Source organism: Periplaneta americana, chromosome 6, assembly GCF_040183065.1.
Source record: "Periplaneta americana isolate PAMFEO1 chromosome 6, P.americana_PAMFEO1_priV1, whole genome shotgun sequence".
Lineage (NCBI taxonomy): Eukaryota > Metazoa > Arthropoda > Insecta > Blattodea > Blattidae > Periplaneta > Periplaneta americana.
In genome coordinates, this window is record NC_091122.1 from 6855371 (window position 1) to 6927459 (window position 72089).

General features: G+C 34.3%; 3 protein-coding genes across 3 annotated transcripts; all 3 read left to right on the forward strand.

Moving 5' to 3' along the window:
• The first annotated feature begins 258 nt into the window (after positions 1-258).
• LOC138700934 (dehydrogenase/reductase SDR family member 11-like) lies at positions 259-13861 on the forward strand. Its single transcript, XM_069827374.1, has 7 exons — positions 259-418; positions 3678-3823; positions 5180-5348; positions 6923-7052; positions 8081-8213; positions 10564-10707; positions 13594-13861. The coding sequence occupies exons 2-7, from the start codon at positions 3692-3694 to the stop codon at positions 13633-13635; spliced, it is 750 nt and encodes a 249-aa protein (XP_069683475.1). The 5' UTR covers positions 259-418; positions 3678-3691; the 3' UTR covers positions 13636-13861.
• Positions 13862-20359: 6498 nt separating this feature from the next.
• Positions 20360-37577, forward strand: LOC138700938 (dehydrogenase/reductase SDR family member 11-like). The gene is made up of 7 exons (XM_069827380.1): positions 20360-20421; positions 25695-25851; positions 29222-29390; positions 32423-32552; positions 34193-34325; positions 35005-35148; positions 36922-37577. The coding sequence occupies exons 2-7, from the start codon at positions 25720-25722 to the stop codon at positions 36961-36963; spliced, it is 750 nt and encodes a 249-aa protein (XP_069683481.1). The 5' UTR covers positions 20360-20421; positions 25695-25719; the 3' UTR covers positions 36964-37577.
• A 9800-nt stretch (positions 37578-47377) lies between these two features.
• LOC138702174 (glucose dehydrogenase [FAD, quinone]-like) lies at positions 47378-64957 on the forward strand. Its single transcript, XM_069829780.1, has 4 exons — positions 47378-47557; positions 52976-53146; positions 56104-56366; positions 62748-64957. Exons 2-4 carry the CDS (start codon positions 52977-52979, stop codon positions 64085-64087), a joined length of 1773 nt encoding a protein of 590 aa, XP_069685881.1. The 5' UTR covers positions 47378-47557; position 52976; the 3' UTR covers positions 64088-64957.
• The last annotated feature ends 7132 nt before the right edge of the window (positions 64958-72089 follow it).

Genomic DNA, 72089 nt, shown 5'->3' on the forward strand with positions numbered 1-72089 from the left:
CTTATGTGAGGGCGGCAATGAACCTCCGGGTTCCTTGTATGTAAGTATACACTCCAGGGACACATTTACGGCACACCGGTTGGATGGGCTGCATTAATCAGAGCTCAAGTGCTCACTGTGAACAGCTTTGTTTGCACCACTGTGTTGTAATCGTGTTACATAAGAAGGCTCTTTGCTGTATCGTGCGCCCATCCTGCAGAGATAGGGTGAAGGTCAGAGATAGTGTCAACATAACAGCTCAGATTAGTCATTACTCACTGGTTGACGCGCGAGCAACCAGTTCAGCTCGTCATTTTTTCCTTATATTCAATTATATCTGCTAATCTGGTTCCGTAACTCACATTTATCTGCATAAATATAAAGGGAAAACATCGGGAGCATCTTTCAGAGTTGTTACAGCTGTTGAACTGTCTGAACCGTAAGTAGAAGTGATAACTACTGTATGGATTGTCGTCGAAGTAACTGGAGCCTGTCTAGACCAGGGCTGGACAACTGGATCAAACACGAGCAGTGAGCGCTATAGACTAGTGTTGGCTCTGTCACGTGATCAGAGGTTGATTCATAAATTTCACAGTACAGCACTTTGAGATTGAACATGACGAGAAAAAAAAACTTGTTGATGTGAAAGGGCTCCAAAAATCTCGAAAATCAACCAAATTATTGTTTAATATATTTTCTTAAGAGGACGCATGTGGTTTTTAAAACTTCTACAATTTTCACCCAATATTAATTTTTTTTTAACTACATAAACTACCTTACAATAATATCATTAGACCTCGGACTTTTAGGTCCTAAAAATCTTAAATTAGGTACCTAAAATAGGTTCTATCACAAATCAAAATAGGTTCTTACTTACTTACTTACAAATGGCTTTTAAGGAACCCGGAGGTTCATTGCTGCCTTCACATAAGCCCGCCATCGGTCCCTATCCTGTGCAAGATTAATCCAGTCTCTATCATCATATCCCACCTCCCTCAAATCCATTTTAATATTATCCTCCCATCTACGTCTCGGCCTCCCTAAAGGTCTTTTTCCCTCCGGTCTCCCAACTAACACTCTATATGCATTTCTGGATTCGCCCATACGTGCTACATGCCCTGCCCATCTCAAACGTCTAGATTTAATGTTCCTAATTATGTCAGGTGAAGAATACAATGCGTGCAGTTCTGTGTTGTGTAACTTTCTCCATTCTCCTGTAACTTCATCTCTCTTAGCCCCAAATATTTTCCTAAGCACCTTATTCTCAAACACCCTTAACCTATGTTCCTCTCTCAGAGTGAGAGTCCAAGTTTCACAGCCATACAGAACAACCGGTACTATAACTGTTTTATAAATTCTAACTTTCAGATTTTTTGACAGCAGACTGGATGATAAGAGCTTCTCAACCGAATAATAACAGGCATTTCCCATATTTATTCTGCGTTTAATTTCTTCCCGAGTGTCATTTATGTTTGTTACTGTTGCTCCAAGATATTTGAATTTTTCCACCTCTTCGAAGGATAAATCTCCTATTTTTTAAATTACAAAAATAGGTGAACAAAAAATGGCATTATTTCATTTCCCATTACAAATTAGGCGAAACATTTAACATTATTTCATTGTACATGTCCATAATTAGAGCCAGAGTAAACAACTAACACCTTTTCTACGTTTTCCATTGAGAAACTGCATCGCTTCTCAGATAACACCATCTTATATGCTGAAAATGAGCGTTCCACATCAACTGATGACATCAGAGCGTATTTAAATGTTGGTATTATATGCAAGGGGACAGCACATTCATGTTCAGGTGTTTTGCCAGCCAAGATATCAGCAACTGTGCGGAGAACTGTCAGTCCTGGGTCTTTTTGAAGCACTGATTTGAATTTTTCATAAACTTTTTCACCAACACAACCAGGAACCAAGTTGATTTTTTCTGTCACCTCTTCTATCAATCCCAGTTGCGTGTAGACCGGTTCGCCTGAAGACTCTAGAGCATTAATAATGGGGACCAGAAATACATAATGTGATTTGATGAATGCAATATCCCGGGCAATTGTTGGGTCCTGCAGAAGTTTTTTAGCTGAAGTAATGCTCACTGCATCCTCCCCCAGTTTCAAAACAAAGTTCTTAATGTCCTCCAAATGCTTGCTGTAATATTCCACGGCCTGTAACCATGTTCCCCATCGGGTAAGAATAGGTTCTGGTGGAAGTGGCACATTGGGAAGTTGCTCTCGAAATAATTGAATCCTCGTAGGTGCTTTAATAAAAATCTTTTTAATTGTGGATATTCAAGCCGTATCGTCTCAGCTACGCGATTCATGGCATGGGCAAGACAAGTAATACGGAGCAAGGCAGGGTAAAATACTTCAAGTAATTTAACGGCAGCAATCATGTACGGGGCTGCATCAGTGTAGATTACTAGCTGCGATTGTTGTCAAGGCACGACTGGCATACAGAATTACACAGCGTTTCCATATTACCAACTGTAGAAATTGGAAAATGTAAAATTAGGTAAAAATAGTTTCTAACGTGAAATTAGGTATTTTTAGGTTGTATAGGACCACCATTTTCGAACATATATTTCCATAATTCGTATATATAAAACTTTTCTTTTGTATATATCATGAGGAACAAATTAGATTTTTACCTAAAATCCGAGGTCTAATTATCATCTTTACAAAATGTGGTGTCATTAGAGCTAATGGTCTTCAAATTATATTTTTAAATTATATTTTATATTAACGCAACTATAAAGACCCCTTGCGTGAAAGTTTTCAAAATTTTTAGTTCGTATTTGCTCAAAAGCCAGAAAATAATCATAGAAATAAAAAAAAATATACTTACCATCTGTGTTTCAGTCTAAATAGTCTCTCACAATAATAGTTTGAGATGGAAATATGTGATTTGTGGCATTCAAAAAAACCCTTGTGGCACGGTAAGTGTCTCTCGACAAAATTAATGTTCAATTGTCCCCAAAATTTTAATTTTGACGTTACAAAAACCATTTGTAGATTTTTTTATAATTTTTAACTGGCTTTTAAGGAACCTGGAGGTTCATTGCCGCCCTCACATAAGCCCGCCATTGGTCCCTATCCTGAGCAAGATTAATCCATTCTCTATCATCATATCCCACCTCCCTCAAATCAATTTTAATATTATCTTCCCACCTACGTCTCGGCCTCCCCAAAGGCCTTTTTCCCTCCGGCCTCCTAACACTCTATATGCATTTCTGGATTCTCCCATACGTGCTACATGTCCTGCCCATCTCAAACGACTGGATTTTGTACCATTTGTAGAATAGCCTGATTAAATAAGACAATACCAAACATATGGCTTTACTTCTCATAGAAGTTTTGTTTTTCCATTTTCAGCGCTACATATTTTAATTGTTGTTTTTGGGGTCAACGTCTCAACTCTCATTCTAAAGGAACTCTAGAGTCTAGACATTACAGATAATGACGGATTTATTATTTCATCGGTCCAATTTATTTTGAGTACATAATGTACCTAGCTGTATTAATTTTATGTGCTATATTTCCGCTCGTGTGATGTCAGCGCAAACTCTAGGGAGAAAGTAGAATCTCACGCTCAAGCTAGTTTGAAGGTCACTGAAATCAGTTGTGCTATGTCAAAGGTACCGACGTAAAGTGTCCATACTTGTAATTATCTATACGCTGGTCTCTCTTTCATTTCAGCTGTTTTATTCAACATGGAACGCTGGTCGGGACGCGTCGCCATGGTAACCGGAGCCAGCGCCGGCATCGGGGCCACCATTGCAGTTGATCTGGTCAAGAAAGGACTCAGAGTAGTTGCGGTCGCCAGAAGAGTGGAGAGGATAAAGGTATGTTCAAATAATGTTAAAACAGAAGGCGAACTCGTCAAAGTAAGACCTCTCTAATTCGTCATCACTTCATAAATTCATTACGCAGGCCTAGAAGTATTATTCCTCTGTACTTAGTTAAGAGTACGTATTCATTTGTCTTTCCTTCCTGCCACTTATAATGCTTGTTATGTGTAACATTCAAACATCTGTACCTTCACAACCACAGAAAAGTGAAGAATTGTTTATGTCAGCCGTGGCGAGAACGTGACTCGCGAGACATTGTGGCTTGCAGTGATAGCTGTGCATTTCGCTTACTTCTAACCTCCGCCAACCCCCACCCTCTCACTCACTGGAGTCAAACTCCGTTCCATTTGTATTTGTCTCTGACCTGCGAGTGGCGTATGTCTCTCTCGAAACCATGTACGAAAGTTCCAAGTAGGATGGGAGGACGCATTTTTTTTTTTTTTTTTGCTGTTAATATGATGAGAATATTAAATGTATGATTTGTTCACAAGTATTACGAGGAAAACGGTTGTATAACATAATACGGCAATATACTACATGTTACTGATGAAACATTAAAAGGTTAAGTGTTGTTGTTATCATATCATCATCATCATCATCATCATCATCATCATCATCATCATCATCATCATCATCATCATCTCCTCTGTACGTCGACCCTTTTTCAGCAGATGTACGAATAATGCGGTTAGCTCTTCAATTTGAACTCACTGATTTACTATGTGATGTCAAATGAAAGCTAGATGTAAGGACTTGACAAATGTTGAACTTTCAAATCTTTGCCAAAAAATAAATATCCGAAGCTTCGTTCTTTCGCTTCCTCTGTTGAAGCCATGTTCGCTACAACTTACGTTTGTGAAAAATTACTTTCAACAATGAAAACGGTAAAACCCAAATTTAGATCACGACTGACAGACAAATACCTTCGTGATCAACTACGACTGGCAGTAAGTGATATAATTCCTGATTTTGAAACTCTGTCGCAGAGACATTCTGAAGACAGTTAATTTTAGGTTGTGATATTGTTCATTTATTGTTCATTTCTTTCTTCGTTACACGTACTAAACATTAGTTTGTAGCCTTGTACTGTATAAAATTATATTTAAGTGCTTGACGTAAGGAAAATGAAAATCCGTTAATAAGTCAGACAGTTGCTTCACTTCCCCTTCGGGTGTCCGCCTCCCTCCATAGGTGCTATGCACGTTGCAGGTTACACAGTGGCTCGGCGCACGATTACATTTTCGCCACCGCTGGTTTATTTGAACAGAACAGTCCACACTATCACCCCCTAAAGTATTTACTATTCCTCGTGAAGCATTCTGTATGAGTAATGAACTTCTCTTTGTTCAGGATCTCGAGAGTCAAGTGAAGTCAGCGCCTGGCAAGCTGTATTGTCTCAAATGTGACGTCAGCAACGAAGAGGACATCAAGGCAGCTTTCAAGTGGGTCAGAGACAACCTAGGAGGCGTCGATGTGCTCGTCAACAATGCGGGAGGGGGCAGCGCCAACAGTCTGAGGGGTGAGCAGGAGACTTCATTATGTATATAGTTGGCGCCAGCGTTTTTGGCGTGTATCCTAGATATATAGTGCCCTGTTTGTGAGCATGTTGATAATGCAGGTCAGAATGGTACCACTTCCTATACACGTCACATCAGCTATATGCCAAACACAGTTGTCAGACTGACTGCGGCAAATGTAAAACACTTGCAGTTAACGTTCCCGTTACTTATTTCACACGCCAAAAACGGTGACGCGGTGTAACTCAATGACGAAGATATGCAAAAGCAGTGAGTAGAGACTCAAATTTGGATGTGGAGAAAGAAAAACAGAGTACATCTTACTCGATGATTTCTCATTCTGCCAAAATTATTATAGGAAGAATTTGGTTTTAACGACGCTTTAAATTTTACCAATTATTGAGTGTTGAAATGCAACGACGACGAGAAAATGGTCGACGAATTTTGTCTCGAACCCTATATCAGACGACGGTTTATTTTTCGTGACATACATCTACGACATGAGACCCGTAGCATTACTTCCCTCCCAAAGGAAGACACATTTAAGATTTAATGGATCTTTAAAATCCATCAGCTTCTGTCGGGTTCGAACACGTGTAAATCCACACCTGTGGAGTAACAATTAGCGCGTCTGGCCGCGAATCCAGGTGGTCCGGGTTCGAATTCCGGTCGGAGCAAGTAACCTGGTTGAGGTTTTTTCCGGGTTTTCCCTCAACCCAATTTGAGCAAGTAACTATCGGTGCTGGACCCCGAACTCATTTCATCGGCATTATCACCTTCATCTCATTCAGACGCTAAGATGTTGATACAGCATTGTAAAATAACCTTCTTTAAAAAAACACGTGTACCTCAGATCAAACGGACAACATGCTAATAGTCGGATGATGATGATGATGATGATGATGATAGTGATGATTAATAGTGTCCCTCAGCATCTATGACTACTTGTGCCCTTACAAGAATTTCTTTAAAACACACTTAAATAACAGTATATCGATGGCCAAGATGTTATACCTCGTATTTACGAAAATGATAATTTAGATTAACTATATTATTATTATTATTATTATTATTATTATTATTATTATTATTATTATTATTATTATTATTAGAATAAGGTGCTTAGGAAAATATTTGGGGCTAAGAGGGATGAAGTTACAGGAGAATGGAGAAAGTTACACAACACAGAACTGCACGCATTGTATTCTTCACCTGACATAATTAGGAACATTAACTCCAGACGTTTGAGATGGGCAGGACATGTAGCTCGTATGGGCGAATCCAGAAATGCATGTAGAGTGTTAGTTGTAAGGCCGGAGGGAAAAAGACTTTTGGGGAGGCCGAGACGTAGATGGGAGGATAATATTAAAGTGGATTTGAGGGAGGTGGGATATAATGGTAGAGAGTGGATTAATCTGGCACAGACTAGGGACCGATGGCGGGCTTATGTGAGGGTGGCAATGAATCTTCGGGTTCCTTAAAAGCTGTAAGTAAGTATTATTATTATTATTTTTTTTTTGTGTAGAAATCTTAAGAATTGCATTAATTTAAAAACATCCAATTAATTCTGTTTCAGAGGGACCAGTTGAGAGTTGGCGGACTATCCTGGATCTGAATGTCCTGGGTTTGAGTATCTGCACGAAAGAAGCCATACAATGCATGAAATCTCGAGGAGTTGACGATGGACACATCATCCACATTGGCAGGTTAGTACAGTTGTTGATGTTACTTTTTAAAATTTGTCATTTTACGACACTCTGTCAACTGCTACGGTTGTTAGTGTTAACTCACAAGTTTAATAAAAACTAAAATGTTGTCACATTTCCCATAGCTTTTAGAGACGAACAATATAGAAAATATTTTGTGCGAGATCGTGCGTATTTGCTTGTTTTCCGCACAGAACCAATACGCGGTAAGTGTGAAATACCACATTCAGTATTCCCAACGTAACATACATAACAATTTCCCTCTTCTTACCGCTTAAGCGTCATATTTATTTTACCGCTTTAGGCTTTTAACATATTATTTTTAGAGACGTTCAATATAGTAATAATTATAAATTGGAAACTTACCACTGCAATTTCACCTAAATTTCACTGTTAATTATTGTTTTTAAATATTTGCAAAAAATTAAGTTAACTCTACAACTCCACTAAAGTTACTGCATTTGTAATGCAAGTAACATTAAGGAAGCCGTGAAAAAATCAACAAGATTCCAGACTCATCATAGATTGGGGGAAAAAAAGACAGACGTACATCACGGCCTGCTGCAGTATAGTAAACACAGAAAACATTTTATAGGAACAATGTTGAAGATAGTTATATTTGTTTTTCAAAGTTGCCGTCATTGAACAGAAACCAAATGGAGATTTCATTGCAACTAATTAGAAATTCGTCTTTCAGGTATGTAATAACTGATCTTCGCACAAAATAATGTACGGTACACGAGCGGTATGTTTGTTTTCATGTTCTCGGAAATTAAAAAAGCTCAACTACGTTTCGCTTTTTCAATCTTTTCCTCGAACATGAAAACGTCAACATACCGCTCTTGTAACGTATATTACTATTCTCGTTCAGGAGGAATTAAAGGAATCTTAGCGATTACTATAACCCTATAGCTGGAACAGAAGTGAATTGCAGAGGGAGACATGTTGCTGATCATTTACTTCATAATTATATGAAGTGCAAGGTGGACCTATATCTTTTCTTGTTACACTCATTTCTTCTCTTTCAGTCTCCTGGGACACGTCATCCCTCCAGCTGATCACCCATTCCTCATGTACTCCGCATCCAAACACGCTGTGAAAGCTCTCACCGAGGGGCTTCGAAGGGAACTAGTCAACCAGAAGTCCAAGATTCGAGTCTCCGTAAGTTACGATACAGAAGACGGCACAATATTTCACTGATTAGCAAATTACAATCACTCAAGAATGATTACCAAATTTTGTCATAATCCATTAACTGATCTAACAGTAGGGTGACCAGACGTCCTCTTTTGTCCGGACATGTCCTCCATTTTAGGCCTTTGTCCGGGGTTCGGGCGAATTTAAAAAGAAATCAAGAAATGTCGTCCTTTTCGTAATTTGTTTGTCTGATATTTTGAAATTATCTGATTTGACGCCTTTCTCAAGCAATTTGCCTGGAGGTGGCAGCAGCAACGACGGAATATACTCTTTGCCAACGATCATAACTCTCCTTGCTCCTATTTCTCATTGTCGTTGCTTTCATACATGTTGCTAACTGTAAAATCATTTTATATTATTAAGTTTTGTCATAAGTAGAGCTATGCTGTAATAAAATATAATTATATTGACATAACTTTAAGTATAATATAGGCTTAAGCCTAAATGTAAATAGATATTATCTGTCCTCTTTAATACTTAATAGAATTGGTTATTTCGAAAACGTAACTTGTACTTTTCTGCGCAAAATACTTCAGTAGCATTTATGACATTAAGCCAACTAAAAGTCCATTTCTTATCCATTTCTATAGATGAAATATGACTTATTTTATGATTTTTAACAACAATATGTTATAGGAAAGAATAGAGAGCACTCTGATTAAAAAAGTAACTTGCCGAACATATCACATGTCGAAATAATGGATTCAATTATAGTTCCCTTGACTTTGATATGTAGCTAACTGTAAAATCATTATTATTACGTTTCTCATAATTATTTTCTAATAAAATAGATATTAATATACTTTTAAGTAGTATGATATGTCTAAATCTATACTGTAAATATTTTGTAGTAAAATATATATTGACGGAATTTAAGCTATATGTATACTAAGCCTAAATATAAATACACATTTTCTGTCCTCTTTTTCCGAACAATGTCCTCCTTTTTCAAGCTTTGTGTCCTCTTTTCTATCGATGTGAATCTGGTCACCCTATCTGAAAGTAATTTCAACGTAAATAACTTGGTAACTTGACTGAACAAAAATTTACTACCGAGGGAGCCTAATTATGAAATTGATCACAAAATCATTAGGAATTTTTTGTATACGATTTAACTTACTTACTGGCTTTTCAGGAACCCGGAGGTTCATTGCCGCCCTCACATAAGCCCGCCATCGGTCCCTATCCTGTGCAAGATTAATCCAGTCTCTATCATCATATCCCACCTCCCTCAAATCCATTTTAATATTATCCTCCCATCTACGTATCGGCCTTCCCAAAGGTCTTTTTCCCTCCGGCCTCCCAACTAACACTCTATATGCATTACTGGATTCGCCCATACGTGCTACATGCCCTGCCCATCTTAAACGTCTGGATTTAATGTTCCTAATTATGTTAGGTGAAGAATACAATGCGTGCAGTTCTGCGTTGTTTAACTTTCTCCATTCTCCTGTAACTTCATCCCTCTTAGCTCCATATATTTTCCTAAGAACCTTATTCTCAAACACCCTTAATCTCTGTTCCTCTCTCAAAGTGAGAGTGCAAGTTTCACAACCATAAAGAACAACCGGCAATATAACTGTTTTATAAATTCTAACTTTCAGATTTTTTGACATCAGAGTGGATGATAAAAGTTTATCAACCGAATAATAACAGGCATTTCCCATATTTATTCTGTGTTTAATTTCCTCCCGAGTATCATTTATATTTGTTACTGTTACTCCAAGATATTTGAATTTTTCCACCTCTTCAAATCATTATTATTTTCTCATAATTATTTTCTAATAAATTAGATATAAATATACTTTTAAGTAGTATGATATAAGCCTAAATCTATACTGTAAATATTTTGTAATAAAATAGATATTGACGGAATTTAAACTACATGTATAATAAGCCTAAATATAAATACATGGTTCCTGTCCTCTTTTTCAAACGGAGTATCACTAGTTAATTGTTGAATAGCTGTTATGAAGAATGCCCCAATAAGAATGCCGGATTTAATAATGTGAATAAATGCTACAAAAACAGATAAACAGAGCAGATTGCATTGCTCAGTGGTTAGAGCACTTGGTGCGTGGAACCAAGGACCCAGGTTCGATCCCCGGCACCGGAGCGAATTTTTCTCTTATAATAATTATTGTTACCATATCAGATATATTCTATAGGACCAAAAATTAATCTTCACGTACATTGCTATGGTAACTTTCGCATTGTGGTTGCAATGCAGCGGCTTAAAACATTCTAAGATACTACTGCGCAAATAGCTGCCGTGAATAATAAATAGCGCTGTAGTCACGCTTACCTGTTGCAGTGCATCAGCCCGGGTATTGTGAAGACCGAGTTCCTGCAGGCGGCAGGCAAGAGCGACGAGTTGTACGACCGAGTTCCTAGCCTTCTCAGCCAAGACATCGCTGACGCCGTAGTTTATGCACTGGGCGCCCCACCTCATGTACAGGTGCGTGTCCTGGAACAAGAGAAAGTAGAATCCAGTAATATGTATCTTAATTATAGCGAGCATAAACTAAAGTCTATCCTAATTCCTTTCATATATCAATATATTATTATTATTGTTATTATTATTATTATTATTATTATTATTATTATTATTATTATTATTATTTTAGTATTATAATTAGTAGTATTTATTTATTTATTTATCTAGCTGCAGTCATTGAACACAAAATGCTCTAAACCTAGTCCAATATATATATATATATATATATATATATATATATATATATATATATATATATATATATATATATACAGGGTGTAACAACTTTAATGTTTAGAATTTCTGGAACATGTTCCCTGACACGTTCTACGTCGATTAAACCTAACATACCTATATCCAAAGTTCTATAGGTTTGGAGTATTTGTACACCCAAAGTTAAATTTTTGAGTTTAATTTTATCTCTGAATACTGAAAGAAGTAACACCAATTTCTGAAAGTGACATGTCTATGTCATTATTTTTATTATTACCATATTACACTTTAATATCAACTACTTGTGAGTATGAAAGAAGCAGTGCAAAGTTGAAAAAAAAATGTCCTTAAGATTCCAAACACTGTACTTCATGAAATTTGCCAATAGGCACGTGAAAATACCTGTGCACTAGGAATCCTACGATTTGGGAACCGTGCTTGATATGCCAAAACAGCTGCTGTTGCATTGCCATCACACAGGCCATACACATAAACTATGTCGGCGTATTCCTGATGTGTGTACACAAAAGCCATGTTTTAATGGTCAAAACTCAATAAAAAGACTAGTTACAATACGGTTTATTTTTCTCACAACTGTTATTTTAAACTGTTGTCTGTTTCGTTTCCTTAGCAACCTAAACAATTTTAATTTAATTTCTCTTAAAAGTAAAATTTCCTTCATTCACTGCTTTTCAAATGTTTCTTATGTATCTCTACTTAGTAATGCCATAAAATAGGCCTTGTATAAACGGTATAATGCTTGGAGCTGCAAGAAGCTCTATTTTTTCCAGCTCTGTTATCTCTGTAACCTCTCAATTTCGGACATAGGTATGTTAGGTTTAATCAACGTAGAATGTGTCAGGGAACATGTTCCAGAAATTCTAAACATTAAAGTTGTTACATCCTGTATATATATACAGGGTGTTTCAAAAATAGAGGGCATAATTTCAGGTATGTATTCCTCACACGTAGACAATACAAAAAGTTCATTACAACATGTGTCCGAAAATCCTTGCTTTCCGAGTTATGGCCCTCAAAACAGTGATATCCACCGGAACGTTTTTCTTCCCGCAGATAGGTGCCGTGACAGAAGATATTAACAGAGGACACTCTAACAGTTGATTCCGAGGCGAAGAGTACACTGAGTGTTGTGTTTGGCGTTGTACTTGCGACATGTACTGAAATCAGGAGCTGGCAGAAGTGCACTTCATGTACGGTAAGACGGACGGCAATGCTGCGCTGGCTCGTCGTTTGTACCAGGATAGGTGCCCTAATCGATGGACAGGTAGAGGTGGCCCAATTTCTTGGCCTCCACGCTCACCTGATTTCAACCCTATTGATTTCTACTTGTGGGGCCATTTAAAATCATTATTGTATTCGTCTCCGGTACCTGACATGGAATCCCTTCGGAATCGAATTGTGGCAGGTTGTGAGGAAATATGCAATACTCCTGGAATTTGGGATCGTGTCCGCAGGGCCATGAGACATCGATGTGAGGCCTGTATTCAATCAGGAGGTGGACATTTTAGCAGAAGGTGGACATTTTGAACATCTGTTGGAAAGACAACTACCTGCGGGAAGAAAAACGTTCCGGTGAATATTACTGTTTTGAAGGCCATAACTCGGAAACCAAGCATTTCCGGACACCTGTTGTAATGAACTTTTCGTACTGTCTACATATGGGGAATACATACCTGAAATTATGCCCTCTATTTTTGAAACACCCTGTATATATATATATATATATATATATATATATATATATATATATATATATATATTAAAATTAATACATTCTCATAATCAGTATTAAAAAATCAATGTTAACAAAGGACTTATGTATCAATCAACCAGAGACAATTGTTTTAAATTCACCCTTATTACGGCAGTGAGACATGCATATTAAAAGCTCATATTATTAGAATCACAGCATGTGAGATGAGATTCATGAGGCGGACTGCAGGATACACTGAATTCGACCACAAGGGGAACGAGGATATCATGGAGGAACTCAAGGCTGAACCAGAGATGGAATACATTTGGCGATGTCAAGAAAACTGGAAAAATCACGTCCACAGAATGAGCAGCAACAGATTTCCAAAGACGATTTTCTAAATTATCGACCAAGAGGGATCCATTGGCAGACCTCAAAAGAGATGGACAGAAAACAAGGCCGTAACAGGTCACTCGGCCTGATACCTGTCAGGACTATGACGATTATGATTATTACTATTATTATTATTACTATTATTATTATTATTATTATTATTATTATTATTATTATTATTATTATCATCATCAATAACTTCAAGGTTTAGGCCGATGGCCTGTTCTGCCTCCAGAATTTTATCCATCAAACTGGTCTCTCCAACGTCTCTTTGGTCTTCCCACTCGTCTTCTTCGTGTAGGTCTATAACACCATGTTCTGAAAGGTATCCTGTCGTTGGACATTCTTGTTATATGGTCGTACCAATTATTTCTATATTTTTCAATTATAGTTATTACACTCTCGATATTCAGTTCTCGACGTATATCTTCGTTTCTCTTATGGTCCTGATTATTATTATTATTATTATTATTATTATTATTATTATTATTATTACACAATAATAATTGATTTCTTATATCTTTCAGATTCACGACATCATCATCAAACCAGTGGGAGAGCTCCTGTAACTCACCATTTCAAAAGAGACGAAATCTTCTGCAGAGATTATTTCGAGTTTGTTACAATGCGGAAATAACGGCGCCTTCTAAGACAGAAAATAATGGAGCATGTTACTAAGTCTCTAATTGTGTCCATGAATGTCTACGTCGCCTAGAGCAACGAAGTTATTCATAACTGATACTGTATAGAATTCTTGTTAAGTTGTAAATAAATACTTGAAAATCAATATTTAAATATTATTATTATTATTATTATTATTATTGTTATTATTATTATTACTATTATTAATCCTGAAGGAAATGCTTCTACGAAGTTATTTAGCGTCGATGATACTGGTGATAGCGAGATGGTATTTGGCGAGATGAGGCCGAGGATTCGCCATAGATTACCTGGCATTCACCTTACGGTTGGGGAAAACCTCGAAAAAAACCCCAACCAGGTAATCAGCCCAAGCAGGGATCGAACCCGCGCCCGAGCGCAACTTCAGACCGGCAGGCAAGCGCCTTAAACGACTGAGCCACGCCGGTGGCCTGATTATTTTGAAACTGTGAAGAATTTGATTAGTGAATTAAATAAAACGTATATCAAACATGCAATATTAAGTAATGAACATTTTAAAACATGAGTTTATATTTTACTACTATACTGCTAGTATGTTTTATTGTTACAGTAAATGTTGTACGGTTTCAAAAAAAAAAAAATTGTGACTTCATATGAAATAAAATGTCATGTATTTTCATATTGTATGGTCAAAAATTACCTTGAATTTGAAGAAGGATATAGAGAATTCAATTTAATAGGAAAACACATACGTGGTACAAAGTTACCCCAATTAGCTGTGTAACTTTGTACAACCATTAAATGTCGAAATTCACTTATTTAAAATATGTTTTTTTATGTTTATTATGTCTGAACCTATAAAATAAACAATTTACCTTTAGACATCAACTTCAAAAGACACTATTTGAGGTAAATATAAAAGTACTAGTGGTTTGTGCAGCAAACGCTGCAAACTAAGTCCATTAGACGTTCAAATAAAAATTGTTCAGATTTGTTTTCAATAAAGGATACCAGACATTTTGAAAGTTATTTTCTTCCATAACAATGAAACATACTCCCTCTGAATGGCTTTTTTTATACCCTTGAACCTATCCACCTTCAGGTTTTGAGTTTCAACGCGAAAACGCAAGTAACAATGTCAGAACGATCAGTGGGTTTTCCATGTGGAAGTAAAGCAATAGCTAATTCAAGTCATTGTGGATTGTACGCGAAAGTTAAAAAATGTCAGGTTTGCTATGCTTTCGAACAATAGACATAGCATCTTGGTATAGCTGCTGCATGTAGAGCTTGAAATGTAGAGGGTAAAACCATTTTATTCTGCTAAGAGATCTTGCTGAAATGATCGGGAGACTACAAAATCTTGTAGGTCTCTTATTTTATCAGTAAGTAATACCTTTTGGTCTTTCCTTAGGAACTGTAATTTTTGCGCTCTCTCGAGCCAATACTGAAGAGAATGACGCATATAAATATCTACACCACACCGCCATTAAGTATATGAAAAAGACCCAATCCCACTTGATTAATATCCATAAAAATATTTAATTTTTAATAACAATATTAATATCTTACGTAAGTTTTGAAGTTATATAGCCGCCATTCAGTAAATTATAGAAATGAAGATCTAATTTCATATATTCTCTACATCTATTTATATAACCCCAAACGTTTCATTTTCATATCATCAATATAGCATTAATACGTATAATTAATGGAAAATAGTCACATCATGGCATTAATTATAATAATATTTAATTTCTAATGGTGGTAATGTCATCAAGTTTTGTAGATTTGAATATCCAATACACAGCTGTACTCATAAAATTACACACCGCACAATCAGACCTGTAAATTAATTTTAGTAAGCTTTGAAGTTTTTAATAACTAATTGAAATTAAGCTTTAAATATGTCAGCAATCCTGCAGGTCATGGCCTTCGTGTAATAACCCATTGTTTATTGTAGGCTAGTGTGTGTTTTGTTTTATTCTAAAATTATGCATTAGTTCTCAAAACTGACGAAAGATTGATTTTGGAAAATATGAAAATTATGTAGGAAAACTAACGCTTCACTGAAAGCTCTATTTTTCTGAAAAACTCTGGATTCCAGGCTTCAAAATATATATATATATATATATATATATATATATATATATATATATATATATATATATAATAGAAGTGGTACAAAGTTACCCCAAATGACTGCACGTAAATACCCTGAAGGACAGCTACAGTTGGTCATTAAATCCCTTGGAACTGGCGGTGGTTTGCAACCTCAAAAACGTTCACAATTGAATAAAGACAGCTCTGAGGAAAACGTCTGATCCCACAGTGACCACTGCTCCGCTATCATTCCTGCAATGCACTGCTTTATATACGCTGCTGGGATCCTGTTATCTTATACATTGTGCCACATGTCCTTCCCTTACTTATCGCTGTTTATCACAATTACCTGCACAATCTATTTAAGAGCCTCTTGAAGATTTCTGCTGACAGGATAAATTCTCAAAGTTGTGACAAGCATAATTTCTTGTTACACAAGTTTAAAACATGCTGAAGTGAAAAATTGCGCCATCCGTCTGCAATGAGTGTGACACCTCAAGTTTAAAAGAGAATTAAAGTGGATAATGATTGTTTTGAAAGAGAAATAAGTAAATAAAAAATTAATAAGTAGATAAATAATTAGTAAATAGAGAAAGAAATAAGTAAATAAATACATAAATAAACAAATAAATATACAGAAAATAAGTAAACAGATAAATAACTAAATATATAAATAACTGAATAAATGAAGAAATAAATAAGTAAATAAATAAAATAAATAAGTATCGGTAAGTAAATAAATACACAAACATATAAATACCTAAAGAAATAATATAACAAATAAATAAGTGGATAAATAAAACATAAATAAATAAATAAATAAATAATAAATACATAAATAAATAAATATACAAAAATAATAAATAAACAGATAAATAAGTAAATACATAAATAATTGAATAAATGAACAAAAAACAAGTAAATAAATAAAATAAATAAGTATCGGTAAGTAAATAAATAAATACACAAACAAATAAATACCTAAACAAATAAATTAACAAATAAATAAATAAGTGAGTAATTAAAACATAAATAAATAACTAAATAAATACATAAATAAACAAATAAATATACAAAAAATAAATAAAAAGATAAATAAGTAAATACATAAATAATTGAATAAATGAACAAATAAATAAGTAAATAAATCAAATAGATAAATAAGTAAATAAATAAGTACCACTAAGTAAATAAATAAATACACAAACAAATAAATTAACATATAAATAAGTTAATAAATAAAAAATAAATAAATAACTGAATAAATGAATAAATAAATACATAAATAAATATATATACAAAAAATAATAAATAAACAGATAAATAAGTATATACATAAATAATTGAATAAATGAACAAATAAATAAATAAAATAAATAAATAAGTAAATAAGTACCGCTAAGTAAATAAACAAATATACAAACAAATAAATTAACAAATAAATAAATGAATAAATAAAAAAATGAATAAATGAATAAATAAATAAATACATAAATAAACTAATAAATATACAAAAAATAATAAATAAACAAATGAATATGTAAATACATAAATAACTGAATAAATGAACAAATAAATAAAATAAATAAATAAGTAAATAAATAAGTACCGCTAAGTAAATAAATAAATATACAAACAAATAAATACCTAAACAAAGAAATTAACAAATAAATAAGTGAATAATTAAAAAATAAATAAACAAGTAAATAAATAATAAATAAATAAACAAGTAAATAAATGAATAAATAATAAACAAATCCACATTACAACCATTATTGTCAGCGCATTTCGAACTGACGAATCAAGATCGAGCAATGGACTGTATTTGCCACGCGTGCTTACCCCATTCCTGGACCATTCTCCTCAACTAAAGTCAGCTGGCACAGCCAGGATAACCAGTGCCTTAGTTCACAGTTTTCAGTTCAGTGACTCGTGCGTGGTTTGTACGTGACCTGACCAACTATAATTTTTATCTGATACTTCCATTTAGCCAACCTCCCCCCCCCCCCATTTCTTTAAATTTATTTTTCCTATTGTGTGAATTCATTTCACTTCTAAGTTTGGTCAATGTAGAGTATCCACCGGCCACTGAACGAATATTGCACACTTTTGTCACTGCGAATGTGGCGCTATAAAGCAATTTTCAATACTTTTATCACAACCACATCACATTTAAAATCTTACTGTACCATATATAGAGAATTATAACTACATTAACACATTTAGGCCTAGTATATCACGAAACATGTAAATTTTACTATTATGAAAGTCGCCATTGATTCTTCTTCAAATTAGTACGATGCACTTCCACGATACGATTGGCAGAGCCGGCAATATATGAAAAAAAAAAATGATACTAAGTATGAGGAATGTTACTACAGGTGTGTAATATTGTGTAACAGGTTAGGTTAGGTTTCATTAGGTGTGTAGTATTGAGAAAGGTTATGTAAGGTTTGATTAGGTGTGTATATTAATACTATGTTGGCAACACTGAAACCCACTGTAACATTAAAGAAATATGGCGGTATTCTTCGTTCACGCACGACGATTTTCGTATAGGCTATACGCATTTTAAATCTAACGCATTTTGGAAGTATTTTATCAAGTTCCTGTAGTGGCCGGAATATAAGTAACATTCACCTTAAGTTTGCCTGTCCTTTTCTTTTCCACCTAAACTGGTAAATATAAACTTATTTTTAAATGCAGAATTATTTTCAATGTGTCCTGAATTTCCGTCCCTTGCAGTTGGCAATCCTAGTGACACATCGTCTCCAATCCCTAACGCCGTCTAGCAGGATAAGGGCGCGACGCCAACCCCAAAGTATTCTACCAAAAAGTTTGTTTAATCCCTTCTACCAGCCCTTAAATTTAACAGACGCACTTCTGCGACAATCTGTATATCATGACCAGTTGATTTTGAAACATACGTTAATACCACCGATTTTTGTATTCCATATTTGTTGTTTGCGTTTTTATGTTAAACAATTTATGGATAATTTGAAACTAACAGTAGATGGACACATCCTGTAATTTTTTTGCATCTACCATCCCTTAAATTTAATAGTTTCACTTCTGGGACAATCTGTGTATCATGACCAGTTGATTTTGAAACATACGTTAATACTCCCGATTTTTATATTCCATATCCTTTGTTTGCGGTTTTATGTTAAACAATTTATGGATAATTTGAAACTAACAGTAGATGGACACATGCTGTAATTTTTTTGCATTTACCATCCCTTAAATTTAATAGTTTCACTTCTGGGACAATCTGTGTATCATGACCAGTTGATTTTGAAACACACGTTAATACCCCCGATTTTTATATTCCATATTCTTTGTTTGCGGTTTTATGTTAAATAATTTATGGATAATTTGAAACTAACAGTAGATTGACACATGTTGTAATTTTTTTGCATCTACCATCCCTTAAATTTAATAGTTGCACTTCTGGGACAATTTGTATATCATGACCAGTTAATTTTGAAACATACGTTAATACCCGCGACTTTTATATTCCATATTCGGTGTTTGCGGTTTTATGTTAAACAATTTATGGATAATTTGAAACTAACAGTAGATGGACACAAGCCGTAATTTTTTTTTTTTGCATCTATCATCCCTTAAATTTAACAGACGCACTTCTGCGACAATCTGTATATCATGACCAGTTGATTTTGAAACATACGTTAATAGCCCCGATTTTTATACTGTATTTCATATTCGTTGTTTGCGTTTTTATGTTAAACAATTTATGGATAATTTGAAACTGACAGTAGATGGACACATCCTGTAATTTTTTTGCATCTATCATCCCTTAAATTTAATAGTTTCACTTCTGGGACAATCTGTGTATCATGACCAGTTGATTTTGAAACACACGTTAATACCCGCGATTTTTATATTCCATATTCTTTGTTTGCGGTTTTATGTTAAACAATTTATGGATAATTTGAAACTAACAGTAGATTGACACATGCTGTAATTTTTTTGCATCTAACATGCCTTAAATTTAATAGTTGCATTTCTGGGACAATCTGAGTATCATGACCAGTTGATTTTGAAACATACGTTAATAGCCCCGATTTTTATGTTCAATATTCGGTGTTAGCGTTTTTATGTTAAACAATTTATGGATAATTTGAAGCTAACAGTAAATGGACACATGCTGTAATTTTTTAGCATTAAAGAAGAGGATTATAATATGTAATTAAATAATATATTACAAGGTACAACAACCGTGATATGTTGTTCACTAGAGTGCAGCTAGGTACGCCTCAACAGTTGTGTCACAAACCGATATGGTTAAGCAATACAATTCTCAAGTGCTCTTCATGAAGAGCTTTGTTGTATCGCTCTTGTAATCTCTTAAGTGTTACTGATATTATAGCTCTTTGTTGTATCTCATGCCAGTTCTGCAGAGATTGATGGAAGGCCAGAGATAGTGTAAAGATATCAGATCACAAAGACATCAGATTTAACGGCTAGTCACCATTTGACGTCACTTCCATATATCCACAACAATAACCAATCACAGTTCAATAACTGCAGATTTTTATCTGCAAGAGTATAAAATGAAAATCTCCGATGCGTTCTTCATAGCAGCAACAGCTATTCCAGAACTTCAGTCGTAGGTAAGAATGGCAATTGTATACACACTTAATAGTCAAAATCACTAGAGTTCGATATCCTGCACACGAAGTAAGATTTATAGTAGAGCCATATTGTAATGACACTGATTTCATGACAGAAATTTTGTTTGTTCTATCTACTGGAGTTTGTGACGACGGAAAAGAATTGATTTCGCGACTTTTACCAAAAGCATTTCTTGATAGCGAAAAAATGATTTTAATAACTCTAGCTGTCTGTCTGTCCGTCCGCCTGTATACAGTATTTTTTTCAGAACTAGGCTGCTACTGGATGGAGTTTGATCATACAATAATAATAAAAGTAATAATACATTATGACCATTATTATTATTTATTATCATTGTTATTATTACTATAATAATAATTATTACTACAAACACTATAATTATTACCAATATAATTAATATTATCATTATTTTCGAAAACATCATTATTAATATTATCATTATCATTGTCATTAGTATCATTACTGTTATAATTCAATAGAATTTTTCGTCACTATCATCGTTGCAATTATTATTATTATTATTACTATTATTATTATAAGTATTATATTATTATAGTCATTATCATAATTATTACTACATCACGATAATTATTAACAATATCATTAATATTATCAATATATTCAATACTACCTTTATTATCATTATCATTATCACTATTATAAATATTGTAATCATTATTATTATCTTAAATATTTTATTATCATTATCATTATTACTATTATTATTATATTATCATAATAATTATCATAATTATTACTATAATTATTAACAATATCATTAATATTATCAATATTTTCAATACAACCTTACTTACTTACTTACAAATGGCTTTTAAGGAACCCGAAGGTTCATTGCCGCCCTCACATAAGCCCGCCATCGGTCCCTATCCTGTGCAAGATTAAGCCAGTCTCTATCATCATACCCCACCTCCCTCAAATCCATTTTAATATTATCCTCCCATCTACGTCTCGGCCTCCCTAAAGGTCTTTTTCCCTCCGGTCTCCCAACTAAAACTCTATATGCATTTCTGGATTCGCCCATACGTGCTACATGCCCTGCCCATCTCAAACGTCTGGATTTCAAGTTCCTAATTATGTCAGGTGAAGAATACAATGCGTGCAGTTCTGTGTTGTGTAACTTTCTCCATTCTCCTGTAACTTCATCCCGCTTAGCCCCAAATATTTTCCTAAGAACCTTATTCTCAAACACCCTTAACCTATGTTCCTCTCTCAGAGTGAGAGTCCAAGTTTCACAGCCATATAGAAGAACCGGTAATATAACTGTTTTATAAATTCTAACTTTCAGATTTTTGGACAGCACACTGGATGATAAGAGCTTCTCAACCGAATAATAACAGGCATTTCCCATATTTATTCTGCGTTTAATTTCCTCCCGAGTGTCATTTATATTTCTTACTGTTACTCCAAGATATTTGAATTTTTCCACCTCTTCGAAGGATAAATCTCCAATATTTATATTTCCATTTCGTACAATATTTGTTGGGCGAAGGGCTAACAACCCATCACCGTAAAAAAACAGCTTGTTACGAATTTCTACAGTAAGTTTCAATACAACCATTATTAAAATTATCATTATCACTGTTATTATAAATATTGTAATCATTATTATTATTATTATTATTATTATTATTATTATCTTAAACATTTTATCATCATTATTATTATTACTATTATCATTATATTATTATAACCATTATGTATATGTGTTGTAAATTTTATTATGTATTGTAAATTTTATTGTGTATTGCTTATCATTTTAACTGTGTATTGTTAATATTGTATATACCACTGCCACCGGGTGCTTGCCCACTTGCAGTGTAAATAAATACATACATACATACATTATCATAATTATTATTACAATTACTATAATTATTAACAATATCATTAATATTATCACTATATTCAATACTACCATTATTAATATTATCATTAGCATTATTACTGTTATTATAAATATTGTAATCATTATTATTATTATCTTAAGCATTTTTATTATCATTATTATTACTATTATTATATTAGTATAACCATTATCATCATTATGACTACAATTACTATAATTATTAACAATATCATTAATATTATCAATATTTTCAATAGTACCATTATTACTGTTAATATTATTATTATTATTATTATTATTATTATTATTATTATTATTATTATTATTATTTTCGATGGTTATCAACATTATGATCATTATAATTATTGTCTTAATCATTTTATTATCTTTGTTATCGTTAACATTATTATCATTATTTTCATCAGTATCATTATCAGTATTATAATGATCCTTATTATCATCATTTCACCGGTCGAAAAAATAAACACAGAAACAAACGAGCATGTGGTTGAGATTTCGTCATTGTTTCATTGAAAGCAGTTCTCTGTAGCGAAATAACGGCAAGCTATGAAGGTACAGATTTGAGAAACTATTTCAAAATGGCGAACAAATTAACGCAGAGTCATTAAAGAATAGTATTTCTCAAGTTATAAAATTTTTCCATGGAAAATAATTATTTTTCAACGACCTCTTACGACTTCTTGGTCAATTTGTAAGTCTAGGCGGTAGATCTGATTATGTATGGACAATCATACAATTCAGACTTAAGTCTTTGCGAGTATGAGGCCCTTTAGAAGCACACAGAATTTGTTTTAATGCTTCATAAAACTTTAAATCATATTCTGTTGTCATTTTACTTCCTTTTTGTGCTAGTCTAAAGAAAAATATTTCGACGTTAAATGAAATTTCGAAGCTTTCAAAAAACAACGCATTTTCTTAAAAGATGGAAGTTTATTTAATAAGAATATTCAATACGCCCGTTAAATAACAATATTCCTTTATACTAGTAAGAGAATATTTCTTGTATACATGATATCTTATAATATGTAATTTGTCATGAAGTCGAATCTTTCAGCTTCTTTGTAATCGCCGAATGACTTGCAAAACTTTATCTTTAAAATGCATAAAAACTTAACATCTAATAAATTGATATCTGATAAACGTTCTGATAAGGAATGAGGAAAACAACTGCTTATTATGCATTTTGAAACGTATTACATAATAGTTTAAAGGGACAGAAATGTGGATTATCTCCAGACCTTGATAGCACTGAATAGATTAGCTATACGAAGCATCTTGAAACACTACAGCTATTCGCCAATGCTTGTGAACTGAATAAAATGCAACATACGTTTTGACTTTTGTCTGTAAACCTACTACCATAGCAACGAGAACTAAACATTTTATAGACGAGCACATCGCAAAGCTTTAAGAAAACAAATGACATTTGATTTTGTGTAGACGTATGCAGAGAGTATTAAAAAAATAAGCTTGGGATTTCAGACTGTTTTCAGGGACTCATAGGGAAACAAAAGACAGACAGTACCTACGTACAGAAGAAGTTAATCTTTATATTTTATTGAAATAAAAGAAGAGCGTTTTATAATGTAATAGCGGTGTATATGTTAACGAGATTTTTTATTTTACTCTTATGGCCGGTTTTTCCAAGTATTGTTAGAAAATTTAACGACTGTTAAGCTCTAAACAGTTTGTTAATTAATAAAATTGCATGTTTTCAACACCGGTTCGGTTTAACAGGTTGTTAACAGTTTGTTAATTTTAAATGTAGGATTTCGGGCAGTTAACTCGTTTAACAGTTAGTTAAATATGGCCGATGTCTCCACAGCTGTTCGAACAGAAGTTGCGAAATTAATATTTTGTGTCTCTCTGTAGGGAATGTTTAGCATATGACTGGTAATATAACATTTAAAAAATACTTTGGACTGTTTAAATACATCAGTGTTATTTTATTTCTTTCGTATTTCGTATCCATAATAGCAATGAGGAAATATAACCTTACTTTGTAATTATTATTCAGCACGTCACCTACAACTTTCATTTGTCAACTGCTTGTTTATGGAGCATAACCTACTATAACAGGTTGTCATTTTATGCAAGTTTCATGACTCACTCTATAATATAGAATTTAAAGATTAATTTTAGCCAATCAAAAATTGTCTTACATGTGTAGAATCATTACCAACTGCTGTTGAGTAGTTAAAATAGTGCTAACAGACGTTATAGCTTAGATCATATATACCCAGATAGGTCGGTCTTATTGGCTTTGAGGTTAACAACTTTTGCCAGGTTTACTACGCTGCCATCTAGTTGTTACATAAGAAGTCACGTCATAATTCCCATTTAAATTGCATTAGCGGCTGTACTGCCATCCCGTGTTCGTTTACGGCGGACGGGTGGCGATCCTGGCGGTTATTCTCTTCAAAGTGCTGCCGATTTTAACATAACGATGAGTTATCTGTTACATATATATGATCTAGGGTTATAGTTAAGTGTTGGTTATCTCAAACAAAATTATGTTGAACAAATGGAAAATACATTAACAAAGCGTTAAAAATAAACAGACTGTTAATTTAACATTCGTTAAGCAAAATTAAACATTACTTGGACAAACTGGCCATTAACTTTTCGAAATAATTCTCAACATCCAGGCCGCAACAATAGCAATTATTGACCACAGCCTTCTTTAATGTCGATATCGTTATGATGAATGTAAATTCCATACGTATTTTAATGGCCGTCTATGTACATTGACGTTGAGTACAAATTCAAGGTAATTTTTATGTCCCAGCAGATTTTTGTATTTTCAGGGGGGCTTTGGAAAATAAAATAAATTCAGAACGTACGAGTATTATATAGGCCTACACTGTTTTTATTTCTACAATCATAACAGTGTTCAGCATGTTTGTCTAGGCTTTGTGTGATTTATTTAATGACAGATCAAAGTTATTTTGCAAACTATCATATCATATACGCATGGACGCATCAAGGACGTGGGAAGCAGGGCTTCCATTGACTATGATAGCAAATATTGTCCAGCGAAACCTAGAAACTGTAAAATACTGAAAAAGGAGTTTTAAAAAACATGGGGAAGAAGGTTTAAAACGTGATAGAAGACAGGTCAGCCAAAGAAAACTACTCCATTTCCTAATTAAGTTCAATTTTTATTTTATTTTAATTTAAAATTATTTTATTATGTTCATGCGACGGTAATCTGGTATATGGAAAGTTGAAAGTAACGTTTCAATTCTTACCGTCATTGTTATGTTATTTTTTGTTGGTAATTATATCATTTTAAAATTGTATAACGTTTAAATGTATCTACGTTACAATAATAATTACAAATATGTAACTTTTGTGTCTCAGATTCAGCTATTTTGTCTTATTCAACATGGAACGTTGGTCGGGACGCGTCGCCATGGTAACTGGAGCCAGCGCTGGTATCGGGGCAGCCATTGCTGTTGATCTGGTTCAGAAAGGACTTAAAGTCGTTGCGGTGGCCAGAAGAGTGGATAAAATTAAGGTACGCTCATCTACAGCTCAAAGTGGACCACAAGAAAGTTTTCACATTCAATCATTACTCCGAAAGTACGGTATCATCTCTCACAAGCAAACATTCTGATGGGGAGCAGATAAAAAAGTTATTTTCTTTCACCATGTCAGTAAAATCAAAAAAAGTACTTATACAAATTTTGGCCACTCGACCGCAATTACGAGGGCCGTAAAAAAATATGTTCGCCATGGGCCGTTAACAGAAAGAAAACACAATTTCATTGGAAAAAAATTTATTGAAACAGACACAGCAATTGTTAAGCTATTTTTTTAACATATTCCCCCCTAGAACTGAAACATTTTTTATATCATGGAATCGACAGAGAGGTGCAGACGGCTGTCAAACCCTGGTTCCGAACCCAGGCAGCTGACTTCTACGATACAAAGATACAAAAATTGATCCCATGGTATGACAAATGTCTCAATTCCAGTGGGGGATATGTTGACAAATAGCACAACAATTCCTGTAACTGTTTCAATAAATATTTCTATGCAATTGTGGTTTTTTTCTGTAAACGGCCCAAGGGAAAATTACTTTCTGGACAGCCTGTTAATTGCATTCGAGTGGCCAAAATTTGTATAGCACATCTTTTGACATTATTAACATGGTGGAAGAAAAAAAATTGAACTTTTTTATCTGCCCTCATCAGAATGTTTGCTTGACAGATGCTTCAATTGAATCTGTATAAATCATATCTTATCTGACAAACAAAACGAAGATTAAAATATCTTAATGAAACTGTTACTGCACGTTTTTAAGGATAAACTCTACAATTAGTACCTCAAATTACAAATCAACAAGATTCAGTTTTTCTTATTTTAAAATTATTATTTTTACTACAAAAAGTTCTCAATAAATGCCTGAACATGATTGGTTTTGAATTGTCAGAAATATTGTTTACCACAAAATATAAAAATGTAAAGTCACATATCAAACAATATGAGGGAAACGTGTACCGAAATATGTGTAGGGGAGAGTCGGGTAGTATCGGACATTGCGTTTCTTTCATCTATCACCATATGGTAGTACCTGAATGGCATGGTTACGTTTCTCTATGCGACATCACAGAAACGTAACCATGTCAACCAGGTACTATTATCGTGTGCTAGATGAAAGAAACTGACTGTCCGATATTACCCGATGTCCGATACTACCCGACTCTCCCCTAAACAAAAATAAAAATCTCGTCTGAACTAATATACATTTTGTGAAACTTCATGCATGCTTAGGGTAAGGTTACCGGATGTCTCCGTCTTCCGCGGACGGTCACCGAATTTTGCTCTTTGTTCCCGAACAAAATTCGTCCCTGAAATGTCCCCGAATTTAATAATTTGTCCTCGGATATCCCTGGATTTTCAGCGTTAATTATAATTGTATGAAAAGTTGTTGAATATCTCTCAACCACAAGATAAGATACCTACGGATTGTATATTGTTGATATCTTCTCCAAAAAAAAATAATCTTAAGAGACAGTTCATTATTTTTTCTTCAAACGTAGATGATCTTGAACTGGACGAAATAATTTTCTGATTAAATTTATTCCTTGAAGAAATATATGGCTTCAGAGAGCCGAATGAAGAAAATACTGATCTTTGCTCAAAATTAAGTGAACATTTTTAATTTTTCTCTGAGAAAATGATTTCCTGTACACAACTGCAGAAGTTGATTGAAGTATCTTTGTCTTCCTGGATGTAATGCTCCAGTGAACATGATATGGATATCCCAAAAATTCAGAATGAGTTTAGAAACTGCTCCAGACAGGATGTTGCTGCAAAATTGTTGATCCAGAGAAGATGTTCTTAAAAAAATTCACTCTGATGAAAATATCAGTAGTTCAAATAATAATTAAGTTTAATGGATAGTTATGTTATGTAAACAAAATGAGTATTTTAATCCATTAAAACGTGTAAAAGTAATACAAGTGAATAGCAAACTAAAATAAATGTTAAAAGTAGTTTTTTTTTCATATCTGTCCTGGAAAAAGTGTGAAAAAAAATCTGGTAACCCTACTTTAGGTTGCCGTAATTCTGCATACAAGAATATGGACATTAAAAAGAAAATAATAAGACTGTAAAAATTATTGCTTACTATTTGCATAAAAAATATTAAGTTTGATCCAAAAATCTAGACGTTCACGAGGAAGTTCATTGTATTGCTGATGGTGGGAGCAATCGTAGGATCGATATCATAGCTATAAATAGGAATAAACAGACAGCCGAAATAATTGATCCTGCGATCAGATATGAAATCTCAGCCACTCAACCATTTGAAGTGAACGAAGAGAAAAACAAAATCTACGAGCCCAAGATTCAGTACCTATCGGCGAAATACAACATAGAAAAAATCACAGTTACCGGTCTCTTCTTCGGAGCGAGAGGCACCATTCCGAAAGCATTTGTAAAGTGGAGGGAAAAATACAAGCTGACGAGAGATCTTCAAGATGCCATCGTCACCACCATTATAAAATTTTCTGTAGCGATATTTCGTCAGCATCTTTATGGTGTACATTCAATTTAAAATATATTTGGTTCTATTTTTCTTCTTATGTCTTAATTTTGTCTGAAACATGTTTATATAATGTATGCTCGACCATGCCGAAATGTAGTAATTATACACCTGGTAGCAGACCTTTAATGCATGTCATTAAAGTACACCTACTCATTAAAGGTCAGGTCTTTCAGCCAGTGACGACTCAGGTTACAACTGTTCAGCCAATGACAGGTCAGCTTTCTACCGTTATAAAACCGCAAGTATCGATTATTCTCGGATATGCAATCGAAAGAGAATTAGCGAAAAGTCACGGAGGCTGGAAATCCAATACTGTCACAGAAGGTTTTGTTCTGTTACTATACTAATTAGCGTTAATTGTAAATAATATTCAAATAAATTCAATTTGTCATCTCGTTTTTCAATGTATAATTTAATTTGAATGTTATCTCTGTAGGTTCTTATGGCCTAGCAAGGTCAATGTGGACATCTGTTCCTCGAAAAAAATCAATACTTTCGCGTCTGCACACATCTCACAACATACGCTTGCGCTCGTTTCATAAATATCCATACTCGCTTCTTAATTACTATCATTATAGGCCCGTTGCATAATGTATTATTTTCATTTCAAATTTTATTGTGAGCTATAATGTGTCGCAGGGCAAACCCAAAATATTGGGTCAGACCAATATATTAAAATTATATTGTTGTAAAGTTTCATTCAATTATCTTTTAGTGCTTAATATACAAAGGCTTGCAATATTCGGGTTTTCAAGCACTGTAAACGGTCCTTAAGTGCTCAGTGTCCTTAAGCAAGATGTGGAATACAAGCTGTGAACTTCTCTTTGTTCAGGTTCTGGAGGACCAAGTGAAGTCAGCGCCTGGCAAGCTGTATTGTCTCAAATGTGACGTCAGCGACGAGGAGGATATCAAGGCAACCTTTCAGTGGGTCAGGGACAATCTCGGAGGTGTCGACGTACTTGTTAACAATGCGGGAGCAGACAGCAAAAACACTCTGATGGGTGAGTGTTTTCCCGACATGACACTTCTACACTAATCTATGTTTTGTGAAACTTCATTTGTATGCGCTCCTGCCAAAATTCTGGATACAATTTTTTTACACTTATTTACATTCATTCCCGAACTTGTACAATCAATGACTCTGTGACCAGAATTAATGAAGATCTAGCATCTGTAGCTCAATGGGCGCAAAAATTTGGACTCAGACTAAACCCAGACAAATCACAAGCTATAATAATGGGCCACCAACGAGCATTAAACAAAATAGATCTAGCCACTGTATCAAATACAAAAATAAATAATACTACAATTACATATAGTAAGACAGTAAAAAATTTAGGGGTATATTTAGATTCAAATTTAAATTTTCAAAGTCAAGTGACCTACATATGTAAGAAAACTTTTTCCATAATTCATTCCCTCAAACACTCAACCAATGTTTTACCTCTCAGCCTTAAAAAGAACCTGATCCAAACTTTAGTGATGCCCCACTTCGATTATTGCGATTCTTTATTCACGAATCTAAATACTGATCTTGCCCATAGACTACAGCGTGTTCACAATATCTGCGTTCGTTTCGTTTGTAACATTAGAAAATTCGATCATGTAACACCGTCACTAGAATTGTTGTCTTGGAGTCCACTTAAAGAAAGAAGATTCTTCAACTCTCTCTTATTACTATTTAAAATCATCCACACCTCCACACCCTCTTACCTAGCATCTCGTTTTGTTTACCTTTCACTACATCGAACCCGGAACATGTACCTTCTCTCTATTCCTCTGCACAGAACATCCCTATACTCATCATCTTTCAGCATATCTATTCCACGCCTCTGGAATTCTCTCCCTGACCACGTCAGAGACTGTCGGACAATATCAAAATTCAAATTTAAATTAAAAAATCACATTCTAGTTCGTGGAATTGTTTGTTGAACACATGTCGGGTTACGCAACTTCACCTTAACCCATGACATATAGTAAATATTGTAACTATGCTGTTGTAAAATTGAAAATTAATATGTAATGTATTTATTATTATTATTATTATTATTATTATTATTATTATTATTATTATTATTATTATTATTATTATTATTATTGCTACTATTATTATTATTATTATTATTATTATTATTATTATTACTATTATTATTATTGTCAGTTATCAATAACATCATTGCTATCTCTGTTTTCTTTCTCTTCGTTGTATTAGCTCGATGAGAGCTCTATAATGTACTTTTGACTCTGTTGACCCTCTATAGGGCTTTAACTTAATTTGTATAATTTTCATCAGTGTTTGTATTTCTTTTTTGTATTTATATGTGCTATCTGGTAGGATGGAAGAGAAGGCCTTATGGCCTTAATCCTGTCAGATTAAATAAATTATTATTATTATTATTATTATTATTATTATTATTATTATTATTATTATTATTATTATATTTCTTCATCATCATCCTCCTGTCAAGTATTAGGGCCCTCGGCCTGTTACCCATCTTTTCCTTGGTCTTTCCACATTTCTTCTACCTAAAGATTGATAATTCAAGGCTATTTTCAGGATACGGATCCTTCCATTCTATGCAAATGGTCTCTCCAATTTCGCCTGTATTGTAAAATTGTATCATTCACTGCATATATATTCAGTTCATCTCTTATTTGGTATTTTATCTCTTCTAGTGCATCCTCTGACGCCCTTAAGAATTTAATTTCTGCTGTTTGGATTCGGTTTTTATATCTTTTTTCTGTGAATCCATGATTCACTTCCATATGAAGAGTCCACTGCAAGAATGATGGATGTCACCTACATTTTGCAGGAGAAGGAATTGAAAGTTTGAAATGCTTAGCGCTCAAAGGTTAACTGTGATTTTGCGATCATTACTGGACAATGACTATCAGTGTCAATGCCATATAACTCTCTATGTACATTCTATATGTCTTAAGCTATGCATTGACAGTCTTGGTTCATTTTCGACAAGAAAGTGACATCCATCATTCTTGCAGTGGACTATTCATATAAGAGGGTTGGTACAGCCATTATCTTATAAAATTGTAATTGTCTGTCTCTTCGTGTAGTTTTCAGAGTTATGATTCTTCCACACATCATTCCCTACCTCTCTCTAGATCTCTAGATCTTGATCATATTTATAACTAATATCGCTTCCTAAATTGTTGAAATGCAGTACCTGTTCTATTGTCTTGTTATTTAGGACAATTAACTTCTTAGAGATTTTATTTATATTATTCTAAATAAGAACTCAAATATTGTACATAACCTTGTTTGGCACAATATAAAAGTACAGATATTGGGCTCAAAAAGACAGACAGTAAACACTGATCTCTCTGTCTCAATGAAGGTTAAAATTCGTCCGTCCTGTTTCATAGTCCATTAAAATAAGTTAATTCAGTTGACATTCATGCTATCGTAAGTTCTTATGTACCTTCAATATATAACAATAACTTATGTGATTTACAAACACGCTCAAGATAAAACAGACATCAACATAAATTTAAATTAAATAAAAAAATTAAATTTAGACTAGGAAATTGTATTCACATTGACATGTATACTATAATAAAATACAAATAAATTGAATAATTAAAGGAAGAAAATTTCATCTAATTAAGGACTCGGGGAAGGGTGCAAGAATAACCGCGATGAACAGCGATACCAATGCGCTGATGTAGGTATTGACTGCTTCGATGGTCCCCAGAAAGCTGCACTAAACTTCTGCCTATGGTGGAGATGAGAGCTTTGGCTTCACTACACCATGATCCAAACGTTTCAACCGCAAAAGGGACAAAAATACAATTATCTGCAAGATGTTTATATTTATGGTGTTTGCTCACAGCGGCACTTTCTGCTGCAGATCCTGGTGTCTTAGAGGTTGAAGGGGCCAGTGTATCCACACATGTGGAATCCCAAATTAAGGATTTAGAGATTATTTCCTATAAAGGCTTTTTGTTTTGATTTTTATTCATTATTTACCTTTATTATTTACATGAATAATTTACAAGCAATTAACTGCTGTTACAGAGGGACCAGCAGAGAACTGGAGAACTATCATGAATCTAAATGTCCTGGGTTTGAGCATCTGCACGAAAGAAGCCATTCAGTGCATGAAATCTCGCGGCGTTGACGATGGACACATCATCCATATTGGCAGGTTGGTAAACAACACCAAATGCTGTCAGAATTAAAACATGCGAGAAAATGATAATGTTGAAATCGTTCCAAAACTTCCAGATATGAATCAGGTTAATACTTTTTTTTTCTGTTAGAATAGAATCCAAGTAATCATACCAAAAATTACTTTATTGTATAAAATTAGTAATTTATGTAAATAGTGTAGCTATAATCTTGATAATTACGGCACGAGGCTAATTTTGAAGATTATACACGTGTTACAATCAAAATTTTATGTTATTCTAGCATTGAAATATGTAAAAAAAAAAAACTATTAGGGGAATAGTGGGTACAGTGAGACACAAAATATTAAGACATAATATGTATACAAGAGAAATTTCAAGTATTTTTAAAATGAAGTGCAACAGAAATATACATTAAAACATGGAGTACAATAATACATAAACAGAAATGTTAATATATAAAGGACATAATATACAATGACTGTTTGTAAGAAAAATGCAAATGTCTCACTGTTCCCATTCAGGAGGGTACAGTGAGACACCACAGTGTCTATTAACGGACATTGAAATGATTTACATTTATTTCAAAAGAAACGAAAGCTTGCTGTCTCTTTATCTTGACATGTTCTGTAGACTTATTTAGAATCATTTTGATGTCTGACTTCGAAACCATAGAAACATCTGAACATTTGGAAAAGTGAATTTTCCATGACTTTTCAAACTTTTGCTAAAAAATAAAATGCATTTTTGGTGACAACAAAGCTTATAATTATAAGAATTTAATTTAATTCTTCATTATTTTTAATATATTTTTTTAAATTTTGTGAATCATTATTTATTTAAGAAACCTTTAAAATGTAATGTATCCATTATTTTAAGCTATAGTTCCTAAATTGGTTACTATTATGTTCATTTTTAATGTTAGTTACCGGTAAATGTAATATAATTACAGTTTATTTTTGCAAATCATTGGTAAATGGGAACAGTGAGACGTCTCAGTGTACCCTTCAATGGCATGTCTCACTGTTCCCTTTACGCATAGTTCGTTTAAAAATGGCACCATCACTTCAAAATCGAAACAAGAAAGACGAAACTTTGAAAAACATAACGTCAAATACCATAGTATTAGGTAACAAAACATTCATATTTCTATTTAATTTGTATATCTAATATAATCTTCATTAAACACAAGCCAAAATTTTACTTCTAGAGTGAAAAATTACGAATTATTTTTTCATCACTCACCTTTATAACTAGAATCAAATCGAGTATGAAAATACTATTACTTTACTCATGCAACATACAACTGAACATAAAAATTTACCATCTAATTAAAAATCTCACTGTTCTCCCTGTCTCACTGTACCCACTTCTCCCCTATAAAATTGGCTTAATATATTGCATGGTTGCTAAGTAACCGTTTCCAAGACAATGTTATTTTGGTGTTGTTTTCAAGCTTTTTCTTAAAGGTACGTTGCATAAAATTTTATTGTGAAGGCGGTGATGACATCATAGAATACTAGTTGCTAGGTAACCTTTTCTGGCACCAGTGCCGGAATTAGAACAATTGTGCAAGATTTATAGCGTCATAACAAGCTTGTTTTAATGCTACAATTGCAGAAACGTAATTTCTAGACAGAATTATTTTGCGTTTCAGTATTTTGGGGCATATCGTCCCCCCTGAGGACCATCCTTTCCGCATGTACTCCGCATCCAAGCACGCCGTGAGAGCTCTCACCGAGGGGCTTCGTAGAGAACTAGTCAACCAGAAGTCCAAGATTCGAGTCACTGTAAGTACGATAACGTGAATCATACAATATTTCAAAACCTAGGAACGTTACACTAGGCAAGAATGTGTTTTTATTACATTTGGTTTATGTCGTGAAAACCAACAAAATCGTACAAATCGTGACGGATAATATATATTTTAGAAACAAGCCTATATTATATTACAACTCTAGGAACATTGTCTATATTTGACTTAAGCAATAATATGTGGCGCGGTAGACCGACTAGTCAACTGCTAGTCTTACGTACGCCTCAGAAGAGGTGAACGATCATCCAATCGGTATGAAGGTATCGTGTGGTTAACAAGATGATAGTTTTCGTAAGCGAATTTTGCTACCTACTGTAGCTCTCCAAATTCATCACGATGACGATGCCGGGTGGGCATCGGTTCCATATAGTGGTCGAAATTTCATGAAAAAATTCCTTCTCTATGAGTAGTTGAACCAGAGCTCATTCCATAACGCGAGTGACACATGTGGCAGCCATGGTTAAAAATATCGCGATGGGCATCCTAAAACTCGTTCTAAATAAGTTTAACTGTAAGCTGATGCTGTGAATTCAACGGCCATGATTAAAAATCACCACTGTAGGCATTTTTACTGTCTTGCTGCACTAAGACAAATACGCATAGCTGCCATGAATAATAAACACTGCTGTAGCCTTACTCACATGTTGTTGCAGTGTGTGAGTCCGGGGGTCGTGAGGACCGAGTTTCTGGAGGCGGCAAAGGCCAGCGACATATTCTACGACAAAGTGCCCTGCCTTCAAGGCCAGGATGTCGCTGACGCAGTGGCGTATGCGTTGGCAACTCCACCACACGTGCAGGTGCGTATCCTGGAACATAAGGAATAGACGGGATGATAAATACACTCGTTTTAAATTACTATAGTCCTACAATAATACTTTGGTGAACACTGTCAAGGAAGCTATGATCAACAGACTTTTATCCTAGCTCTTTCCAAACCCTACCAAATGTCTTATCATAATCATAATCAATAATATATTAAATAATAATAATAAGTTTATTTTCATAAAAAGATAGTAAAAAAATAAAATAATAAAAATAATATAAACTGCCTCCGTGGTCTGTTGGTTAGCATGCTGGCTTCCAGATCAGGGGTCCCGGGTTCGATTCCCGGGTTCGCCTATCAGTGAATTTTTCTTGAAGAAGAATAATTCCCTCGGTGTCTAGAGTCTGGAAATTTGTATGAATGTGAGTGTGATTGTGAGTGTGCCGGGTTAATATTAATTAACCAATCATCACAAATATAAAAATGCATCAGGACTGTCGCTGGGCAGTAACCTGAACACACGTTTCAGCGTCACATTGTTGACAAGTAACTCCATCTGTCAGCACAACCATAAAGCATCTAATCGATGCTATAGAATTACTAACAACGAAAATAAATAAATAAATAAATAAATAAATAAATAAATAAATAATAATAATAATAATAATAATAATACAATGAAACTGTGAATATACAAAAGTCTAGCACTCCTCTGAAAGAGAAAGAGAGTGATCTCGTGGTCAGGAGAAGATTCGTAAATAATAAAGTTACATGCATAAATTATATAAAATAACATCTAAATATCAATAATTACTCATAAATTGTTTACATATATTTTTTAAATCTTAAAACTGCTGGAGTTTAAATTGATGTATTACTTTATTAATTTGTCATAAATTCTAGAGTCGATATTAATACTATGGTCGAAAGCAGTGCTCGTTAAACACTTGAGTTCAAACATATTGCACCCATGTCTTTGGTTTTGTATTTGTGAGTACATGATCTGAAATATGTGTGATTTTTGTGTATAAAATTTAATGATGCATTGATATAAATTTTATATATTTTCAAGAATTTAAATTCTAAATACAATTTTTTGGTAGGATAATCAATAGGTTTTTCTACACATATTTTAATTAATCTTCTTTGTAATAACCTAAATCTAGTTGATTAAGGTTAGTTTTATTCCTAATATTCCACACTGAATTTTAGACTGAAATAAAGCAAAGTAAACTATACGTAGTACATGTGTTAATTTCATAACTGAACAAAACAATATATAATTTTACGTAATTTGTTACACAGATAGTAAGTTGATATGTTTGTCCCATTTCAAGTGTCATATAACAATATTTAAAACGTTATTTATAACACATTAATAAACATTTTAGTATTAATTTTCTAAATTCTAAATCACAAACATTTTCTATTAATTTAAAAACCTCTAGAGTTCAAAATTTCAGTATTAAGTGAAGATTTTGAATATTTAATTACTTTAGACAAATCGTTAATAATAGTGAGCCAAGAATTGAACCTTGAGGTACTCCGGAATTAACACTGCTAAAACTATATGACTTAGATACCTTTTAAATTGTCATATAGGCGTTAAATTGGAATGTGTCTAAATAATTTGGTCTTCCACTTGGAAATCACATAGCAATCATATTAAAAAATGAAGCAAGATTTCCAAGATAACTTATTATTATTATTATTATTATTATTATTATTATTATTATTATTATTATTATTATTATTATTATTATCATCATCATCATCATAATTTTTACTGAATTCATATGCATTTCAGATCCACGAAATCATAATTAAACCGGTCGGAGAGATGGTATAGTTCAAAACATCGAAGCGAAGACTTCGTTCTGCAGAGACGATATTAAAATTTAATTGATTTTATTTGCAGTAAGAACAGACTGTAGTCTGGGGTATTACAGATGGTGTAAAAAATATCGACCCATTTTAATATAAACATGAGACAGGGCACATCATAAGATTTTTAAATAACTCAGTAACCATAGTAACATAAAGAAAATTGACAGAAATAGTATGTAGGCTTATTTACACGTATTACTAAGACTTTGTAATACTATTCAGATTTTTTGACATGTTCCATATTCTAGCTGTGAAGCGATGTACGAATACCATGGAATGTAAATAAATACAATACAACGGACATCAAGAGCTTTTGTAAAACTTGTGTTACAAGAATTTTATGTTATGAAGTCACAGAATCAGAGAAAAAGCTCTCAAATTCATTTATTTATGAACACTTCATAGATAATTTACGAAAAATAGCGAGACAGAAGGTTGGTTTTTCATTTGCAGTGCTTTTTATGTGATAATCTGGTGACCAGTTTTGTACACAGTGTATATTACTTACGTGCTAAATTTTCAAAGTAATACCTGTACATAACTTCCATAATGTGTAAATAAATATTTAAAAATTTACTTCATTGAGATGTTATTGCTTGTGAAATACCTATTACCGTTTATTTCTTTACCCAATTCACCAAACTCAGCATGTAAGTTATATTTAGCCAACAGTCCGAAAACTGATTGGAACCTCATAAGTGACACCAATAAAGGCATCACTCATGAGTCAACTAAGCCAGGAGATAATGGGGTAGAATTGCATACATCGCTGACTAGTAACATATTTCACTAATCAGACATGAAATGTGAATATATATATAAACAAAATTAACACATTCATATACCCTTTCTAATTGCATTAACTACAACTTCTCTTACTATGGCAGAAACACATTAAATAGCTATTTATAGTGAATTGTGAATATGTGATATGAATTTCTGAAATTCTCTTGAACAGCATTTCTTTTTAAACATAAAACACAGGGGCTTTTCAAATTGCCCAGAACATCAGATGACATGTGACAGTAATAAGAGGCGAGTTCTTTCGAAAATTGAGCAATCTAATAGGAGGTGATGAACAGACTGGTTGCTTTCCTCGCATTTGTATATGGATTCATTTACATTATTGATTTTGAACCGTTTAAAATATGTTTTTAATTTTCCATGGCCTGAAATGAATTGCGTAAGCACGAAATCGGGTATCATGTGTTTACAGTTTAACCTAGAGATTATTGTAGGAAAGAATAAGTCCCTAGTTACAGACCTTACGTAATAATAATAATAATATTAAACTGCCCCCCATTGAGGGTAGACCTTACGGACTCAGTATATCCTCCAAAAAATTTATTATACATATGTATAATAAATTTTAAAGAAGGGAAACAAAGAAAAGTGCGTGAAAAATTGCAATTGCTATTAATGTGGCACCATGTGATTAATTAGGATTTGGCAGGATTTTTTTAACACAATTATCACAATGTCATCCCTCAGAGATGTTGGCAGAGCAAACTGCCGTCGAAATTCTTCGAAAAAAGCTGGTATAGTCCCTCGAGCACCTATGAGCAAGCAGAATACCTCAACGTGAATTAAGGCATATTTCAGCTTGAAATAGTTGACTGTAGGCTCATAGATCGACTTCTTCTCAAGGTGGACCTCGGCTGACTGATGACATTCTACTCCAAAACGTATCGTGGGGTCCACAATGATGCCCTGTTTAGTGTCAGCATTGTACGCTAAAATATCTACTCGTCTCGTTGACCCATTTTCAGCTAGACAGGAGATTTCTTCTTCTACTATCCAGCACTTATTTCTTAATGCGGCAGCAATTTTGGATCTTACAAGATGATGTCTAGAGTTCCTCAAGAGCAATCCCTGTTCACAGAATCCCAAGACGTGTGCTAAAGTTTCAATCTCCGGGCAGCCATGTCTGCACCGGGTACCGACGAGAGATGTGCTGGGAACGGAACGAACAGCTGCTAAATTTGCTGTCATTTTCAGGCTAGATATCCATTCACTAGTCGAAAGTCCTTTCTTGTTTGCAATCCAACTGTTGGCGGCTGTTACTTCGCTATACATCTCAACACATTTTCCCCGTCCTGAAAGGGTCCTCCATGATCCATATTCACGACCTCGCAATTAGTCCTTTATTAACTGAAGTCCTTTTAACTTTTTACTAGCGTACAGCATGCTATTTGGAATATCAGCTGGGAGGAAAAGGATTTCTTTAACAGAGCTTCGAAGGATCTTATTCAACGTCTTCCAAAAAAACTTCGAGATAATTTATGTACGGGAGCCATTTCCAGGGGATATATGAGCATGGGCCAGATATATTGACTAACGGTCTTACTAATAAAAACTCTATATACAGACGTTTAACTGTCTTATACTTATACAATGAGTAGCTCGTTTATAAGTCGTGTGTAAATTCCTTACTAATAATCACTACATACGTCGTGTATAACAGTATAACTGTTACACAGCTACGTCATAGTTTCGTCATTACTTCGTTACGAAAGGTAATAGAATATCTGAGTTTCTCTACTGGATCCGGTAGAGCGCTCTAGTGTGGCGTGTTAAATATCGATAGTACAACTGGCTCTAATCGATTACCACACTACATTTTGGTCAAAGAGTACAAGCTACAGCAATATTATTCTAATAATTCTATGATCTTTGGTTTGTTCTTCTGTGGTTACAAGGTAAACATCATCATAAAGTCGATACGAACAGCTGTTAAAGGGGCGGCCATTTTTTTCCCTATATACAACGCTTAAACAAGGGGTTTCGTGTATATAGCTAATGCAAAGCAATTCCCATTGTATAGTTACAGCCTGTTTATACGTCCATAGCTTATTCACGGTTTATTAGTAACGTTTTCTGTCTCAACTCTGCATAAGTCTCGTATAAAAACTATACACGGTTTATTAGTAAGACTGTAACGACATTAAGTTTTCGATCAGGCCGCAATATAGGTATCGATACTAAAAGTTCAAGATCCTGACGAATGGAAACTATCAATTCTTCGGAATTAAACTGCAGTTCATCATTGAAAGTTATTCCTAAATATTTTATTGTGTCTTCTGGTCCAATGGCCTTTATCTACGAATCATGGTGCTAAATCTCTCGACCAATTCTAAATGCCAGACTAATCTCGTGTCATTTTTTATTATGAGTCATGTATCTGTAATTCTGAAATGAAGCAGTTTAACAAAAAGTACTGCGGAATATTCTATAAAATTTGAATAATTTCAAGGGAAAAATTGTTCCGGGGCCGGGTATTGATCCCGGGACCTCTGGTTGAACGTACCAGCGCTCTGCCAAATGAGCTACCCGGGAACTCCACCCGACACCGTCTCAACTTTTCCCTTAATATCCACACAACTCGCGAGTTCCCGGGTAGCTCATTTGGCAGAGCGCTGGTACGTTCAACCAGAGGTCCCGGGATCGATACCAGGCCCTGGAACAATTTTTCCCTCGAAATTATTCAAATCTGCTTTACAGGGAGCCTTAACTGAAAGACTAGATTTGCATAATATATACGTCACTGTGTACGTTAACAGAAAACCACAATTCCAAGTCACACAGAGTTTGTGTGCACTCGATGTGGGTCTCTGGCGTTTCGTCAGCCCACGCGAGTTGTGTGGATATTAAGGGAAAAGTTGAGACGGTGTCGGGTAGAGTTCCCGGGTAGCTCAGTTGGCAGAGCGCTGGTACTTTCAACCAGAGGTCCCGGGATCGATACCCGGCCCCGGAACAATTTTTCCCTCGAAATTATTCAAATCTGCTTTACAGGGAGCCTTACCTGAAAAACTAGATTTGCATAATTTTATAAAATTGTTTCAAGGTCTACACTACAATCTAATATCTAACAGATATTAGTAAACTGCCAATCAAAATACAGGACAGAAATAAAGTTAACAAGTGCAAGTCAAGGCTTATCAATCCTTAAATGCAACCCTATTTGTCATAAAACGAACAGAGACAGGTTTTCAGTTCCTTGCAGGCCATTGAAGATAATAATTATCACTGAAAGCGCATAAACTAGAACATTTGCGTGGGTTCAGGCGTGACTATATTAGAGCAAAGTTATCAAATTCTAATAGTTTCACTATCAACTGCTGGTCACGTTTTCGTCCATTCCTGCATGTGTAATATGTACGATACAAATATGTAAAGTGGATAATATGACACCAATTTCTAAATTAAAAGGGGAGACGGATGAAATTTCGACCATTTCAGGTCAAAAATCACTCTTCGTTTTACTGCAAAATAATAAATCTACAGACTCTAATTCGTCACCAGAATTTTAGAATTCTACCACACTTGGAACTATCAGTAATGACGTCATATGTAAAGAGAATTGTGTTCTTTTAATAATTCGTTTTATACTTTGAAAGTGATTTTTCAACACATCCATTTTAGCACATTACAAAATCTGAACGTTTCCAAAATTTTAATGTCATCCAGCTGAATTTGTTTCTCCATGCTGCACAAGAGAGATAATTTGTAGAAACAAAAGCCGCCCTAAATAAGGGTTCGATAGATCGGCCTACTAATCGATTCATAAAGAATAATAAGTAAACAAAACAATTTTGTGACACTTGGAAAGAAAAAAGAAAAAAAAACAGTAAGATAAGAAAACGTAGGAAATCATCTACAATAAAAATTTTGTTGGTTACAAATGATTGCTAATTATAGCTAAGGATGATTTTAACACGTGAGATCGTATGGCATCAATCGTTTCATCAGAAATTTTATATTGTTTAAGGTGATTTAAAGTTTCACGTGGGATCGTGCCACGGGCACCGAACATGAGCCCAAAAACTGTCCAATGTGTGATGTGGTATTGTGCTCCAAGATGCTGGCAACAAGGCTCATATATGACTTGTTTTTCACGACACACCTCTTGTGGCTGTTGCTCATGCATCTCAGAACGGATTGTGGGATCAAGAATGACACCCTTATCCTTCTGCCGATCAATTATGATGATATCAGCCCGTCTAGTAGAGCCATCAGAAGAGACGCAACCAACCTCCTCATAAACCTCATAGGAAGCATTCTGACGGATTGAAGCTGTGATGAGAGAACGAACCGTATTATTTCTGTTGATTCGGAGCAATTCTCCATGACGGCAGAAACCCAAGACGTGAGGAAGCGTTTCTTGCTAGTCGCATCTTCTGCAACGGGTTGAGTCAAGATTCTACCAGGGAGAGTACGTACAGGTATTGTATTACAGTTCATCTTAATGGTTGCGTCCACTGACTGCTCGAAAGTCCCTTTTTGGTTGAGATCCACGAATTACCTTTCTTCCAGTGAGAATAGAAAACAACTTCCAAACCTTTACTTTTTCAATTTGCTCCATTGATGAAAAGAATCTTCACGCAATTCTTTTCTTACTTTTTGAGAAGAAATACGTTCAGAGCAATCGAAGGTAATTGGTAATTGTTTGATGCAATGTTCAATTTCGTTTGGAAGATTCCGAGTGGCTGCTACATGAGGGTTGTCAACGTGTAAAAGTTTTGACAAATATTTAAGTGCTGAAGGTAAGCTTCCCACTGGGCTTTAAATACTCCTAAACCTCGCAATCTTCTTGGTGCATACAACATAGCATCCGGGGTGTCAGTAGGAATGTTAATTATTTCCTTAACAGCGCTACGAATTAATTTGTCAATATCAGATAGAAATTTCACTTTAAGATCTTTTAAAGGAGCACATTGGAAGGGGTAAACCAACGCAGGCCAGATATATTGATTTAATATATTTATCTTTTGGTCAGGCATGAGTAAGGGTGAAGTGACCAGCTAACTAGTGGCTTGTACAGCAAATGCTGCAAACTAAGTTCATTAGACGTTCAAATAAACATTTTTCAGAATTTTTTTTTTCAATGAAGAATGCCAGACATTCTGAAAGTCATTTGTTTCCATAACAATGAAAGATACTCTATCTCGAGCCAATACTGAAGAGAACCACGCATATAAATATCTACACCACACAGCCATTAAATATATGGAAAATATCCGACCCCACTTGATTAATAATTATAAATATATTTGATTTTTAATAATATTATCTTACGTAAGTTTTATAGCTTTCAGTAACATATACTATATATACTATATAGCCGCCACTCAGTAAAATATAGAAATCAAAATCAAATTTAAGTTGTTGTCTACATCTACTTATATAACCCCAAAACGTTTCACTTTCATATCATCAATATAGCATTAATATGTATAATTGATGAAAAATAGTCACATCATGGCATTAACTACAATAATATTTCATTTCTAATGGTAATAATGTCATCAAACCACCTCCAGTTTTGTAGTTTTTAATATCCAATACACAGCGTACCCAGAAAATTACACACCACAGAATCGAACCTGTAAATTATTTTTAGTAAGTTAAGTTTTTTAATAACCAATTTAATTTGAGCTCTAAATATGTCAGCATTCTTGCAGATCATGGCCTTCGTGTAATATTGTTTACTGTAATAGGTGATTTGTTTTATTCTGAAATGCAACACGGCCGACTTGATGCTCGCTTCGCTTCTCCTTTACAAAAAAGCGAAGGGTGTATCACGTCGGCCGTGAATGCTATTAGCTAGTTCTCAAAACTGACGACAGATGGATTTTGGAAAATAGGGAAATTATGTTTGAAAATTGACATTTCACTGAAAACTACTACTGTCCCGAAAATCTTTGAGTTCCAAGCTTCAAAATGAGGGGTCATTTATTAAAATCCGTCCAGCCGTTTTCCCGTAATTTCCATTAACAGTTCAAATTATATATATATATATAATATATATATATATATATATATATATAGATTAAAAACAATATCAAATTTTATGTATTTTAATCAGGGGTGTAATTATGCCAGGGTGCCGCCCCGGGACTTTTTTCTGGAACCTTATAGCGCCTTGCTCCTTTATTTTTTTAAATAATAAATTGTCTTACTTGCATCTTAATTAGTTTTGTATTTTGTAAGTATGGATTAGCAGAAGGTATAATAGCGGGACATTATGATAATTAGACAATAGTAGTAGTAGTAATAATAATAATAATAATAATAATAATAATAATAATAATAATAATAATAATAACAATAATAAATAATCATCATAATTATTCTTCATATTATAATGTTTATAATAATAAACTTTTCTCGAGGAGCATTGTCCACACCTGTGGAGCAACAATTAACGCGTCTAACTGCGAAACCAGGTGGCGCGAGTTCGAATCCAGGTCGGGGCAAGTTACCTGGTTGAGGTTTTCCCTCAGCCCAATATGAGCAAATGTTGGGTAACTTTCGGTGCTGGACTCCGGACTCATTTCACCGGCATTATCACCTTCATATCATTCAGACGCTAAATAACTGGAGATTTTGATACAGCGTCGTAGAATAACCCAATATTCACTTACTCCAAGCGCCTTGGTACTATTTTATTTACGACTACACTCCTCATTTTAATATCCTTTCAAAAAAATATATATATACAAAATAGTCGCAAAAACTCTAAAATTATAATCTTCAACAAGTAAATATTTTCTTTCCTTTTTTCTCAAACACATTTTTAAAATATGTGTTTTTTTTAACATACCAGGGGAACTATACACAAATTTATGGATTATAAACTTGAAAAGTGTAAGAGGAGATAGATGTAGAAAATAACCCACATATTAAAAAAAATAACTAAAAATTACATAAGTATCGTTAATGAAATTTTGTAACATACACAAATTCAAAGAGGAGAATGTGTTTTTAAATCTGTACTAATAATAAATCTGCAGCCAAAATTTTTTAGGTAATTTTCGATTTTCCAAAAATAATTGGTGTTAACATGTATAATTAATCATCCTGAAACCGAAAATCGCTTTTTTGAAATTTTTGTTTGTATGTCTGTCTGGATGTTTGTTACATTTTCACGCGATAACGGCTGAACCGATTTATATGAAAATTGGAATATCAATTAAGTTCGTTGTAACTTAGATTTTAGGCTATATGGCATTCAAAATACTTTATTTAAAAGGGGGCTTGAATTAAATAAATCGAAATATCTCCCTTTTCATTAATTTTCGTGAAAAATGTTACATAACAAAAGTTTATTTAAAAATTATTTACGATAAATTTTATCCTATGCAAAAATTTGATTGGACTGATATTTAATGAAATAAATGAGTTTTAAAATTAGAATAACAACGCCATCTAAGGCGCTGTAATGAAATAAAAAACAAATGACTTCGTCTATAAGGGGCCTTGGACGACAACAACAAACGAAAGCTATTAAACATAGCCTACAGAGAATGTTTCTGTGTTTGTATGAAGTAATATCGGAAGCTAATTAATTGTATAATTATTATTTCATCATTGGAAAGTGTAGTTTCTCTAGATGGACATAATTCTATAATGTTATTACAGTAACTTCTGAGTGAAATAGTTTCTTATGCACAGAAAACGTGATAGGCTATTCTGTACATTCGTTTCCTGTATTTCAAAATAATGTTTATGTACTCATTCATTTTTATCTCAGAGAATTAACGAACAACGAGAGTGTATTGATTTAGTATGCAGTAATAGCATGTTAGCTTAGCATTCCATTATTTTATAATTCAAATTTTCGTCTTAGCACCCCAAAATTAGTAAGAAATCGATAATTTCATCTCCGATACATATTGGCTGTTGACCGGTGTTATTATTATTATTATTATTATTATTATTATTATTATTATTATTATTATTATCACCATTATTATTATTATTATTATTATTATTATTATTATTATTATTATTATTTCTTACCAATGTTTATTATCATCACACTAACATTACTTATCCAACTTTCATTATTTACTTTCATGTTATTTTATGGTCTAGATATTAATGTAATAACTATGTAACCAATTGTATTCAATTAGAATTAGAGTCTGGCTGGGCGGAAGAGAAGGTCTACTGACCTTAGCTCTGCGAGATTAAATAAATAAATTATTATTATTAAAAGAGAAAGTCTACCAAAGGAGGCCAGAAAATGTGGTGCAGCTCAGAGCCCTTCTAGTGAAGTTGTGCCGTGCGCTATCTGAAGACTTGTGTCGAAAAGTGTATGTATGTATGTATGTATGTATGTATGTATGTATGTATGTATGTATTTATTCACACTGCAGTGGGTATATACCCGGTGGCAGTGGTAACTAATTACGCTCAATAATGACAATAATAAACTTCTTAATTAAAAATACAATTAATAATAATACTAATAATTAATACTAACAATAATTAATAATAATAATAATAATAATAATAACAATAACAACAACAGGGAATATACTAAATTAAATGAAACGATCATTTAAAATAACATTTGAAATAAATCTAATTTGTATCTTAAAACTAAGATCGAACTAAAACCTACGAGTATGATATGTTCATATCTGCACAAGTACCTTTCAAATTACACTCATTTCGCTGTCAACTCACTCACTGCAATGGAACTACGACACATTTCACTGATTCTATCCTGATTTCACTAACACTTCAAAAACATTTCACTGTTCAAACACTTTGCACTGCCACTATAAACTATAAAGTTTCACTGACAGGAACACGTTTCACTTACACAGCACACTTCACTGACACGACATACTTCTTCACTGATACAGCGCTTCAATAACAATATATCATTTACACCCTTTAAATACTGTGTATCATTACCGTCTATTAGTAAGGTCCTTAAGCCTATTTTTAAATACATTTTTGGTTGTTGGTAAAGCCTTTAGTAAGTCTGCAGGTAAAGCATTCCAGTCCCTGATAGTACGATTGAGAAAAGAAAACTTTCCAGTGTCCGTCCTCCGCCTTCTTTCCCTCAATTTATATGAGTGGTCGTTCCTTGAAGTGGTGTTGAATGTAAGGGTTCGTTTGCAAGAGGTTGTGAGGCAAAACGGCGGTCATATGGAACATGTTCTGCATTAGAGATAAAACTCCAAATCCTAATTATTAATTCTGTATAATTTTGTAAACTTTAATACAAATCAATACTTGTTATGTGTAAAATAAATGGTATGACATTTCGTGTGCCACTCTGTATGTAGCACATATCACTATTTGCATTAGCTGTTATATCTCTGGATTGAAGAATTTGGAAAAAAATCTTAGCCTATATCGAAAACTAAGCTTCCTCTGGATGTAGAAATTTATAGGGTATTTCCCATTTCAAATGGAACGTATGGGGAAAATGTCGTTGTGCAAATCCATTATCACTTGGTGAACCTTCCTTGTCAGTGCAGTTTGCGATCAGTATAATTATGCTGATAATTTAGACTTGCCGATACATGATAAACGTCACGGAGTTCAGTACCCGACAGGTCGTATAGGAGAGCGAACCCATTGAATCCAATTCCAGTCGTGCGTTAAATCGTAACAAGTTTGACTGTGACATCATTTATTTTACCACAAAGTTATATATAATCTACTGTAAACTTCTATTAAAATACGGACGCTAATTTTAAAAAAATCTGCCACAAAGTTTGCACATAAACTGTGAATGCAAGCAAGTAAACAAGGTAAGTTATTTCTAGGGTCTGCTCCATACAACTACACTAAAAATCTCAAGTAGCTTACTACATTAAATTCAGATTTCTACCAAAATTCATTTTTGTGTTTCATGTAGGCCTAATTTGATTATCTTAGCCAAATGTTTACAGATCGAGGTCTTGTCTGTTATATAGGCCTACATCTATTACCAATCAGTACATCTCACTTGACGATATGTGTCAGAGTAAAAACAATAAATTGTTGCATACGTCTCATTAGTGAACTGTAAAGGCTCATTCACAATGAAAATTAAACATAACATAAGCGTTAACTTAAGAATATAAACGTTACGGTAAAATCAAGAAGTCATACCATCATTCACGATGGGAACACAAACATAACAGCAAACATACTTGGTAACCATGGAAACATAACAACGACGCCATTTCCTCATATTCTGTCGTATACTTCAGCGCTCCACGATTGTGTTCTGTTTGCAAATCACGTAATCATAAGCGTGAAAGTTTGGAGTTTGGAATGATCCCATTTGGTAGCCTGGGCGCAAACTTCTGTGTTTATGTTACGGTTATGTTTAATTTTGATTGTGAATGGGCCTTTAGGCCTACTCAGTGAGGGAAGTGAGAAGGTATGGAATACCGCCACTGGTTTCTATGGCCAGAAAACATACCGTTAATGAAAAATGACATACCGTCACTGAAAAAAATGTGATCGTAAAAATTTGTTTAGGCCTATACATTTCTTCACAGCAAAGAGTACTATCTGTGTGCTTCGTAAATCTAAACCACAGCCTTCTGGAACTGTATTCAAAATGTATTTAGACACGTTTATTTGATAAGCTCAACCCCTGGAATGCTTACAACGGTAGTATTTCAAGTATAGAAGGCTGTGATTTGTAGTTTGTGGTGGCCATTGTTGCTAATTTAGTGACTGTCATTTTTGAAGTTGTTTCACTTTTTATTGACTATTTCGTTTATATAACATCATTCCATTTTCAACCAATGAAGTGTAATGAAATTTTGAATTCCAACCAATCACAGTCAAACATCACGATAATTCTTGCAGCTAGATTTATACCTATCAGTTTATCGCATAGTCGTTCTTTTGTTTAGTCGTTGTCGCCAACTGTTTCCCCGTAAATTGATGAGCATGAATCAATTAAGATGCAACTACACGGTTAAACTGTTCTTTCAAGTTTATGCATTGAAGCAATGAATGCTATTTAGCTGTATCCACACAATATTACATAGTTCTTAGTTCTCGGTGTAGTGTGTAATAGAGATGGGTAAAAAATAACACAACAGTTATTTTGGAACTGTTCCGGTCTCGGAACTGTTGCAAAAATGAACAGTAGGTCGGAACCTCCTGTTCCGAAATAACAGTGTTCCGACTCCGAGCTGCTCACTTGCCCAGCTGTTGCGGGCTCGCAGTACCGCGTTGCACAAGGTATGTTCCGACTCCGAGATAACAGTCGGAACGTCGGAGCTTGTTCCGATGAACCGACAGCTGCAGTTACACTGTTCTCGTTGTTCTTTATGTTATACTTGGAACTTCGTTGGATGAAGTTGGTACTTGAAACTCTCACGTGGTTGGAGGGGGGCGCATGGAAATTGAAATCCTTGCGGTGGCGCGAACTTTAATATCAACATTTGTAAGACTGGCCAATCATCTGTAATGTTATAGTAAGTATTTAATAATCTGTAATATTCATTCCCGCTTTATGGTTTATTTCACCATTAGTTGACTAATTCTGTTTTATAAACATTCTACAAAGTCATAAAGTACGCATACTATTATTAATTCATTGATCAGCTGATTCTATACAAAGGTTAAAGTCGTAAATGGTAATGAGTGGTTTAGTTACAATGTCTGTATGTCGTTTGTTGAGGTTAAGTCTGACAAGCACAAGTTTTTGTGCTATCTTCTCTGATATCAAAGAACGACAAAAATGTTGTAGCATTATTTGTTGGAAACTACCCATATAAGTACTGATTTGGAGAGCGAGGTTTAATGCGAAGTTTAAATTACACTTTGGTAAAGATGCGATTCCAACATTTTACTAACCCACTGCGGGGTTTCCAGGTTTCAGTACTGCCAATATATATCTTTTTTATTTATGAAATTGTAATATTTATTATTATTATTATTATTATTATTATTATTATTATTATTATTATTATAACTGCATTAAGAAAAGTAAAAATAAAAATTAATGATTTGTTTTTTTTATTATGTAATAGAGAGAAGAGACATTACATACCATATGTTTTAAATGTTATGTTATTTTTTTTAGTTGGCTACCATGTCTTTATAACTTTATGTACGAAAACAAAGTGTTGTATTCTGTCCTTGTAGTCAACAGCTGTTTAATTACTAACATTAAGCTTTTGAGTTCTGTCCGCATGCACAGCAATTTTCCAAAATCGATTCGAATGTGCATTGCAGTGCCATCTATAGATAAGAATGTGTACTATGTCATGCCTATGAGTGCTCCAGTGTGAGCAGCATGGTAAAGAGGGAGGGTACTGTACCGTTCGTTTGAACGACTCAACGACTCCGACTCATCACCACTGGTGACTGTTATTTCGGAACTGTTATTTGGAACATAGTATTTTTTCGGAACCGGAACAGTCGGAACTGTTCCGGGAAAAGAACAACTTCGCCCATCACTAGTGTGTAATGTAACGAGGAAGTACTAAATAAAGTGTGAAATTCTACTTCCACATATAAATCTTCTAATTCCATGTCCATTGTAGGCTATCTGAAAAAAATTACACCCCTTCATTCAGATTTGATAATTGCCTTTTCAACAATTCATTTAATTAATGTATTAATCACGTTATTTGTAAATATATTATAAAATGTTTAAATTAAATTATGATTTCAGCAGATAATGAAAACGTATTTCTGTTATAATAATAAGAGAAAAGTGCAGTACATGTAATTAACATTGTTAAACCTGTATTTCGATTTTCGCAATTGGCATTACTGAATAACATCCAATTCCTTTATTGTAATAATCGATATTCAATCTATCTCAACTTTACAATGACTGAATAGGTTAAATATTCGTAAATATACAATTATTAGCAATTTGTGAGCGAATTTTAGGGATATATTATTTATATGTTTATTTTATTCACGAAACAGTCCTAATAAATGTCACTCGAGGTCTGAGATTACTGCAGATAATTAAATAAGGTTCTTTGAAGCTTTAACATTATTTTAAATGATAAGTCTCAATGGACATTATAAAATAATCTAGTAAATAATTGAAGTAAGTTGAAATTATTTGATTAAGAAATGTAATATGTTGTGTAAGCTTGAAAGATTGGCGTTACTGACTGCACGAAAGAATTTATTGTATACATCATTATGTGTATGTTGTAAGGAAGAAGGTATGCCTTTTTTTAAATCGAGGTATGCCAGAGGAAAATCTTGGGGTAACATACCGCCTTTGGTTTTTTTCCCAATTCCCTCTATGGGCCTACTTAGGTCCAATTTCACCAACATGTTACTTATCCACAATTAACTAATTGTAATTTAGCTTAAATACGGAAATTAAATCATATTAATTCGTTTACATTTCACCAAACTAATACGCATTTAAAATAAAGTCAACTAATTTAATTCCCAATTCATCACGGCCTTCGGAATCATAGTAATATCGCAATTTCTTGGACATGTGCCACGTTAATGTAAGCAGTACCTATATAGTGAGTTCATTTGTTACAACAACAATAAAGTGTGATCATAAACAGAGGTAACCTCAAAATCGGCGAAGCGTCTCTCGTCGAAATGAACCATCGTCGGCCATTTTGCAAACATTGCCTGTGGTCACATGATAGAAGTTAATGACGTCAAATTTGTCAATACACAGTGTAAAGTCTGCAGATTTGATCATATAATCGTTTTTGTTGCATTGTTGAAGTTGAAATTATAGCAATGGGTTGCTCATGTCCAGGGACCGGATTTTTATGTAATTACATATTATATTCCTTTCAACCTAACCGTATATAAATAACAAATCTTCGCGAATCTTGTAATTATCATTAATATAATCAAATTTGGTACTACATATTTTTACATATTTATCCCACATTACATATTATGGCATGATATTACATATATCTACATATTTAGGAGTTTTATTCATTTTTACTTCTCTGAAAGGAAAAAGAAAACTTCTGCTGGGGAAGTTTACAATTTGAAATACACAGATTCAAAAAGCCTTTTTACCTACACAAGAAAGGATATATTTCGGGACGAAACATAACGTCCTTAGTTCCAGAAAGTAATAGAGGCACTCACCCCATACTGCCCAATGTAAATATGAGTGACAAAAGGCAACCTTTCTCATACAACTACCTCGTATTGTAGAAATTACTCAGAAAGTAGCGTTGCCTTCATGCGGTGGAGGACGACATGATTTTTCTCGAACTATAATTGTTCTGCACACGTCTTAACAAGCCGTTCCCATGCAATTTGCTACCTTACCCACCCTCTTCCTAATCTTTCCGGGGAAAACCAGTGTCAAGTCTGACATGAGACTTTCAGGTTATTGCTTAACCTCTTTATTTAAAATTTAGTAGACCTATACGGAAATGGGATTTTCCGAGCAATTAGAAAATATGGTTCTCGGCTGGAATAATCGTACCCTTTTGAATAAGACAGGAATGTCACTTTTCAAACAACAATTTGTAAATGCCTATAGTTTGAGGTTTTAGTAGGTACTTGTTTCTTACAGAGAACAGCTAAAATGCATATGTCCCACATCTCTTATTTTCTCCTAATCCAGTAAAGCGAAACAGTGCTTGCAGTACTGTTGTGTCATTCATTTCACTCAGTTCTCTAGTTTTAGTACTTATAGTATAAAGTGCAAGTGAGTTTATCTACTGCTTTTAACGAACTAAAATGCCTCCTGTATCTTCAACCCTAACTACAAAAATAAAATCATGGATTGCAATGGACGAAGCTTTCACTACAGATGGAAAAATAGTAATGTGTCAAGTGTGCGGTAAAAAAGTCGGGTGCTCTATGAAATAAAAACTGGAGAGTCTTACCTATCCTATACCTGCCAGATATTGATATTAAATATTTTCATGATTTTACATATTTTGGTACATATTCAGCTTATTTTTCTTATATAAATATGTACATATTTCACACCTTGATATTACATAAAAATCCGGTCGGTAGTCATGACTTTCAGTTCGATCCTCTATATATGAAATATTTCACAGCGTGTCTTGGGTTAGCCACTCATTTAATGCCCAATACACTCATTCAATTTAAGAAAGCAGGGTAGGTATTATAATAATAAATGATTGAAATAATTATAGTCTTGTCCTTTAAATGTGTAGAAATTTGATCCGTAGAAATGTAACTCTCCTTTCTGCAAAGGAATTTTAACCTAACGATGTTTTCAGTATGAATTGTCAATTATCAAAGATGCTGTGTGCCCTGGCGAAAATAGTGTCTCTCCTTATCAACTACCAGACTCCAGAGGATCTGGCGTCGCCACAGCAACTGAAAGATGGAGACGAGTATGACTTCATTATAGTGGGAGCGGGACCAGCAGGCTGCGTGCTGGCTAACAGGTGACATGTTAGAATTTAAGGGAAGAAGGTTGTATTGTACATAAATGAAAAATTATATGGGTGAAAAATTGTATAGAATAAGACTGCCATAAATTGACCCTAATACTCGCAGCTTTCTGTTTTTTTGTCCTAAATAAGGAAATTTGTAGGTATTAAATTAAGCTAGAATAGTTATCTATTGCACTGTAAGCTATAATAATTAATTTTTGAGCTCTTTTAGATCACTATTACTTCAGAGTGCATTAATACACTTTATTCATTTTCTATACTCCTGAGTGTAATAGAATTTCTACTACTTACTGCCAAAGAACACTGAAGTAAAACTGGAAGATATTTTCCTTAATTAATTCTTTTATTCACTTATTTACTTATGTTTTTACTTATTTATTTACTTACTAATGTATTAATTAATTTATTTATTTATGTATTCATTTATTTGCTCGTATTTTTATTTACTTAACTTATTCATTTATTCAATTATTAATTAATTTTGTATTGATTTATATATTTAATTATTTATTTATTCATTGCTTCTTTGAATTAATTACTTATTTATTTATTTGTTTGTTTATTTATGTATTACGTATTTATGTATTCATTTATTTATTTGCTCGTATATTTATATACTTAATTAATTTATTTATTCAATCGTTAATTAATTTTGTATTTATTTATATATTTAATTATTTATTTATTCATTGATTCCTTGAATTAATTAATTATATATTTATTTGTTTCTTTGTTTATTTACTATTTATTTATATATTCATTTATTTATTTGCTCGTATATTTATTTACTTTATTTATTTGGAGATGTGGTAGCAACCCATTACCAAATAAGAGTTGTAGAAATGAATACATCAATATACATCATAAATTTATTTATTTATTGAGTTAACTTATTCATTAATTTTGTATTTATTTATATGTTTAATTATTTATTCATTTATTCTTTGAATTAATCATTTGTCTGTTTATTTATTTATTATTTGACTCAATGATTCATGTATTTATGTACTTATTTATTTGTTTATTCATTGATTTATTCGTTCATTCATTTATTCACTCATTCATTCACTTATTAATTTCTTCAATTATTTATGTTCATATATTCATTCATTCATTTTCAATTTAACTCCAAGTTAAATGTAGCTGACAAATATTCTCAAATTAATCATACTAATTGAATTATACAGAAATATTTTCGAAAGAAAAGAAGAAAAAATTTATCATCATAATACAATTCTGAATGAAGTTAATTTTCGTTGTATTTTGACAGACTCTGTTAATTTTTAATTTTCGATTATGGTGAAATGATGTTATAGCCTAAACACTTTTAATATATATTTTGTACGATCGTGTTTTTTGCTGTATTTACAGATATTATTGAAAGAATTCCTACACAGAAACTTGTTGCCATGGAAACCATTCTTCATAACATACAGTAAAACTATACTGAAATAGGCCCATTACAGTGCACTTATTGTTACTTAGTTACCATTACAGTATAGTTTTGTGAAGGATTTAGAATAATATTGCTCTAAATTTTCAATGCAAATGTACTGTATTTGAAATTTAAAAAAAAAAAATACGAACGTGAAAAAAATTGTTGTACAATTCACGTTTGTGAAGTGAATTACAAACCTTGTATCGTTAAGTTAAACTACAAATTGAAGTATTTTTTGCCATATTTCTGATTATTCTGATACCTCATCGTGCTTCTCCTGTTTTCTGGACGCGAGGAAATCCGTTAATTGTTCCTGATGACAAACTATTTAAAATTAGATTTCGGTTACCATTTGTAGTGGAAAGACTTGCACAAAGATTAGGTCCTCAGATACAGCCACAAACAAAACGAATTCCTGCTCCGAATCCAATGTTCACGACCCTCCTCACACGAATTGAGATGCATATCAGGAGGCAGTGAGGAATATGTTCTCTCTCTCAATGGTGAAATAGTTGAAAATCAATTACCTTTACGCAAGAATTTCAGCAATGTTTCAGTATATTGTCACATATTTTACTGCAAATATCAGTTAGTACTAGGGCCAGTTTACATTTTCTTAAGTTAATTTTATACATGATCATCGCTGGAATTTACCTTGAATTAACAAACGTTCAGTTAAAAATATCATGTAGTTAGTTATTTCTATAGAATTGTATCTTATAGTGTTAACTTTACCTAATGCCAGGTTAAATAAAATATTATTATTATTATTATTATTATTATTATTATTATTATTATTATTATTATTGTTATTATTATTATTATTATTATTATTATTATTATTTCATTTTTAGGAAAGGAACCAGTCCATAGAAAAATTTGCATCAATAATAAGATCATCGAACAAGTTAAAAATTTTAGTTATCCCGGTTACCAAATTTCATATGAAGAAGAAAAGGGTTTGAATGAGAAAATTATTAAATTCAACAGAGCAATGGGGATAATTAATCAGATATTCAAACCAAACTTTGTACAAAAACACACGCGCACCAGAATTTATGACATTGGCCAGACCTATACTCTGTTTTGGTAGTGAAGCTTGGACGATTCGTAATATTGATTCACAAAGATTAACGGCGGCAGAAATGAGATTTATGCGTCGTACAGCGGGATACACGAGAATGGATCACATTAGAATTTTGACATTATGAAAGAACTGCAGATTGAACCGATTACGGAATACCTACAGAAATACAGACAAAACTGGAGATCACGTCATCAGAATGCCTCGTTCTAGAATTCCACGACAAATTTTAAATTACCATCCTGTGGGCAAGAGATCCTTGGGCACACCGTTCAAGCGTTGGCAAGAGCCCGTAACAGGCCACTAGGCCCAATACATGCAAGGATTATTATTATCATTATTATTATTATTATTATTATTATTATTATTATTATTATTATTATTATTATTATTATTATTAGAAGCTGTTTGTTTTTATTTTCGCAGATTGTCCGAGATCGCAGACTGGGAGATACTGCTAATAGAGGCGGGCGGGGAAGAGCCAGGCATCTCCAAGGTGCCGTCACTGATGGCCCACACCTGGAACTCACGTCTAAACTGGCACTATGAATCAGAACCCCATCCTAGCATCTGCAATGGAGAGCCCTGCTTCTTTTCTACCGGCAAGGGCCTCGGAGGGGGCTCCGTGCACAACGACATGATATACTACAGGGGGCTCTGGGACTTCTACGACCGGTGGGAAGCCACAGGTAATATATATGCTACCTAAACAGGTATTATTTCAGTTCTAAATGTTCTCAATAGAGGTGCAAATAAAGACACAATTTTTGCGTTGTGTTACAACAGTGATGTTAACGAGAGAGCTAACGTGCTCATAGCCCGTATGCGCTGATCAGAGCACGTAAGGCACGCAGGTACAAGTCACTGGTGAACACAAGGGTTGTATTGTTAATGCAAGTTATCTTGAACCTTCTGAGCGGAGACAGAGGGGCAGAGGGAAGGAAGCGCGTAACGCGGGTGGAGCCAACTGAGTTGTTTGCGCATGCTCCGCATCATAATCTCTTGTCAAGAAACGTAGAACTATTTCCTTCACTGCGTACCAGTAGTGTTAACATGGAGCAGCAACCACAGGGTAGTAATTATGGTGAAATCACACCACCGCGGAGAAAAAGTAACGCTGTTATCCACAGCCGAGAAAGAGAAATTATCGCAAATATAATAAAATCAAGCGTTGCGAGGAGGAAAAATTAAACAAATATTTGCTGGAACCTCTTGCTAAGGAATATGAGAGAGCGGCTAAATACTCTGGCAAAAGTATTAGTTCCGTGAAGAGAATTAAAAATAATATTGAATTACAACCGAATGAACCTCACACTACTCCGGGAAAGAATAGTTATGTAATGTTTAGAAATTATTGATATAATAGTTATGTACAATAGTGTGTGTACTGTGAACGACATAATGAATTACTATTGTAAGTTATTGTTTTCTTATAGTTCTACTAAACATATTATTTCATTCCAGAATTAGGACTTGTGTAAAGTTGAAGTGGACGACTTCGATCAACACGTTATTCGGGATGCAATCGAAGAATTCTATCGTGTTCAGAAAGTAGTACATAGTCTACGATTAAGAAGATAATTCCGAATGGATGATGCCATTGACGAAATAATTAATTTTGGAACAAGCGATGATAATAATAATAATAATAATGATTTATTTAACCTGGCAGAGTTAAGGCCATACGGCCTTCTCTAACACTCAACCAGGAGTAAAGACTGCGTTACAAAAACACTACAAATTTACAAATTACACTACAATTTTACACACAAAACTGAATAAGATAATAATAATAATAATAATAATAATAATAATAATAATAATAAATAAACAACAAATAAGAAGAAATCAGACATAATATATAACATACAGAAAGAAAGAAAAAAGCATAATAATATGTGAACAGCAGGTCAAAATAAATGAGGCATACAAAAAAAAAAGACAATTATTAATAATAATAATAATAATAATAATAATAAGAATAGTAATAATGATGATAATAATAATAATAATAATAATAATAATAGTAGTAGTAATAAAATAGTGCAGTACAAAGTATACAGTGAGTACAATATTTCTAAGTACACACAATAAGGAAAATTAAGATTATATATAGCTCAACTTATCACATTAGAGATATAACATTATCGGAAAATATGAAAACAAAAATATAAAATAAGTTGAATATCATTAGAACATAAAAAAATGTGAATACGTGGAAACATGCAATACAACACTTGTCATAATAGTAAGTTAGTTTGGCAACTCGTCATAAGATAATTTTCTAACTTGGATTTGAAAGAATTCAATGTTCGGCAGCCCTTGATTTCAGGCGGCAGAGAGTTCCAGTGACGAGAGGTAGCAACAGTGAAGGATGAGGAATACAGAGACGATGCGTGAAGTGGAATTTCTAGCGTGTTATCGCGTTGTGATCGAGTATTAATGGCAGCAATGATAGGGATATGGATTGTGTATAATTGTAAATTAATGTAAATTCAAATAATAATCCTGTAAAATATTGTTATAAGAATATGTACATATTAGCTGAAGGTGTAAGTCATGCAGGCCCATATAATGTACAGAAGTAGCTGTAGTAACTCCTCCATTGCCGGTCCTCAGCCCGGATGAGAGGAGTGTACACACGATTATATTTCAATACTTACTCATTACAGGTTAATTAAAGCGTGCTACGAAACTATGTTCTCCTCTCAAAACCGGAGTATCGAGAGAAGATGATGTCTGTATTGAACCAAGTTCTTTTACAGTAGAGAGCCGTAAGGTAAAAGAACCAACGTTTTCTGAAAAGAGTCACGTTACCCGAGGGAGGGGCATCCTTGCCGTGCCGTTACGTTGATGAGTACACGCCGTACCGAGCAGTTCCAAAGACAGACTTAGGGGATGTAAGGTTCAAGATAACTTGCAATAACAGTACACTATACATTGATGAAGAAGTCGTTCAGTAAGTTTCAGGCTGACTGGACCCTTGACTTCTTGTTTAAGTGAAAGATGAGGCGATGCTTTTTGTTGGTTTGTGGAAATTATTTATTTACAAAGACAAGCAGTGTCGAACGCCTGAAATTATTAGTTCATCTACAGATTGATATAATATTCAAATTAGTTTGTTTTATTGACATTAAATAGTAGTAAATGTATGTGAAGATGTATTGGAGAGCTTCTTCCTCACAGCATTGTATTATGTTTACAGAATAAAGTACAAACAAAAGTGTGTGCAGCTAAAGGCGTAGACTCGTTACATGTTAGTTACGAGTTGTCTATAAACTGTCCAGATTTTCGTACATAAATTCTCAGTTTGACGATGTTTCTTACTTACTTACTTACAAATGGCTTTTAAGGAACCCGAAGGTTCATTGCCGCCCTCACATAAGCCCGCCAGCGGTCCCTATCCTGTGCAAGATTAATCCAGTCTCTATCATCATACCCCACCTCCCTCGAATCCATTTTAATATTATCCTCCCATCTACGTCTCGGCCTCCCCAAAGGTCTTTTTCCCTCCGGTCTCCCAACTAACACTCTATATGCATTTCTGGATTCGCCCATACGTGCTACATGCCCTGCCCATCTCAAACGTCTGGATTTAATGTTCCTAATTATGTCAGGTGAAGAATACAATGCGTGCAGTTCTGTGTTGTGTAACTTTCTCCATTCTCCTGTAACTTCATCCCGCTTAGCCCCAAATATTTTCCTTAGCACCTTATTCTCAAACACCCTGAACCTATGTTCCTCTCTCAGAGTGAGATTCCAAGTTTCACAACCATACAGAATAACCGGTAATATAACTGTTTTATAAATTCTAACTTTCAGATTTTTGGACAGCAGACTGGATGATAAGAGCTTCTCAACCGAATAATAACAGGCATTTCCCATATTTATTCTGCGTTTAATTTCCTCCCGAGTGTCATTTATATTTGTTACTGTTGCTCCAAGCATTACGATATTGTTCTGTCCAGGTATTTTGAATTGCGTGAATATTTATCAGAATTCATAATAGAAAAATAGAGATAGTCCAGAACTAGTTGACTCTACATGGATCGAGGAACGTAACTTTCTCAAGGATATATTAGAGCATTTGAACGTTTTGAGTTTCAGATCGCAAGGAAAGAATCAATTAATTTGTGTCGACAGATAATGTTAAAAGCTTTCAGATGAAGATTTGATTGTGGGCGTCACAGATCTCACAGCACAATTTTTATCATTTCAACGCCTTCAGTCACTGAACTTCTGCTCAACCGTATAAAATACAGCAATGTTTTAAAAAATTTCTGGGAAGAGTTCCATAGACGATTTAAAGATATTGACCTATTCCAGCCCTAGTTGGATTTGTTTTGTGATCCTTACTCATCAAACCCAGAAAATATACCAACACAGTCACAATTGAATACCTGAATTGACAAACATTCCAAGTCCAAAATTTACCGAATTCGACTTTTCACTAACAAGCTGTGTTTTACATAGGCTATCACTCTGTGAAAAAGGATATCCCATGTCCGACTCCAAGGCTCGTATTCATAGTCGACACTTAATATCACCACTTTGCAAAGTGACACTTTTGACGAAAGTGGCTCTTTCATATTAGTGGTATTCATAGACGATTGAAAAAGTGTACTTCACAAAGTGTCACTTTACGCCTGCAAAGTGTAGAGTTATAATTTGGTTGGTAACAGAAGTCCCACAATTCCTTTCAAAACAAGTGAATAAACAATAACAAATTAATGACGTATAACCTACAAATTACAATGCTTGTGATTCGAATTGGAAGCCTAATTGATCGCGAGAGAAAGAAAATATATATTTAAAGTTGTTTTATTACAGTTTCTAGTTTTTGTTGACGACAGTTTAGATTATTTCAGTCTGTTCAGATATATAACATTTTATTAAATAGTTAGTGATACTGCTGGTGAAATTAGGTAAGGTTTTGTGCAGTACATAGCTGATCCATTAATTTATATAGTTAGATTAGGTTCTGTGCATATCTTTTTCATTGATTTATGTCGCTAAGTTTAATTTTGTATGTATCCGTTCTACTTATTTATATAGTTCGGTTAGATTTTGTAGCCTACATATCTTCTATTAGTTTATATAGTTAGGTTAAGTTGGATTGAGTAGGTAAAGTTTTGTGTGTATGTATGTATTTATGTATGTATGTATGTATGTATGTATGTATGTATGTATGTATGTATGTATGTATGTATGTATGTATGTATGTATGTATGTATGTATGTATGTATGTATGTATGTATGTATGTATGTAAATGTTATGTTTTATTTAACGACGCTCGCAACTGCAGAGGTTATATCAGCGTCGCCGGATGTGCCGGAATTTTGTCCCGCAGGAGTTCTTTTACATGCCAGTAAATCTACTGAGATGAGCCTGTCGCATTTAAGCACACTTAAATGCCATCGACCTGGCCCGGGATCGAACCCGCAACCTTGGGCATAGAAGGCCAGCGCTATACCAACTTGCCAACCAGGTCGACTGTATGTATGTATGTATGTATGTATGTATGTATGTATGTATGTATAATTAAACTTATATCGTTAAGTTAGGCTTTATACGTATCTCCTTCATTGATATATCGTGTTATTTCCTACTATTTTATAATTAATAGTATTTATTAGAGAGGTACATGTTGCAAAATATGCTTTTATTTCTTGTTTTCTTGTATGAGTGTAACACATTATATATTACTGAAGAGCAGTTTAATTCATCTTGCAATGATAGGCCAATAGAGTTCATTTTGCTCACCCCTTCTTTTTCACCGCTACTGCCTGCAGAATAGATTCATTGGAACCCGTGAGTGCTTCGGAGCACATGGAGTCTTTCGCGTGCTCTGATCTTGACATCCCTGTGTTACAAGTTTCGTAATAGCTTTAAGGCAAGTTGCAATCGTAATTGTAGTATAAACAAAATAATAGACTCAAGTAACAATGCGAGACAGTGTTGGTATATCAATTATTCCATCAATTCATGGAAACGATACGATAAAAGAACTTAAATGGGAAACTTTGGAAAACAGACGTAGGAAAACTAGAATAACATCATTGTATAGAGCACATCTAGGTCAGAAAGCATGCGTAGACATAACGGCTCGGTTAGAAAAGCCAACGTACTATGGTAGGAACGATCATGATTTTAAAATCAAATGTAAGAAACAGAAAACGGATGTAGGTAAATTCTCATTTTTAAATAGAACTATAAATGATTGGAATGACCTACCTGCAGCGGTCTTTGAGGGCTGTCCTTCCTTAAGGAGATTCAAGAATAATTTAAAAAGTTGTATATAAAGTGAAAATTAAAATTAAGGTGACATTCAACATTTAATTTTTTTAAGGTGACATGTATTTATCTAGGCTGACGAGTTTACTTCCTTGGTTTGAATTGTAAATTATTTAAAAATAGCGTGTAAGAGGGCCTTAGACTAGAAATGTTTAGTTTAAATGTAGTTCTGTTTATAAGTATGCATAAGGATGTAATTATTTGACTTATTTGAACTGTTGTATCAGTGAAGCGAGGTGAGTCAGTGAAGTTATGGTTTTACAGTGCAGTGAACAGTTCCGATCAGTGATAATTTATAGCGTCAATGAAATGTGTTCTATAGTGTCAGTGAAATGTGTTACAGAGTGTCAATGAAATGTGTGCTAAAGTGTCAGTGAAATGCGTCATAGTGCCACTACAGGGAATGAGATGAGAGTAAAGTGAAAGACTACTGAAACTTATGTAGGACCTATAGATAATTATGCAGGTTGTATTGTAAAATTAGGTATTTTATTTTATGTTTTATTATTATTTTGTTAAATTGTATTGTGTATTATTATTGTATTGTGTGTAAAATTGTATATGTGTTGTAAAATTGTATTGTGTATTGTAAATTTTATTGTGTATTGGTTATCATTTTATTGTGTATTGTTAATATTGTATATACCACTGCCACCGGGTGCTTGCCCACTTGCAGTGTAAATAAATACATACATACAATATAAACTGTAATTAAATGTGAAACACTTCTATAACTGCGTTGGTATTAAAACAATTTGTGTGTGACTCTCGACAGGAGCTGAGGGCTGGGGCTATAATGACGTTCTACAGTATTACAAGAAGTTCGAGAACAACCTGGATTCTCCGTACAATCAAGACAAAGAATTCCACAGCACAGGGGGTCCCCAGGCCGTCTCCAGGTTACCGTATACAGACAAAAACGTCCGTCCCCTCATCGAAGCGTTCAAAGAACTTGGATATCCAGAAAGAGACCTCAACGGCAGAAACCAAACAGGTGTCATGGAGATACAGTACTTCCAGAAGAACGGAGTACGTCAAAGTTCAGGAACGTCCTACCTACATCCAATCCGCAACAAGAGACCCAATCTCACAATAGTGACGAATGTCAGAGTGACACAAATCATCATAAACTCCGACAAGAGAGCTGAAGGTGTGAGATTCGTTGGAGAAAAGGACAGATCTATCAGTGGCAAACTCCGAGCTAGAAAGGAGGTAATCCTCAGTGCTGGTGCCATAAACTCACCACAAATCCTAATGTTGTCAGGAATTGGTCCCAGAAAGACACTGGAGTCTCTAAGAATCAAAGTTGTTGAAGACTTGAAAGTTGGTTACAACTTCCAGAATCATATGGGATCAAGCGGAATCTCTATAAAATTGAGTGAACAACAGAAAACAACAAAAAGTGATGTTGGAGTATTTACTGATATCCTCCAATATTCAGTTTCCCATAATGGACCTCTTTCTGGGCAAGGAACAAGTCAAGTACTTGCTGTCATTAATTCCTTGAATAACACCAACGAAACACCTGACATAGCAGTGTTTTTTGGTGCAGAAGAAACCCTATTAAATGAAAAATACTCAAGCGATGCTCTAAGTCCACTTTGTTATTATGACAGAGCTGTTATTCTTATTGAAAACCTCAAACCAAAATTCATCGGCCGTATAGATATCAACACTACAGATCCTTTCGCCCAACCTCTGATATATCCATGGAAATCTGCAGGGGAGGACAACAATGATGTATTCATAAGCGGCTACAAGGTCATAGAGAAGTTGTTCAACACCAAAGCCCTGAAACAACTCAACATCACTATAGACCCTAAACCTAGAGAACTTTGTCGACATCTAGAGTTTCTTTCTGACTCTTACTATGAGTGCCTAGTGGTACAGTACGGTGACTTTTTTAACCACTTCAGTGGGTCTTGCAAGATGGGATCTAAAGACGACGATTCGGCAGTTGTTGACCCACGGCTGAAAGTTCGTAATGTGCATGGTTTGAGAGTAGTTGATTGCTCAATAATACCGATCCTCGGTACCGGAAATACGAATGCTGTAACGCTAATGATCGGCGAGAAAGGTGCAGATCTTATAAAGCAGGACTGGTTGACGACATAGCGAAAGGACGAAATGAGGTTTATTTCTGCTTACAAGAAGTTTTGAAAACTGGTGTCATACAGGTAACTTAATCCACTCTTAGTGCTTATAATAATTACATAATGGATATACCGGCACTGTACATGTATATTATACTGGGTGTTCATTTCAAAGTGTGTCATGACGTCACTGTTGTGAGTCAGCGATTTGAAGCGAGTTTAAGCTTTTATGTCAGAGAAGTTGCCTATTATTCAAGGCGTTCAACCTGAACTTGAGAACGTGTACGGTATAACTTGAACGTCGTAGCAACAGATGGTGGTCTGTGTGCTACCATAACCTCTTTCGAACTGTGTTTTGCGCGGGCAAGTCGTACGCAGGGTATATGTTATCATCGGTTGCGTACGGCAACATTCCACAACACAAATCAAATGCTCCGTGTCCATGTTGACCGTCGAAGTTAATGTCAACAAATACGTAAGTAATCGTCTTAACCCTCTCCCCATGTACCTGTACTCACAATAATAAAAAAACTCACCTCAGTACCTGTTTCCAAACAGTTCACATTCCTGCCACTACCGACGTTACCGTACGTATCGATATGAACTCTTCAGAATGAACGCCGTAATTGGTAGGCAACTTCTCTGGCACATAGGTAATACACCTTTGCGGAAGTGTAGGAAGATTGAATTCTCTAGGCTCATCGGCTAGCCACATGCCGGCATACAGCGAACCATGACACACTTTGAACTGAACACCCAGTATATTGTTCTATAATGTGTGTGTATGTGTGTGTATTTATTAACAGTATAATTGGGTATACACCTGGTGGCAGTAATATATAATATACAATAATACCATTATAATTCTACAATAATTACAGCAATAAAAGAAAAATTAAAAAAAATAAACCTAAATTTATTTCTAACTACAGGGTGCGTCAGAAAGAACGGATGGATTTCACATGGCAAGAAAATTGTAAAGATTCATCAAATCAAAAATTTATTGTTATCAACATATTCACCAATATATGCAGTTTATTTATGGAAAACAACATTATCCATATGATGTCCTTGGCTTTCAATACAGGCATCGAGGCGTTTTCTGATGTTCGCCATCACTTTCATAGTCATAGCTGGTGCAATTGCCACGATTTCTTCGCGAATCGCTGTCTTCAGTTCGTCCAGTGTATGTGATCGATGTTTACAAACTTACGCCTTCAAATGGTCCCAAAGAAAGAAGTCGCAGGGCGCGAGATCTTACCGTAGCCTCGGACAATCTCAGTGCAATAGAATTTCGTCCAGGTGATTTCTTCTTTAATGTTGAACCTGTGATACGAAATGAAGCCACCCACCGCAAAATTGTATTCCGAGTTGGAATCCTAGCGTGACATCCGATGTCGAAATGAGTCCTGAGTGGCGATCACAGACTCTTCATTTTTCAAAAATGTCTCTACGATGAAAGCACGTTGTACACCAGACCAACACCATGTTCTCAACTGAAACTGCATTCTATGGCTGACCCAACAGTCGTGGTCCCCCTTACTCTATCTCTCTCCTCGTTGCGTATCGATAGTTTGAAATCCATCCGTTCTTTCTGACGCAACCTTTATAAATAAATAGATGCAATAAACCTAGGACTATAAATAAAAACTATTCTATAATAACGCCTACGATAAGCAAAAGTAAATCTAACTTATAAGTACTTCTATTTCACCCAACTATTACCAATTTAAGTAATTACATATCATCTTAATTAATTACATATCACCTTAATTTATTTACATATCAACTAAATTACATATCATCGTAATTAATTACATATCAACTCAATTAATTACATGACACAACTTAAATAATTACACTGCACCTACAATTACATTTTCAGTCTAATCTTCTCAACCTTTCCTTAAATGTATTGATTTTGAGAGGACCACCCTGAAAGATTGCCACAGGTAAGCTGTTCCAGTCTACTATTGTGCGGTTAACAAAGGAAAATTTTGCCACGTCCGTTCTTTGTTTTCTACATTTAAACTTCCTAATATGATCTGCCCTGCCTAAGTATGATGGTGTTGCTAATCTAGCAATGATGTCGGTCCATGCTTTGTGTCCCATTTGTGCCTTAAACAATGCGGTGAGTCTGGTTTTTCGTCGCCTTGATTTGAGAAGTTCCCAACCTAAATCTTTTACTATCTCCTCACCATGTCCCTTTCCCATTTTGACATATTTTGCTGCCTTGCGTTGGACCTTTTCTATTGGATCGATTTGGTATTGTTAGTAGTATTCTGAAGTGAAACTGAAAAATAAAATAAACATGAAATTCCAACCTGATCTTAAAATGCTATTTTAGAATTTTTATGAACTATATTTTATCTATATATATTATTTTAATGTACCGAAGTACATATGATATTTCCTTGCAGATATTCTGCGTCATCATACGATGAAAGAGTAATGGAACGGAGAAAAATTCTCTCCGGCGCCGGGATTTGAACCCGGGTTTTCAGCTCTACGTGCTGATGCTTTATCCACTAAGCCACACCGGATACAACTCCGACGCCGATTAGAATCGTCTCAGATTGAGCTCCAACTCTTGGGTTCCCTCTAGTGGCCGCCCTCTGCACTACGTCATAGATGTCTATGAACGTAGGACCGAAGTCCACACATGTGCTGAGGTGCACTCGTTATGAGTGACTAGTTGGCCGGGATCCGACGGAATAAGCGCCGTCTTAAATCCGGTGTGGCTTAGTGGATAAAGCATCAGCACGTAGAGCTGAAAACCCGGGTTCAAATCCCGGCGCCGGAGAGAATTTTTCTCCGTTCCATTACTCTTTCATCGTATGATGACGCAGAATATCTGCAAGGAAATATCATATGTACTTCGGTACATTAAAATATGATATGTGTAAATCACTTCGTGATTTAAGACGGCGCTTATTCCGTCGGATCCCCGCCAACTAGTCACTCATAACGAGTGCACCTCAGCACATGTGTGGACTTCGGTCCTACGTTCATAGACATCTATGACGTAGTGCAGAGGGCGGCCACTAGAGGGAACCCAAGAGTTGGAGCTTAATCTGAGACGATTCTATTCGGCGCCGGGGTGGGTATCCGGTGTGGCTTAGTGGATAAAGCATCAGCACGTAGAGCTGAAAACCCGGGTTCAAATCCCGGCGCCTGAGAGAATTTTTCTCCGTTCCATTACTCTTTCATCGTATATTTTATCTATATGTTCCTTTTTTTTTTTCTTATGCGAAACACGCATGAACAACAATTGTACAGGGTGACTCAGTAAAAGCGTGCAATATTAAACAGGAAATCAGAGGATACAGAACATTTACTTACAGCCTTACGTATTTTAACTGGTTCTGCTTATGATGTGCACTGTAAGCCATTATTCATAAATGAGTAGGGAAGTAAAAGAGGCACTCACCCTTTACCGCCCACTGTAAATATGAGTGAACAAAAGGCAACCTTTCTCATACAACTACCTTGTATTGTAAAAATCAAAAAGAAAATAATCTCATACGCATAAGCGGACGACATAATAGTAGGGTCTAAAGACCTTACAAAGTTATAAGAAAGAATAAACATCATGGTAAAATGGTGCAATAGAAACAAATTTGATATAAATGTGGACAAGACAGAAATGATGATACTCTGAAACGGCGGAAGAGCACCAGAAACAGTAGAAATCGTCGTGAAGAACAGAAAATTAAAAATTGTCCCAGACTACGAGTACAAATATCACCGCTTAACAATACAAACCAGCGCAGATATTGATATTTCAAATACACAGATTTATAAAGCCTTTTTACCTACCCGAGAAAGGATATATTTTGGGACAAAACGTCGTCGTCGTCATCATCATCATCATCATCATCATCATCATCATCATCATCAATAACTTCAAGGTTTAGGCCGATGGCCTGTTCCGCCTCCAGAATTTTATCCATCAAACTGGTCTCTCCAACGTCTCTTTGGTCTTCCCACTCGTCTTCTTCGTGTAGGTCTATAACACCATGTTCTGAAAGGTATCCTGTCGTTGGGCATTCTTGTTATATGGTCGTACCAATTATTTCTATATTTTTCAATTATAGTTATTACACTCTCGATATTCAGTTCTCGACGTATATCTTCGTTTCTCTTATGGTCCTGTAGTCTAAATCCTGCTAGTGGCCTTAAGAGTCTCATCTCAGCGGCCTCAATTCTTCTCTGTTGGGCTCTAGTCAGAATCCACGTTTCTGAACCATATAACAATGTCCGAATTGCCAGTGTCTTGTAAAATTTGAGTACAGTTTTTCTGTCGACTTTATTTATGAGTGTACGTTTAATTGTACCAATAAGTCTTAAAAATTTATTTAACTTGTTTTCTACGTCTGTGGAGGATATGTAAGAGAGATCGCATCCAAGGTAAGTAAAAGAATTTACTTTTTCAATCATCTTATCCTCTACTACAATTTTAGTTCTTATTGTATTATTTCCGCAGAAGCCAAATACTTTAGTTTTCCTGTGTGATATTTTTAGATTGTAGTTATTAGCAACAATTCTCAACAGATGGACTGCTCTCTGTAGGTTGTCTTCAGAATCAGCCAACACCAACTGGTCGTCTGCGAAAAATAAGTAATCTAAAATGATATTATCTATAAAATAATGTGTTTTTAAATTGTTCTGCCATTCTCTTACGGCTTCGTCTAGGTACAAATTAAAAAGAGTAGGTGATAAGGGACACCCTTGTGTGACCCCTTGGTTAACTTCTCGCAAGTTGGTGGTAATCTTGTTGATATTCATTTTGATTTTTGTATTTTTGTACATACTTTGTATCACCCTTATTAGATGCTCAGGAATTCCTTTCTTTTTTAATATCATCCACAATTTTGTTCTGCTAATCATATCAAATGCTTTCTCAAAGTCTATGAAAGCCATATATGTGGGAATATTAAATTCGACATGTTTTTCTATAATCTGCGTTATGGCGAAGATATTATCAATACATGATCTGTTTTTGCGGAACCCACTCTGTTCTTCTGCTAATAGCACTTCTGCAATTTTGTTTAGTCTTTGAGAGATAATCTTGGCAAAACGTAAATATTTAATATCAATATCTGCTCTGGTTTGTATTGTTAAGCGTAGATATTTGTAGTCCGGTACAATTTTTAATTTTCTGTTCTTCATGACGATTTCTACTGCTTCTGGTGATTTTCCGCCGTTTCAGAATATCATCATTTCTGTCTTGTCCACATTTATATCAAATTTGTTCCTATTGCACCATTTTACCATGATGTTTATTCTTTCTTGTAACTTTCTAAGATCTTTAGATCCTACTACTATGTCGTCCGCTTATGCGTATGAGATTATTTCCTTTTTGATGTTTACAATACAAGGTAGTTGTATGAGAAAAGTTGCCTTTTGTTCACTCATATTTACAGTGAAAGGTTGCCTTTTGTTCACTCATATTTACAGTGGGCGGTATGGGGCGAGTGCCTCTTTTACTTCCTGCAACTAAGATGTTATGTTTCGTCCCGAAATATATCCTTTTTCGGGTAGTAAAAAGGCTTTATAAATATGTGTATTTCAAATTGTAAACTTCCCCAGCAGAAGTTTTCTTTTTCCTTTTATAATAATAATAATAATAATAATAATAATAATAATAATAATAATAATAAATTTAATAATAATAATGGTTTATTTTAACTGGCAGAGTTAAGGCCATTCGGCCTTCTCTTCCACTCAACCAGTATGATAGAAAAGTACTACAATGCTGTGAATATAATATAATTAATACAATACAATACAATACAATTCAAAGCAATACAATACTACAATATAATACATAATTAATATAATACAATGACAATTCTTTTCATCTTCACAATACGAATAAAATAATTATGTAATAATAATAATAATAATAATAATAATAATAATAATAATAATAAAAATAATAGTAATGATAGTCATAAGAAGTAAAAATGAATAAAACCACAAAATATGTAGATTTATGTAATACCAAGCCATAATGTGTAATGTGGGGTAAATATGTAAAAATATGTAGTACTTACTTACTTACTTACAAATGGCTTTTAAGGAACCCGAAGGTTCATTGCCGCCCTCACATAAGCCCGCCATCGGTCCCTATCCTGTGCAAGATTAATCCATTCTCTATCATCATACTCCACCTCCCTCAAATCCATTTTAATATTATCCTCCCATCTACGTCTCGGCCTCCCTAAAGGTCTTTTTCCCTCCGGTCTCCCAACTAACACACTATATGCATTGCTGGATTCGCCCACACGTGCTACATGCCCTGCCCATCTCAAACGTCTGGATTTTAAGTTCCTAATTATGTCAGGTGAAGAATACAATGCGTGCAGTTCTGTGTTGTGTAACTTTCTCCATTCTCCTGTAACTTCATCCCGCTTAGCCCCAAATATTTTACTAAGCACCTTATTCTCAAACACCCTTAACCTATGTTTCTCTCTCAAAGTGAGAGTCCAAGTTTCACAACCATACAGAAGAACCGGTAATATAACTGTTTTATAAATTCTAACTTTCAGATTTTTGGACAGCAGACTGGATGACAAGAGCTTCTCAACCGAATAATTACACGCATTTCCCATATTTATTCTGTAGTATCAAATTTTAATATATTAATGGCAATTACAAGATTCGCAAAGATTTGTTATTTATATACGGTCAGGTTGAAAGGAATATAATATGTAATTACATAAAACTCCGGTCCCTATTCATAGGGAACGTTTTTAATAATTCCTACTCTTTCAAAGAGATAAACTACGAAAAGACAATGTCATTAATATTAATACCAGTCATAGCAATGACGTCCAATAGCCTGAAGAAGAATGGATAAGTTTTGACTTTAAATGCATATTGAACCCTTGTACAGGAGGAAAGTCATATTCTGTGCTGTACACAACCAAGCTCGAGTTTACTTATCTTAAGTGACGCTATTACTACGGACACGTGCATACAGTACCATATTTAAGTGTTCAGCAGATGATACTGCACCTGTGGTGTCCATAAATAAACTCGTTGGAAAAACTGATAAGATAAATTGCAAACTTGCCTCATACACTCTCATTACACGTTTCGAAATGCAATTCCTTCACCATATTGCGAATAGTACATTGTTTATAGTAGTCTATATTTTTCTCAACTATATTATTCAATGTCCAGCGTCGTGGCGTCGTTGCCTAAGTCATCCCGTTACTGAATGCGCGCTGGTTAGAGTCCTCATGGGGGAAGAATTTTTCTCATGAAATTTCGGCCAGTATATGGGACCGGTGTCCACCCAGCATCGTGATGCACTTGAGGAGCTACGATAGGTAGCGAAATCCGGTTGCGAAAGCCAGCTGTAACGACTGGGGGGGACCATCGTGCTAACCACACGATACCTCCATTCTGGTTGGATGATCGTCCACCTCTGCTTCGGCATGTGGACGTGACGGCAGCAGCCGGCTGGTCGGTCTGGTCCCCTTCATGCGGTGTAGCGCCGGCCACGGATGATGATGATGATTATTATTATTATTATCTCCTGATACACTACTTACATTATATTATGATTTAGTAAGGTCTAAATTAGAATATGCATCTGTTGCGTGGAACTCTATTACGTCTACTGATTCAGCTAAACTAGAAAATATCCAAAGAAAATTCATTTCTCTTTGTGCGTTCAGATTTGTACCCAACTCCTCATCTTTAAATTATGAACTATCTAGTAAATATTTTAACTGTACCAGTCTGTATTCGAGACGTCAGGATATTGATTACACTTTCTTTAATAATGTTATTAATGGTGTCATTGATTGTGATTCTTTTATACATAACACCTACTTTAGAATTCCCGTGAAAGGTTTTCGTCAAAGAATTTTCTTCACTAAATTATTTAAATCTCTTTCTCCAGTAGCCAGGTGTATTAAAAGTGCTAATTTGCAAGATCTGATTTGATTTTACTTATGCATGATATACGTGTATCCTTACTTGTTATTTAATATCGTTTATGCTCGACC

Bases quoted from the DNA above. Each gene is read 5' to 3' on its own strand.
- LOC138702174 (XM_069829780.1), top strand. From the start codon at position 52,977: ATGAATTGTCAATTATCAAAGATGCTGTGTGCCCTGGCGAAAATAGTG. The intron at 53,147-56,103 runs GTGACATGTTAG...TTATTTTCGCAG, and splicing joins GGCTGCGTGCTGGCTAACAG to ATTGTCCGAGATCGCAGACT. The intron at 56,367-62,747 runs GTAATATATATG...GACTCTCGACAG, and splicing joins CGACCGGTGGGAAGCCACAG to GAGCTGAGGGCTGGGGCTAT.
- LOC138700938 (XM_069827380.1), top strand. From the start codon at position 25,720: ATGGAACGTTGGTCGGGACGCGTCGCCATGGTAACTGGAGCCAGCGCT. The intron at 25,852-29,221 runs GTACGCTCATCT...CTCTTTGTTCAG, and splicing joins GAAGAGTGGATAAAATTAAG to GTTCTGGAGGACCAAGTGAA. The intron at 29,391-32,422 runs GTGAGTGTTTTC...CTGCTGTTACAG, and splicing joins CAGCAAAAACACTCTGATGG to AGGGACCAGCAGAGAACTGG.
- LOC138700934 (XM_069827374.1), top strand. From the start codon at position 3,692: ATGGAACGCTGGTCGGGACGCGTCGCCATGGTAACCGGAGCCAGCGCC. The intron at 5,349-6,922 runs GTGAGCAGGAGA...ATTCTGTTTCAG, and splicing joins CAGCGCCAACAGTCTGAGGG to AGGGACCAGTTGAGAGTTGG. The intron at 10,708-13,593 runs GTGCGTGTCCTG...TATATCTTTCAG, and splicing joins GCGCCCCACCTCATGTACAG to ATTCACGACATCATCATCAA.